This window comes from Fulmarus glacialis, unplaced genomic scaffold (assembly GCF_000690835.1).
Source record: "Fulmarus glacialis isolate BGI_N327 unplaced genomic scaffold, ASM69083v1 scaffold2510, whole genome shotgun sequence".
Classification (NCBI taxonomy): domain Eukaryota; kingdom Metazoa; phylum Chordata; class Aves; order Procellariiformes; family Procellariidae; genus Fulmarus; species Fulmarus glacialis.
In genome coordinates, this window is record NW_009188160.1 from 1 (window position 1) to 70711 (window position 70711).

Below are 70711 nucleotides of genomic sequence, written 5' to 3' on the forward strand. Positions count from 1 at the left end.
GGCGTGCCCGGGATGGAGTCGGCCGCCGGAGCGTGGCGATGTCCCGAGGAGTTTTCCCGGAGCAGCCCGGGAGTGGGCCGGGGAGGGACGGAGATGCTGAGCCGGTGCCGGGCCCCCCGGAGCGGGGCTGGCCCCGGCCGATACGCGTTGCAGACGGAGCCGCAGCCTGCCCTTCCTCCTCCTGCCCTTCCTCCTGCCCTAATAATCCTGCGAAAAGTTGGGCTCTGAATCCACATTAAGTCAGTGACCCCATTTAACCTTTTCAGGCAGGTACCCCGTGGTCTTATGGGACCAGGAGCTCCCGAGGTTACACAGAAAACGAGGATGTTTAGATGCCTGATAATACGCTTTTGGATCCCGATGCTAGGTACCTCTTCTAGGAAGTCTTGGCTTTAGAGCTAACATCAGGGTTTAGCTTGCACTGCATGCCACTCAGAGAGGCCTGCTGTTTGTTAAGTACTCTTGAAGCACTTAGCTTTCTCTAAATCAGACTAGGCAATTAGGAAGGAATAAGGAAACGTTAATATTTTTGTTTGTTATGTTCAGACTTTGCCATTTTCCTCCCCAGGAACAGTTGAAAGGACACTTTCTGCATTGTGCTTGGGTCTAACTTTAATCCCAACAAACTGGGAGCATCTGATTGGGTTTAGATTTTTGAAACTTCTTGGTGGGGGAAGGGAGAGCTCAAACTTCGTCTGTCAAAGGTTTATTAATACAGTGAGGCAGTAATAAACTTGCTAAAGAAATGGGTGTGTGCTAAGCACCCCAATACAAACAGAAGAGAAGCCTATTTCTGCACATTTTGTTGTTTTAGTCTGTATTTTTCCCCCTTATTTCCAGGTTCTTCAAGAGCAGCTACTCGCAGTTGCCAGCTTCCCTCCATGTGGTGCCCCAGCATGCCTTGTGCTGGTGATGCCACACATACCATTCATCTGCCCTGGAGAATGGAGCCTACCTCTAGGGTAAGGCAACAGGCACAGCCCCAGAGGCCTGGCTCCTGCGGGGTCAGCAGCAGCAGTCTGGGGGAGGGCGTGCAGATTGCAAGCCTGCTCCCCTTCCATGTGTCCATGCTTCCACTTAAGTGGGCTTGCTCTTCCATTTCCAACCAGATGCCCAGGGCATCCCACGCATAGTTCTGACTTAAGCCTCAGTCCTCCCTTTGAAACGCCTGCTCTGAAATGCAGAGAGGGAGGGTTGGATTTGGGGTTAAAAAACCTTAATACAAAATCCAGACTTGGGGTAAAATAATCTGGGTGCTCACCGTTCCTCACCAACAGTAAGTAGTTTTCTAAACTTTTCATTGTTCTTAATAATTTCCAGTCCAGTGGGCCAGGGATACTGCAAAGGAAGGTTTAGGAAACAGTACAGGATTGAGGAGAAAACCTGGACGTACTTACCTTCCTTCTGAGGCAGGCTCCGGTTTTTATTGCTGATGAATGGTGGGTGTGATGCCCTGCAGACTGCATAAGAGAGCACCACATGAAGGGGAGCTGGAGACTCTTAGGTGGTTGTAAGACTTTAGCATTGTCATAAAGTACTAGAAACTCCATGATTTCTTTCATGTGCTTCAGGCAGATGCACTTGTATACAGTACGCTTCTCCCAAAGACTGAACAGATTCATAGCAAAACTGATGAGGTTGTTCTAATGATTTGCTGCTCAGCTGTCGCTGCCAGTATATCCTGCAAAAGTAGTAGGCGAGAAATGGAGAGACCGAAGGGAAGAATTAGAGCCTCAGGCAGAAAAGGCATACAAGGGCTCATAGTTCAAGGGAATTCTAGCTCATGTCACAGTACTGTGACAGAAGGTGAAGTTGGGTTAATGATAATGATGTTTTAAAGCTACATGTTCCTTGGGGTCTGTGTATTTAGCTTTTGGAGATGTTGTGTTGTGTGGTCACATTTAGTCTTTTCTGGATAATGCACAGGGACTGGTAGTTCTTTTACGAAAAAAAGCTGAGATTTTCAGAAAGCTACAGGAATTTGGGGCTGCAAGAGAAACATAAATTCTTGGAAGTATTGATAACACTGCATTATGGCTCCTCCAAAAATGTGTCCACTTAGATGAGGTGGTGGACTTGAACTCAACGGTCTGTGGGAGGAGCTATGACAACCCTCCATAAGAATGGGACTTTGGCAGGATAGAGATATATGAGAAAACTTTTTACCTGTATAAAACCTGAATATTTGCAGTGCTAGTTTGATTTAGGGCATCTGTAGAAATCTACCAAGGATGTTAATTCCCAGACCTTGTTCCTGTACTATAACGTAGTGCTTGAAGAACTGAACTACTTACAATTTGTGGACTAAGAAATAGCTGCATAATTCTTAGGTAATATAATTTTTTTTGGTATATAATGCTGCATAATAGTATGTTTTTAAGTTTTTTAATCTGGTTGAACACAGTAATGAAAAAAAAAAATTTGTTCTTCTTTATCTTTTTCCATTCCCGTTCCATTTGAGAGTGTTCACAGAGGTTTTTTTCCTTAACTTTTGCAAAAAAATGGATGATGCCCGGTTGATTTTCTTGGGGGGCGAGGAGGGTGGGGCAGGGGGAGAGAGATAGAGGGAGAGGTTGGTCCTGAAATACTTGTCCTTCTCTGAATGCAACATAGACTATGTTTTCAATGGTATTCGTTTCTTGACAAAGTTTTGTATTTGTTTGTCCAAGTACTTCCATGTCTTGAAGGGGAAAAATTGATTAAATTTGGCTGAATGAATTTAGCTCAAGGGAACCTGGCTAGTCAGCATTTTAGGATGTATGTTTGCTATTTAATTGACTGCCTGAGGTCTAGTATCTCAGGTTGTAATTTTGGTCTCCTGGAGATGCTAGAGATTCAGTCTTTTTCAGGAAGGATCAAAACAAGTGTAATGAAGCAAGGAAGCCAGGGACACTATTTAACTTGCTTGCAAAAGAGATCTAGTACTATATATTCACTGGATAAGCTCTCACATGCTGAGGCAGACACAGTAGGAGCTAACCAGTAAGAAAAAATGTTAGGTGCAAACTTTCCATTTGGCACATTTATTTGTAGTAAATATTCAAATGCACAGCTTCTAGAATTAAACAAAATTCCTCTATTGTCTTTTACCACTTTTGTCCCTCTAGTTATAATAACAACCATACTAGTTATTATTCACTGATTTGGTTAATGAGACCGAGGAGCTAAAACTTGTTCTGCTGGGGCGGAAGGGATGAAGACAACTGTGCCTGGAGGAATTGGTGGGACTCTTACGTGGGCACAGTGGCCACTCTCACTGAAAAGTGGATCTAGTCCCCAAGATCTTTTTACCTGCCTTTCAGACACTGGGAAAGTTCATCCACTCTGTCTGCACACCAGGTTCGCCACAGAAGGAGGTATACAATAGGCAATCATCAGCTTTTATGTAGGACAGGTACAGTAGGTGTGAAGAAGCATGAGATACACTGAAGAAACCCTGTTTGAGGGAATACCAACACCTGGTGCCACGTAACCCTTGTAGACCGTAGACACAAACTAGGGATGTGCTTTTAGCCCCTAGGATGCTGTAATCCTCTTTGGTATTGTTTCTGTGAGATAACCCGGTGACTCAAGTACAAAATGCTGGTTCAAAGGTAGATAGACATGCTGGCATTTTAAGATTGTTTCTTACTGAAATCCTCTACAGTATGTTTTTCTGTTGATGAGTTAAGGTACAGCCTTGAGTTCTGAGTTAAGCTCATGCTGCAACTGTGGCCTAGGGATATTACTGTATGTGCAGTGAAGGACATCTAACCATTTCAGAATGCATTGACATATATTTTTACAGAGATGGCTAACAAGTTCTGTGGACCATATTTCTCCTAAATACCTTTTAGTATTCTGCTGAGAATAGGTATTCATCCCCCCTTTCATAATTTTGTAATAGTATTTCAAATAATCCGATCTGCACTTCAGAGTGCTCTGTCAATTTAACAAATGGGACATTCTGAACACATTCGGATCGCTTCTGATACAAGGTATCATTGGAGATACCTCGCAGTTGCTCCTGGTTATTGTTGTATAGATATCCTTTGGAAAAAAAGTTGCAGTTCCTCAGATTAATTTTTCTTTGTATTAATTGGGCTTTCATGTTACACGTTCTTCTCATAGCCTCTATGAGTTTCATAACAACTGGTGTTTTTCTTCAGGAAAACATTCACACAATTCACCAGCAATTATGTGAATACCTGTGAATTTCAGCTTTCATTTTTAAAAACAAAAAAAAGTTTCTAATGATCGTAGAAGCTAGTTGTAGAGAAAAAATTAAAAGCCTGGGAGTCTCTACATTCAGGAAACATTTAAATAAGAATAACTGTTGGATTTTTTGTTTGTTTGTTTGTTTTTAATGTCATGATTTTAGAGACTCATTGCAGGATTTGTTTGAACATAGGGCATTGGCAGAATGAGCACTCAAACTACAAACCTAGATTTGGAAAATACTTGATATCAAAAAAATTACAATTGTAATGCTGTAAAAATAGTCAAATTCTGCTTCGTACAATAAGAATGTTATTGGATTACAGAATTGATCACTACGACTTTCAGCTGGATTTATTCATTTGGACAACCTGCAGTGTATATTTCTTCATGACTTTTAAAACTTCTCATAAACAGAGATTAAGGCAGAATAATACATGCCAAGACAGTGAAACAGCTATCTGAAGGCATATTTAGATTGCTAAAGGAAAATAGATTTTTACATCTAAAAAGATTAGTTACAGGCAGTTCAAACAATGTAATTTTAGAAGCGTAGTCTCAAGAGTGCAAAATTTCAGTATGTTATATATAGAAAATACAGAAACAAAAATATGAAAAATATAGAGAATGTGAAGTCCAATTATTATAATACCTTTCTGAAGTAATGAGAAACTTGAGAGTATGGCTGACAAATGGGTACTGGACTGACAAGCAGGAAGTGTGCATTCCATCAAAAGATAAACAGAAGTCCACAAAAGATATTTTTTATTGGATAGAGGAGGATATGCAAAGCGAGAAACAACCTAATACATAATTTCCAATGTATAATCTGGACTAATGACTGAGGCTTGTCTTGCGTGAGTATCTTTTTTTATGGCTAAAGTGGTTATCATGCACTTACTAGTTGTTTAGAAGATAAGCACAACAAGACAATCCATGAATACAATGTGTGGTTTAGTGTGTTTCTTTTAGATGCATATAGTCTTTGGCTTCAAGTTGCTGAATTAAGAGCAAACCAGTGGTTATGTTAAACACCATAATAAAGGAACCTCCTAATTACAGCTCAAGCAAGGCTAAGTGAGTCTGAATTGTGGAAGAGATGGGATTTTTGTGGAAGAGATAGGGTTGTGGAAGAGATGGGATCCAGAACAGACTCTGGACCCTGATGTACTGTGTGTGGTGGGCAAGTGCCACGCAGGAGATGAAGTTCTGATGGGCTTGAAGAGCCACAGTCTGTGGTGTGTAAATCATGGCTAGTCAGAGAAGCAGACAGCAAAGTCTCTTCTGCTGATCTTCTTTTAGCCTCAAGAAACTGTCCTTGTCTGGCTGTTTGGTAGATACACTTATATACATTTATGTACATTATGTACTCTTAACACCACAGTATATCAGTACTTCTGGGGAAGAAATGAGCTTGCATCTCCACCGTCAGGGCTCTATTATAAGCACGTTCTTGGGTATGCTCAGCCTTTGCAGAGAAGGCTGCTGTGCTGACAGTTTCAAGCCAGCCATTACTGGAGTGTATTATGGTTATTTAATTTGATTTCACAATTAATGACCTAATAATAGTTGCATCTAAACTGTCCTAGGACAATAAAGTCTCCAACTGTCCACTAGAATTCCATTTGATAAACCTGTGTTATTTCTGATGCATGTCTGTCAAACTTGAAGATTTCCAGTGATGGTGACTACATCATCTCTCTAGGCAGTCTATCACAAAGCTTCAATGTCCTTACGACTAGATTGTTTCCTAATGTCTTACCTGAATCTACATTACTGTAATTTGAGCTTGGTACTTCTCATCCTGACCAGCCTTGAGATCGAGAATAGACTAGTTCCCTTCTGTAACATGCTATATACTTGAAAATATTGTCATGCCCTGCCTCAGCCTGTTCTGTCTTATGCAACACAGCCCTGTTCAACCCTTTTTTTCTCTGGAGTTGAGTTTTTCATTTTGACTGCCTTCTTTTGGATTCTCTCCAGTTAACATCTTTCTTGAAACCTAGCACCCAAATCTGGATGTAAGGTCCTGTCTTAAGTCTTACGAGTGACAAGTTAAACAGAAAAGCTACTTTAAGAACTTTGTAGACTCCTATCTATAAGAATTTCATTACGTTGTCATCGTTTGTTGTTGTTGTGTTTTTTTGAAATAGCACTGATAGCTGATGCTTATTCATCTTATACTACACTATGGTCTCTAGACTTCTTTTTTTCTTTTCTTTTTTTTTTTTTTTTTTTAAGCACTACTACCTTAGTCAGCTGTTTCCCATTCTGTACATGTACAGGTAATTCTTCTCTTCATGTGCAGAACCTTGCACTTCTCTCAGTTGAATTTCAACAGTTTTTAGAGCATTTCTCTAAAAGAAAAACATGGTCAAAAATTGACTGTCAAAAATAATTTTGAATTCTAAACCTGTCCTGCAACATAACTGCAGCCCTCATAACTCATGTTATATTGAGATTTAATGAAGATATTCTTTCTTCTGCCTCCAGGTATCAAAGAGTACTCCAGCTGCTGCAGCTGTGATGAAGTCTAGAAAGTGCCTTGCCTTTAGAATGCTCTGAGGCACCATGTATGCAGTCTGGGTGGCCCAGACAAAAATGTTTTTGAAGAAATTATAGTCTGTAAGCAAACCTCAGTCTCTTTTTCACTTGTGAGGCCATCCTAAGGTTATGTGTTCTGAAGAAGGAAACTGGCCAAAAAAAAATGTTTTTGCTACTTGTTCCAGCAAAAGCCCGAGTGCCACTAATCCAAGAACAATTAAGCTGGGAATGGAGACAGACTCATGAAAGAACACTGAGTTGCAGTTTGGTAAAGGTTGTCTAATCATGGGAACCTTAAAGGTCAATATTTTTTAAAAATTACTTACGGATTTAGATACTGAATTTTAACATTTCACTAGAACCTCACTCCCAGTACTTGGTTGCTTTGTGCTTTGAGAAAACCAAGTTTTTTAAGCTATATAAGACTGAGTGCCTTAAACACTTTGTCCAAGATTTTAAGTGGTTCAGAATTTCAGGCCTTTCAATTTTTATCCATTTCTTGATAATCACACAGTAAAGAGCTGAAGTTATTTATGGTTTATGTAATACTTAGATCTGTAATTAGAGATACTTTAGTGCATCCAGCAAAAAACAGGCTAGACATCTCCTTTCGAGCTCCTATAATTTGCCTTAATGATCGGAAAACTCTTTGGAAAAAATGCATAGAAATAATTTATTTAGATACATTGTCTTAAATCACCTTTCCTTCAAAAATATGAGTACACAATGGTTTTTTGGTCAGTCAATATCCTTTTACTGTTTACTATGATCCCCTATGTTTCTTATAGCATCCTCTCCTCTTTTATCTTGTGACAACAAAGACCCAAAATAGCTCTGCTGGAGGAACAATAAAACATTTCTTTTCAGAAAGAAAAAAAGCTGATCTGGTTAAATCCAACCATCTTGTGGACTTACACTTTAAAAATTACAGAAACATTTCAGGTTTGACATTTAATACCTATGAGTTTGGAAGAAGGCTGGTTGAGCTATTCCAATTACTCACCATACCTCTCTGAAAGTTGAGGGTGTCCCTGAGGATCGTTGAAGTCCAACACCGAAGACAGGTGATATGTCTATTGGAAGCAGTTGCATATATACTGCATGGTGTGATATTGCTTGCTCTTCTCTTACTCTTGTTTTCTTTGTGTTGCTTCTGGGAGCTAGGTTTGGATTTAATTTACAGTTGCTTCCTCTCTTTTGAGTTATCCATCACTGCCATTTGTTGGCCAGGAGGCCTTCCACATCTTTCTTTATCTTCTTTTTCCCTTCCCTCCCATATGCTTTGCCTTCCAAAATCCTGAAACTCAGGCTGCCTGGCCCTGAAGCCATTTCTATTTTTATTCTAATTTCTCTTCTACCAGCCCAGACGTCACCCTTAGTTTGTCTTAAGACTTCAGTTTCTCCCTTCAGGAAACAACTGTATTTCTAGCACATTGCGCTCACTTTCCCTGAATACTAAGATAAAAAATTTAGTTCACAGCTGTATATGATCTGAAGCCCTTTGTCATGGACCAGCCATCTTCCTTCATTGATCTCTTGTTCTTCATATATTTGTTAAATTTCTGTTTTCATGATTCAATTTTTATGGTTTTTTTTAGATTTTCTTGTGAACAAAATATTTCTTGTTATTTCTTATTTTGTATTTTATTGTTTGATGGTTACTCATACTGTGTTTCTGTTTGGCGATACCTATTTAATAGGTTTTCCATAGGTGACTTATGAAATGTCCTAATTCCTTTACTACACTCATTTACTTTAAGTTAAGCACATGCCTATTTCTAGAAAGTTAATGCCATTTTTTGTAGCTCTATCACACTAGAAAGTCTAGTCTCATTTGCTGTCTTCTGTTTGCAGTATCTTTCATATTAGCTCTACTCCATTTCTCATCCTCCCTAGAATAATTGTATTCAGGTTATTTTGCTACATGTGATTTAATGCTCTAATCCGATGTCTTTTTTTTCCCCCTGCACTGTTATTTTGTTTACATGCTAAAGTGCAAAGGAACAGGAGGTTTTTTTACTTAATCTGTTTCATGTGATGCAAAGCACAAATTAAACTCTTAGCAACATTATCAGAAATTTCAGCTGAAAACTGGCAGACTTATCCATTGGAAGGCCTAGAGCAAAATAACAAGAGGAAAAAAATATAGGTCATATGGCCAGAATGTTTTTGGAGTGATACTGTGATAGAAATCTTGGCTTAGCCTGAATTGACCCATGCTTGGCTATGTCTCCAACTGTATGTCTTTGCCATTTTATAAGGGCTGAATACTGATTGTTGAATTAAGTGGTAAAACTTCAGAGAAATCAAGGTTCACCAACACCACAGAATACATAGTAGGAGTTTCCACGTTTACCTAGTTCTCATTCTCATGAGGTCTGGCCACCGCAGTCACTTTGTTGCATTTCCTTCTTTAGTGTATTCTTTTAAGAAGGAGCCAGTCTCCTTTATTGCCTTTATACCCTGATATGAATTTATTTTATAGTCCCAGATCCCAGTTCATTGACTTAAGTGGTCTCTCCTCATTTCAGCTCTGTGGCTGCACTGCCACTTTTGCTGTTTTTTGTGAAACTACAGTAGATTCAGCTGTGGTAAGATATTTCTCCTAGCTGAAGCACAGGACTCTCTGTAAAACCATAGAGAATGGGTTGTATTAAAAATGTTTGAGCAGGTTTTCACTGCAGAAGGGACCAGAATGACTTGCCTGGGAGTGGGAACAAGCACAACCTTGCTTAAAACCATGTTAAATAGTCATGGTTGATTTTTGCTGTAGATTAACCTCAACAGGCTAATATGTTTTCTATATTTGACATGGTTGGTTTCAACTGAGTTCTGAATCATCTTTAACACATCTGTAATAACATTTTTTTTCCAGTTTAAATCTGGCTTGGGTGGACAGTTTCTGGTATACTTTGGCTGGAAAAATTTCAAATCATTTCTTCTGCCATCATGTCAACTGCTTCTTGAGGAGACTTCCTATGCAAAACATGTAATATATATATGCAACGTGGCATGGTTTGAGTTTACTAAATAGTCTGTCTACACTTTTTTCTCCATGTAAGAAATATATCCTGCTTTGAAATATTAGGTCTCTGTGCTTCTTACCTGTTTTCCTACTCTTCTCTTTCTATGAATTTAACACTATCTTTTTGGAGACCTTAAAGTAAACCAGACTGAAATTGCCCTTGATATAAGAAGGCACAACTCCTAACAAAGTCCATGGGAGTTATGTCAGCTTACCCAAAGATTGAATTTAGTCTCTCTATTTTATTGGGAAACTGGCATACCGTGCTTCGTTTTATATTTGGAACAGCCAAGGCCTGGTTTTGAAGAAGTAAAGCTCTATGACGGGCTGTTACTAAGCATATGTTGTTTCAACAGCATGTACTTTGGAAATTTCCATGCAATGTATAGCTTTTATATGAAGATCAGTTAGTGCACATCATGGATTTGTTTGGTTTTCAGTGATAATTTTGTTTGGTAAATCCTGATTCTTGTTCTTTCTCACAGTATTTGCAAGACAATTTAAATGCTAGAAAGGATTTGTCAAACCACCTGGCATCCCCCGAAGTAAGAAACCCTGGCCCTGGAGAAAAGGCAAAATGTAGGAGCAACTAGTTAGCAGAGCATTCTGCTTGTCTAACAGCATACGCTAACCTGTAGTTTATGAAAGAGTAGGAGGTTACATTTTAGAGATATTATTTTCCATGAATTCTAGAGGGAGAATTTTTTTCAGTGTGGAAAATACTTCCTGCAAATCTGGAAAAACACCCATTTCATTCTTATGTTAGGGAACTTGATTTGAACGCTAAAAGTGTCATCGAAGAAAACCTTTGCTTTGATCTGAATGCTGTACAATGAGTATTAATATGAAGATGGTTTTCTTCAGAAGCTGCATTAATCTTTTGTAGTCATGTTTTTCTTTTATCAGACAAGGTTTTGAGGGTAACAGTGGCTGTTTGCTTCACTGTTAATATCAGATAGGCAAATGTCTATCAGTTCCTCTTGGGGAGTCAGGTGCTTTGCTAAATCTGTGCATCTTTGGCAAGGCTGACTTTCCAAGCAAAGAAACTAATCCTCATATGAAACTTATATAATTATCACACTGTCATCTCTGTTGAAAGGTAGGCAATAATTGCTTTGTATAGATCATTCCTTTTTCCAAGTTTCTCACTGAGGCTTAGCAGAGCCTGGTGAGGACATATAGCGTATCCCTTAAGCTTTGCATGGAGCCTTGTGCAGGTAAAGTACTTCAGTCTCAAAGGGAATGTCAGGGAAATCACACACACTTGGTCTGAGCAATGAGCTATGTGTATGTGAGAGAAAGGGAGAGACTGGCGAGAGGTCTGATAAGGGGATGTGAAATACAAAATCTTCGGAGCTTTTCTGGAAGCTGCCAACGTGAAGCAGCTGTTTTACTTTCAAGGCTTGCAAATTCTCAAAGAGCACCTGTGCTGAGTTTCACACCACTGATTCTGTTGACTAAAATCATCATCTTTTGATGAGCTGACATGAAATAATAATGTAATATAGCAAGCAGTGGTGATGGTAGATGCAGTAAGGAAACACAGATCAGGCTTTGGGGAGAAGACGGGGAAGGGACATGAGAATTATTGAATTTGATTACCAGTAACTTTGAAAATTTTAGCTGATGAAGTCTCTGAGCAAACCTCAGGAACACAGGAAATTTCAGAAATTTTTAGATGTTTTACATGTTGGCATGTTTATAGGGGCATTTTACATGGTTTTATGAAAGTCAACCACCTGTGCTGTTCTTGTGTGATGGAAATCAAGGCATAATATATTAATGCTTCACACTGCAGAGCATGCTCAGTAAGGAAATAAATGTATGATGTCAGTAAAGCAATTATCATGCAGATTAAAAACTGACTAACTGATAGGTCTTGAATAAATGTATGTAGGAAATACTTGTCCAAATACAGCATTTTTTGTGAGGTCCTACAGGGATCTGTATGCTTATAGAGTGGATAGGAGTGATGACATTTGCTTTGGCAGTAATCTAGCTTGCTTGCTTGGTAATCTAAGCTTGTTTTAAAATGCGCATTTTAATATAGCAAAACTACAGGTAACATACAAAATTAGTGGTTGTACTTCACCAACCAGTAGTTGTGAAAGCAACTTTGCTGTTGGAGTGAAGACACAGCTGGACATAACTTGCCACACCAAGGCAGTGACTAAGAGAAGTAACAGTACTTGGGCTTATGCACCCTTTGATGCTAGATAGGACAAAATGGCAGATATATTACACTTGTTTTTAAGGTTTATGTTACTAGATGTAACTAGATGTTACTAGAACTGGGTGCCAGTCAGGAACCCAAGTATTGTTAAAGGCTGCTGACAGATTGGAAGGGATTCAGAGGAGTTTCAGTAGTGTTTAGAAAACCTGCCTTACATCTAGGAACTGGTTTATCCAAGGTAGCTTTAAAGGTTTTGCTTAAGATCCACAAGTATCTTTATGAGGCAAGAGGGTAATGGCATCCTGCTGTTCACGTACGCAGTACAAATAAGGGGGAGGTGAGTGTGGGGAGAGCCACTGTTGTTGTGACCTGTTCACTTCTAATCAGCCACTACTAGAGTGCCCAGGTCAGGCCAGCTCCACTACCTAGAACTGCAAATATTTTTATTGGCTCATGTGACTGTTGTGCTTGCCCATTAGTAAGACAGAGTTAGCTTGGTTAATTGTAGCTGAAAGGAAAAAATGAGTTTCTGTCTTGATGCTGTTCATAACTTTATTTTAGAATCTTAATATTCTAAATAATTTCTTCCTTCTTTTTTTATAGGGCACCAATGCCTCTGCTCTGGAAAAAGACATTGGCCCAGAGCAGTTTCCAATCAATGAACACTACTTTGGATTGGTCAATGTAAGTACCATTTTCAGTAGGCAAACCATATACAGAACTAAGGCTTTGATGTTACTTGAACTTTGGTTTCTTCTTCCCCCCCCCCCCCCCCCCCCCCCCTGTTTTACCATGTTCACATTATCTTCCCAGAAGGATTGTCTTTTTTTGAAAAAGTGCTGCTCACATTCCAATTTTAGGCAAAGTGGGTTGCAAAGCTGCATCAGATGTTTGAAGATAGCTTCATACGCTCCCGGAGAAAACAGTTTACTGTTCTATGAATGTTTCCAGTGATTAGAACTTACACTTCAATACAGTTAAAACTCTATTTTAGCTATAAAACGTGAAGGAGGAAGCGATGGAAGTATGGACAAGCTTAGGTACAGCAGTCTGCATTGGGGACTCTCTTAGGAGGAGCTTTTTTAACTGACTGAGGAGAGAATGATTGAGAAGGTTTTTAATCACTTGTTTGTTCCCATATGAATAAAACAGATATAGTAATTCTTTCCATTGAAAACTTTAGTCATTTTGTTACTGAGCAGTAAGATAGAGCCCAGCAAGAATGTATTAATATATGGAAACAAGCTTAACAAGATCTGCTACAACACATATATCTCTTGCAAGTGGAAACTTTTACTTTGTACCCTAGTTAATTTAGAACACCATAGTTTTTTCCTGTGAAGTGTCAGGGGTGGGTGTGGAAATATATTCCTACAGCAGCTGCATGGCAAAATGGCTGGCATGTGACAGGGGCACAGAAGCCAGAAGTTGAATGAAGCAACTAGTTTTATTGTGATGCACAGGGATTAAGATTGTTTTTAATTTTACATGGCAGTTTGGGAACACCTGCTACTGTAACTCCGTGCTGCAGGCATTGTATTTTTGCCGGCCATTTCGGGAAAATGTATTATCATACAAGGCCCAACAGAAAAAGAAGGAAAATCTCTTGACTTGCCTGGCAGATCTTTTCCACAGTATTGCTACTCAGAAGAAGAAAGTTGGAGTTATTCCACCAAAGAAGTTCATATCAAGGTTACGAAAAGAGAACGGTAAGTGTAAAACTGGAATCCTCTTAGATATTCATACATTGATCAGGAAAGTATAAATAAATATTGGGCAATGTGATCATATTAATCCGATGTTCAGGTTAGATTTGTAAATTGCTTTTAGTACTTTTTGGGCTTCAGATATTAATATTTTAGTATCTGTGTACATGATATTATGCTTGAAATAACCATACCAGGTTTTGTAAGTTCCCAGAGGTGCATGAATTAATGATGTTTTTACAGCATGGTGGAACAGACTGCACTGTACAGCGAGCTAGGGCTGGAATAGGGTGATACTCTGCTGTAATTTTTTAATTTTTTTTTTTTTTTTTGTGGAGTATGGCAGACAGAAGCATTGAGTTGGCAGTATAGAAACTGTGTGACCTAGGAGTGCTTCAGGCACTAGTGGCAAACTAGTCCAAAACACCCCGGAGGATAGGTAACTGTATTATGTGGGGGTGTACAGCAGTCAACTGCTGCTCTTGTTCTTAGAAGTGGTGGGCACAGTCTTACTTTGTGAAGCATCAGGCCCTTTTTGAGCATTAGGTTGGCAACAGCATATGCCTAATCTTATAGTAGTTCTGTCTAAGGGATATGAGGAACATCTTGAAATAAGGAAGCCTGCCACACAGCTCCATTTTGGCCTGGATTCATATCAATGTGGGTGGTATGCTTAGAAACAGGGGAGCTTTGAATGAAGAGACAAAGTACGAGTCAAACACCTGGAAGAAATTGCTTCCTGGTGACAGCATATAAATGGGCAGACTGTTTATACCAGAGCAGGTGTTTGAAAGTGTGACAAAGTTAGCTCTGAGTCATCTAGTGATAAATGCCCCCACACCATTGGGGATCACTTTTAGGGACTGGATCTTGTGTTTTCAGCTTGTTAAAATGAGGGCCAGACTCTGTGTGTCCAGGCTAGGCACTGCAAAGCCGAAGGATCTGTGCAATATTTTCTGAGGAAATCCATGTGAGCATTTTCAGGAGCAGAGGGATAAAAAAAGACATTTCTTGGGAATACAGATTCTTTTTTCTTCAACATGGTGAGCAAATTAAGCCTTCACTGGAGAAGTCTCTACTAAATCACCACTGAGATATTCTGCCCTCCTCCTGCATGCATTTCTTATTGAAGAGGACAAGTCTCTGCTCATCAGACTTGTGTGTGAAAAATTAGCTTTGTTAGGTGTGTTATTATTACTATTTGTGTTGGGTTAGCCTTGTCCGGCTGCCAGGTGCCCACCTGTATCTCACTCACCTCCTCAGCAAACATGGAGAGAAAATAAGATGAAAAAAACTGGTGTGTTGAGATAAAGGCAGTTTAAAAAAAAAAGCAAAGGCCACATGGGGAAGCAAAGCAAAACCAAAGGAGATTTATTCTCTACCTCCCATCAGCAGGTGATTTCCAGCTACTCCCTGGGAAGCAGGGCCTTGGTATGTGTAGGAGTTTCTTCGGAAGACAAATGCCTTAATAATCCCTTGCCCCTCCTTTCTCTTAGCTTTTATTGCTGAACACAAGTCACATGTCATGGAATATCCCTTCGGTCAGTTTGAGTCAGCTGTCCCAGCTATGTCCCCTCCCAACCTCTTGCCCACCCCCAGCCTACCAGCCTTTTTGGGGGGGGTGGGGGGGGAAGGCATTGGAGAGACAGCCTTGATGCTGTGTGAGCACTGCTCAGCAATAGCCAAAACATTGGTGCATTATCAACACCGTTCTAGCCACACGAACAAAGCACAGCACTGTATGGGCTGCTATGAGGAAAGGTAACTCCACCCCAGCCAGACACAGTACACTAGTATGTGTCAGCATCCAATGTCTTCAGTTTCCCCAGCCATGTGTCTTACTGTCCAAACTCTGTGATGTTGCTAAATGTCTGAGGGACTTGGAATATATGGGTGGGAGTCAGTGTTGCCTAAAGTTAGGCATCTAGTCTAAGGAATTAATTTAGGATGAGTCACCCTCTTGCTTTCTTCATTGACTGTAGTGGGAGCCTACACAACCAACTCCAAAGAAGAGAGTAACCTTTCAGACAGCTGAAGTTAGGTGGGATGAAGCCTTCCCCCAAAGTAGCTTTACTGAAGCCAGTGTGACTGCAAAACTGCTCTTTGGCATGATTCTAAATACTTTGCTCAGCAAGGGCCAATACATGTATTTGGAAAGAAATAATGAATTTAGTTTGCTTTCTTGAAGGAAAGGATATATTCAGCTTTAGAAATCTCGACTCTCTTCTTCACAGATCTCTTTGACAACTACATGCAGCAGGATGCACATGAGTTTTTAAATTACCTGCTCAACACCATTGCAGACATTTTGCAGGAGGAGAAGAAACAAGAAAAGCAAAATGGGAAACTGAAAAATGGCAACATGAATGAAGCTGAAGAGAACAATAAACAAGAACTCACCTGGGTGCATGAGATTTTTCAGGGAACACTGACTAACGAAACTAGATGTTTGAACTGTGAAACCGTAAGCATTGGGATAGATTTTTTTTTTTGGTTGTTGCCCATTAATAGATAGATACATTTTATATATATAAATATATGAATCTTTTCAGACATCTGAGAATTGTGGATATTCCTGTAGACTTTACTTCTTGAAGTGAGTATATTCTTTTCTAAAAATTTATTTTTCTAAGCATTACTTGGCTAACCTATGCCAAGTCTTGCTGTCCTAATACATATCTCTACAGTTAAAATCTTTGCTAGTTAATCAATACCCTTCCTTATTACTGTAACTTTGGGAAAAGATATTCACATCATTATTCCATGAATAAGTGAAATGTTAAGATGAATTTGTGTTAATTCAATCCTAAGAATGTGACTGGCATACAGAGGGTTTGTCATTAACAAACCGTATGTTTTCTTTTATCTCCCTAATACTTTCTAGAGGATGCTGTCAGTTTGAAGTCTCTTACGTTTGAAGTATGAGTAAAAATTAGTTTTAGTTAGGAAACCTGATTGCAAATCTCCTATTGATTTCTGTGGTTTTCAATCGCATGCTCCTACTTAAAGGGAAAAGAAATATTAAAAAAAAAAAGTTTCTCTCTGTGAGGTTGCTATGTGAAAGAGTAACACAAACAGGAAAAAAATCTGTTTTGGGGAGAACAGTGACACTGACTTTCCAAAAAGATTGGAATTAGCCTCACCTAACCTTTGCTTTGTAAAAGGTAGGTGTCAAGGATGAACTAGTTTTCTCAGCTCCTTCTGTAGATGATGGAGATTGCAGAGGAGCTCCTGCAGGAACCTCTCTCCATCTGTCTCTAGGCTGTTTCATGAAACAGAAAGTTTTTAGCAGTATCAGGTATTCTGCTCCATACAGCTTGTCCTGGCTCCATGGTGTAACTGAGCTGTTGCAATTGTTGGTGTAGCAATGCTGTGAACTGGGCCAGCAAAATGACCTAAGAATCATGTGTTTTTAGCTCAGACCAGTACCGCTATCAAGGACTTCCTCTAAAGAAAATGCAACTTTAGATTATCTGCATTAAGATGGGAGAAGGTGCCCAGAGAAGGTATCTTCAGACAGCAAGTTGAGGGTAAATACCTAACTTTAGACAGCTGAAGTTAGGTGAGATAAACCCTACCCAGGTCCTACCAGATGTGTAAAAGAACATATTCTGATATTTCTAATCACAAAGAATAGCTCTGTACTCCAAGAAAATATGACTTCTCCAGGGATTTGGATCAGAGAAGGGGGAAAAAGAGATACAGGACAATAGTCAACATGAAAAAAGGGTTGGACCAAGCCTGGAACAAGCTTGTATAAGTGAAAACATGAGAGAGATATTGAAAACTAATTCTTTAATCTATTTCAATTATAAAACCCCGAGTAATAATAGCAAGTTAAAATAAGTGAAAGGGTAGAATTGTTTTTTAACTGACAAGCTTCTTTAAATGGTGGTGGCCTAATTCTAAATCAATATCCAGTGTTTACTCAGACAAACTGTACTGAAGACAGGATGTGTCCTTGGGTAACAGCAAAACTGCACAATACCCTATTTGTAATTCAAAGTGACCAAGCTTTTTGGAAAAAATAGTGCTAGGTATTGCTGCTGTACGAAGTCTTGTCTGTAGCTTCCTGTGAATGCAGAAATACTGTATACTACTCAGGATACTTCTCCAGTTTGTTTTTCTTGTATTATTGTATCTTGAAATCTTTGGGAAATAGTAAAATGGATTAAAAGGTGTTCCTTTGCTAAAATATGCATATGTAGTGCATGAAGAATCATTCAGATTCCAGCAGTTCTTATTCTCACTTACAAAGAGAGCAGTTTGAATCTGGTTTTCCAGCTACCTTTCATTTTGTTCTGTATTATTCTAACTCCAGCTAGCTCATCTTCCCCTTTCAGTAAATATTTGATGCACTGAAATCAATAACAAAATTCCTAGCTTCTTTGTGGTATTCAGATGAAACACTACACTTGCCAAAGATTTTTCCAAGTATTTAACCTCTTTCTTGATATGCAGTGTGTCTGACAGAACTCTAGTTCCAGCCGTAGAAACACAATGTTCTCTGAAGTTTTGTTGCTCTATCTTTCGAATTCTAGCTGTATGTTTATACTGCAGTTGATTGTTGCCAGTTTTGTGGTTTCCTGTCCCCCGTGGGTCGAATTATGTCTCAGGGAGGATTTTTGTTTGAAGAACTGCTGTTCATTTCAATTGGGTGTGCTTTATACCTCTGTACATCTTTGATAATGTCAAAATTCATCCTGCTAAAGGTGTTCCTCTGGATTCAGGAGTGATATGGGCTGCATTCACCACATTTATAGGATCCCTGACATAACGCAAAGATGAGCTGAAAGTAGTACCTAACTTTCACATCCACAGAATTGCAGAAATTTGAGCATGAGGGCCTTGCGTCAGAACAATGGATTCAACCCCTCACTCAAGTTCTTGATTTGAACTTCACTATCCTATCATCTGATTCAGTTATTCTAAGGAAATTTAGTCATAGGAGGCAAAATATGGAGTGTTCAAGCAACATTTTATAAACAGAATTAGTTGTTACGCATATGACTAAATTCATGTGCCATACGTAATTCCACAGTCTTTTTGACTCAGTTGAAGTATTACACCAATTATCCGGTTGGATGATTTTTTTTTTACATTACCTCATCTTCAAGATTAAACACTCAAAGTGAAAAATCATTTTCAGAGCAAAAATCAAGATCTGTCATTCTGAAAATGTTGGGCGTTACTTTTTTTAAACAAAAACTATTTATTAGAATTTTTCTCCTCTTGTTCCATCTAAAAAAAATTGGCAAAAAGGAAATTATTTTGCAAAATACTATCACTTGGCCATTTTTACCTTTAATCTTTTAATTTTTTAATCAAAATTATTGACCAGGAACAATATTGAATGGGGAAATGCAGCTGTGTCAACCAGAAATATAAAGCCAGCCTTTTGAATCCTCACTGGAGAGAAAATATAACATGGTTAAATATGACATTTCTTGACAGGTGCTTATTTGGAAAATATCTTCATTGCATCCTTAATAGTGGAAATAATTATGTAGGGCACAAACTGTGATTATATAGTGTAATATTTTATACAAAGGGTAAATAAAATTCCAGTAAAATAAGAAATTAGGCTGTGTTGCATAACAAGGGAACACATGTAATGCACCAGTCATAGCTAATATAGGGGATGATGGTCCCCCTTTAATGAACAGTAGACTGGGGTCACTGGCCCATGGTTGGTGGGAAGGTAAATTATACGAAAGCTGCATTGGTAGAGTTACTAATAAACATAGTCACGCTGAACTAGAAAAAAAATTTACAAGCATTGAAATGAATTATTTTGTGTAATTTATTTCTGCAAAAATTGCTCTATCTTTAGCATTTGCACATAAATATAAACAGCATTTAGATGGATGACATTTTACTAAGTCTCTGTTTTACATGTATATTTTTTGCGACAGGTTAGTAGCAAAGATGAAGATTTTCTTGACCTTTCTGTTGATGTGGAGCAGAACACATCAATTACACACTGTCTAAGGTAAATGAATGCATCTCTTTGGCAGATATTTCTGTATGACTTCGCTAAGTTTTCCAAGTCTAGTAGGTACAGAAAAGAGAAGTAGAATAACACTGGGTTTTGAGCTTTTCCTAAGCAGAAGAAAAAGACTGTAAACTGGATGTTTCCTCTAATGACAAAATAGACATTAATGTATTTTGTTTTACTCGCTTTCTCTTTCAACGTATGTGTTTGAAAGAGAAAAAAAATCATCTCTTGGGGAAAATAATTGATTACCTTGTCATCTGGAAGAATTGCTGCAGAATAATAATTGGCTTCAAAGGGATTTAAGTGTGCTTATCTTTAAGCTCATACTCAAGTGCTTTGTTGATTAGGACTTATGTGCATATTAAAAGTTAAGTGTGTGCTTTGCAGAATGAGTGCAAGTGTCCCTAGAGAGCAAAAGATTTCAAAAGTCTACTTTTCTGCCATATAAGTTTCTTATTCTATGTCTCATCCTAAAATTATGGGGAAAAGTCTTTTATTCCAAGTTTCAGTTCTGCTCCTAGTACACTCTTAACTATTAAACAAATACTTCAGAGAACAAAATAATTTTCAGACTTGCATGGATGATTATTCTGAAAGATTTAAAATATCCAGAGTTTTGGCATTGATACAATAAACCGGTATCTAGATTTAAGACAATATGTTGCTGCTCTAAGGTAATGATTATCAATTGGTCAAATTACTCTTTCAAGCTCCAAAATTGCTACCAAGTTTGAAATTGCATTTAACAGTTATTCTGGAATGCTTAGGAAGGGTTGCCTGGCATCTCACCCCAAGCTGGGAGTTACAGAAAGAGAAAGCATATGAGGTATTAACCATTTCTGAGTCAGAAAGCAGTGATTTCTCTGTGGATACCACAACTGTACTAAGTAACTTCTGTTACATTTTAAAGTGCTAGGTCCATTAAGTTTTTTCCTTCTCAACTTCTGTTCAGTCTCCTGTAGGATACTGTAGCAGTCCTTAGCCCTCAAGTAGTCCACACAGCAGTAAGTAACCTCATTTTAAAAGGTGAGCAAACTGAAGAGCAGCTTTGGAAAGGAGTGTATTATTTTCTTTTTTTTCCCCATTGTCCCTTTGCCTGTTCATGGTCACCGATAATTGAATGAGTATTGGTACTACAGGATTTTGTTTGCACACTTTTAAATGCTGCACTGTAGCCACTACTTTGAACTTGTTTTTGTCAGCATTACTTACCTTTCCCTATGGTGTTCAAAGTCAGTTTGAAATATCACTGACATGCAAGGAGGCTGAAGTGTGCATCTTCTGAGATCCTTTCTAACCTGAGTTGTTATTTGGTTCTATGATATACGGTTACTGGAGACAGAGCACTGACTTTTTCTTACAGCTTAGTCTGGTGAACTTGTTAGAAACTGCTGCTGTACATAAGTTACCATCTGTCCTTCAGCTTTCTCCAATTTTTTATTTAATTTCTTAGTTGTTAAGCTTCCTGGAATGTTTTGTTTGAAAAGGCTGTTTTATGCAAAGGCACAGAGTACTTCAGTAAAAGTACCAATAGCATTTCTATTACCGAACAGCCAGTGGCTGTAGCTTATGATGTGAAAGAACTGCATCTGAACTGCATCTGGACTGTAACCAACAGGTGAATGATGGAGTTGAAAGGGACCTCAAGAGGTTAGCCCCTATCTCCACCTCAGACAGGATGAGATTGTCCAACCTGTTCCAAGAGATCTTTTAGCAGTAGTAGCTCGATTGCCTACCCCAGTCCTTCCTGTTCTTATTACTAACAAGTTTTTCCCACTGTGTAACATGAATCTTCCTTGTTTCTGTTCAAGCCCATTTCTTCTTTCCCTGTGTACTCTGGACATAAACCAGGGGTTGCTCCCCTTCCTTTTAGCAGCAGCCTTTTACATACAAGAAGAATGTCATCACTTTCTTTTTAAGTTAAACAGCCTAAGGTCATTTGACCTTTCCTTCACAGGCTATCTTCTCTAGATCTCTCCTGATGTTCGTTACTCTTTGGCCTTCTCTCCAATTGAACCTGTTTCTTGAACTCAATCTTTCTTGAAGTGCAGTTGCCTAAAATTAGGCACAATATTCCAGCAGAAATCTACACAATCCTGAGAAGAATGGATGCCCTAAAAGTTTGTTTATACACCCCAGTATAGTATCTGCCTTCACTCCAACAGCATGACATGCATTTTGAAGTCCACCCATTGTTCCTTTTGGAAATAAAGGGAAGCAAAATATCACTTTTTTTTTCTTGGGGTGGGAGGTGCCGGTTGCTATTTACAGATTAAACCGGAAGAGAGTGATCACTTATCATCTATTCTGATTGTCATTTACACTAGCAGCACCTCTACCTCTATTTAGAAAACATATATTCAGTTAGAATATGGATTTCCTCTCATTGCTCTATGGTATTATGCATTATTAAATGAAGCGTAAGTGCTTTTGTGGTTTCTGTTAATAGGAATGGCCAAGTTATTACTCTTTTTGGAAACTTTGCTGTTTCCTTTTTTTGATCAGCTGCTTTGCTGTGTCTTTACAACTTTAAGTGCTACTGCATTGAAAAGGTAAATTAAAGAAAAGTTGTGCAAGATAACATTTAAGTAGAATGAATTTCTTTGCCACTACAGATGAATGTTCTTTTTAATTATTTCTGTAGCTTTTCAGGTTTAAAAAGTCCTTGTGTATATAAGAGGTCCAAAGAATACAAGCCTCTGGCATAGTCTAACTCTACAGGGTAGACTATCGGGCTGAAGCAACAGAAGTCTAATAACAAATATAGTACATATCCATTATTTTTATTTCCTCTAGGAGTTGCAAATTTTACCAGTCCATTTGATCCTGACTTTTAACTAGTCTGCCTGTGCTTTTTTATTCCACTAAGAATTCTCTCAGCTCTTAAAACAGAAAATTTGTATTATTTATGCATATAAACAATAGAAAGCATCTTTCACACAGTACCATAGAGGCTGTAGAGAGACGGACTGTGGAAGCACATGAGGTCAATGATAAATTAATATATCTTGAGCGGGTGTATTTAAAAATTCTTTTCTCTTGTTAAAACACCGTATAAATAGGATATAGATTGGCCTGTTAATGGAATAGGAAAGAGTTAGAAATGTCTTGAAACTAGCTCTGCAGGTATAGAGAAAAGTTCCTCAAGCCTATAGTTCTTGTACATGCAAACTTTGCGTGAACTCCAGTCAATGACATGTTGTTTTTAACCATTCAACATCTATTAGAAATGCCACGCTGAAAATTCTCGATTGATGAAACAGCTACTGAAGTTGCAGTTGTAAAGGGCAGCCAAAGCATCTAATTCTCACCTGCATACCTCCCTTCCCCCAAGGAAAAACTTATTGCTTATAAATATGCCACCAGTTTTGTTCCTGGTACAGAAAAAGGAATTAATATGTGCTGAACAAGTGAATTAGTAGTGCCTCTAAATTCCATGACTATGCCTCACCTGCTTTGGTAGAACAGGGTAACAGCCTGTCAGGTGGAAGTAGAAGACAAAGGAACAAAAGAACAAATGCTAAGGGACATGTAACGGAATGTCCCTCAGCTTATCAAGTATTTGCATATTTCTCCGGCTTTCACAGATGTAATCCCCATAGCGGTCAACTTATCATTTAAAATCTTAGATAGTGTTGGTTTCAGAATAATTAATACATTTTAAAAGGAATTCAGAAATTCTGAGCTTAAAAAGTTGTCATGGGAGGCTTGGCACAGAAAAATTCTACCAAATTTCTACCATCTGAACATGTTTCTTTATGTTAGAAAAATATTATTTCCATTGCTTCACTTTGAGGTAGGAAGGAAACTAATAAATTCCACAAGTTTGTTTGGTTTTTTTTTTTTTAAATTGAGACTTTCAGCTTTGAAAATAAACATCAGACTCTTTCCTTAACAGAAGACCTAAAACTTACACAAGCGCATTTTACTGAATCTTGCAGCATTATGTTCTCCACACATATAATCTGTCTCAAACCTTTTCTAAAGTTTCATGTCTTCACTTACGATTCCCTGAAATGTTACCATGTTTTTCAGAGGAATTGGCTGAATTCAGCTAATTTTGTCTTTAAATTCAAATCTGAAATCATATATTCGAGGTCAGTGTTTACCACTGAAGCATAACCTTTCCAGCTATCATGTTTTTTTTTTTTCTTTTAGATAAAAATTATGATCAAAATTTTCTTACAACTTATCTTTCAAGAGATGTATTTTGTTCTAAATTTTAGCACTTTCTGACCAAATTGTTTAAGACCATATAAAGAAAAAAACCTAGTAAAAGCATTCTCAATACAAATATTATTCTGTCATACGAAATGCCTCTCTGTTATGCTCTGTCAACCTTAAAGAACTTAAAACTTGAAAATGGAAAATCATCCCCTTTTATAAGTTATGTAAGTAACTTCTCATACTTATGTCCTGGCAATCTATAGAGTCTTCAGTTCTCCCATCTACCCCTGTGGTGATGATGCCAGGAAGAAATAATCATCCAGAATCCTCCCTTTGTCTTCGTAAGATGATTCTGGTGCTGCCTACTCTGAGAGCAGGCTGAACTTGCTGACAGTGCGGCTTCAGCCTCCGTGTATATGAACAGCAATGGCAGAATGGAGTTTATTGGGTCTGAATGGGTCTGAGTTTGTCTGGAGTTCAGAAGTCTACTAGGTACAATGTAGGTGCAATCAACGGGACAGTTCTGTACTTCAGATATCTATTTAAGGCCCAATGTCACAAGAAAACCTGTGTGCTTAAAGTGGAAGATAGGTGCTTTTGTCTGCATTTACAGTTCTCAAAACACCTGCTCAGCTGCAATATAACACTAGAGGTGACAAAAAATTACTGGGTTTTTTTTTTACAGTTAAGGTTTTTTTGGTACCTAAAATTCTGCTCCAAAGCATTTCAGCACTGCGACTTCCGACAAATCTTCTCTGTGAACTGAAAGACACTATCAAACCAGCCTTCCTCTGCCTCTCTCGCTTCAACAGCTCAATCCAGAAATGTTTCCATGTGTATTTACTTGACCAGGACTTACAAAATCTTCTATACTAGCTGACACTTTCCTTTTTACACAACAAGAAGGTATAATCAAATAACTTCTGGATGACTGTTCAAGAGGTTAGAGGATGCAGAAAACTGAGTTCAATTTATTACTTCTGTGTAAGAGGATTCAAACGTATCTTACAGAAGAACACCATAAAATGTGAGCTATTGGGGGACGATAGAAGTGCACTTGAAGATGTTCCATTCTGCAAATATTTTAAAAAGGGACTGGATGGATTGATGACTACACCCAAGTCTAGGCAGCCCCTTAACATGTAAGAGACCAGAATACAAGTCCCATTTTGAGATACCTGACCTTCCACCTGTACCGTATGGAGGGCCTTAGCTCCTAATACAGGGCTGTCATAGTAGCCAGATACCTTAAGTCCTTTTGCAAACCCCAGTACAGTTGCTTTAGATGTTTTAGAACTCAGCAGACTCAGTGGAGAGAGGATTTCATCTTGTGTATCTTTTTAGGGTTCCAGTTCATCAGCCCAAGTGGGGCAAAAGTGTTAAGATCCTTTAAGAACTGATAATTGTATTTATTTACAGAGACTTCAGTAACACAGAGACATTATGTAGTGAACAGAAATACTACTGTGAAACTTGCTGCAGTAAACAAGAGGCACAGAAAAGGTAAGCGAAGAGCAGGCTATTTCACCATGTCCCTCCTGGGCTTTGACAAACCTCCTCCTTGATATTTCTTGTGTTTAGATACCTAGAAGCCTTACACTCCAACTGCATTCTCTGCGTGGGCCAGAGAACCTACAGTCAGATTCAAAGCTATTACATGTGTCTTAGTCTAGAAGCTACTGCTAGTTGACTACTTTTACTTACAAAGTGCTTTTATAATGCAAATATTTACTCATTAAGGAAAGACAGAATGGCTTTGAACTGGTCAGGTCTTTATCATATGCACTCTAATGGTTTCACAGGATGAGAGTAAAAAAACTGCCAATGATTCTTGCCTTACACCTCAAGAGGTTCAAGTATATGGAGCAACTGCACAGGTATACTAAGCTGTCTTATCGTGTAGTATTTCCTCTGGAGTTACGTCTCTTCAACACATCTGGCGATGCTGTCAACTTAGATCGGATGTACGACTTGGTAGCTGTTGTTGTTCACTGTGGAAGGTAAGATACTTTCATGTATACCTCAAGCTACTGCCAGACATTTGCCAAGGGCAGAGGCATGCCTGACAAAATGTGAGGAGAGTGGGAGGGAGGACATAAACCCTGCTGCTACACCAACTTGCCTGTGTCTTGGCCTGAATCTCTTAGCCACCCTCCCTCATAGTAAATCTGTACTTGTTTAAAAAATAATGTCTCAGGCCTCCAGAAGTCACAAGACTGGCTTATATTAACAGAGTTTTCTCCTTCCTCATCAGCCCACTTAGAGAGCTTGGGAGCCAGGACTCTGTGAGGGCCAGACGCTGCTAGCATGTAGGCCTTACAACAGATCAAATTGGTCTCCTGTCAAGGCAATGAAAATGATAGCTTTAATAAAGCTTCTCACATATGGGGTATTGGCAAATATGAAACAAACAGAAAAATCCTCGGGGCTCTAGGAATACGACTTGTTCTCCCCCTTCTCAAAGACTGTATGTTACTAAATATTCATGGTTGATATCAAACAATTTTCCCCCTTAAATTTAGTTCATAATGTTTTTAAAATATTTGCAACTGTTGATGCCTGCCATGAGCAAATTGTTAAGTGTTCTATAGGTTAATTTGCAAATGGTTGTGGCACAGATGAAAACAACACATTTAGCTTTCAGTTGATGAAGTCTTTGCAACAAGTCAGTAAAAAGGTGAAAGGAGTAAATGTCTACTGTACCACCAGGGGTGGGTTTAGTATGTTCTTCATAACATTTAGTTATAATTCACTCTGCTTGCATACAGAAATGTGACTTATCAAAATGGACTCAACAGTATCTTCTAATATTTTGGGGTTTGTGTTTCTGTTTTGCTTTCTAGTGGACCTAATCGGGGGCATTATATTACTATTGTGAAAAGTCATGGATTTTGGCTCTTGTTTGATGATGACATTGTAGAGGTCAGTATGCTGAAGGTCATGAGCACAACTTTTGTGTTTATGTTCTCTTCTCTATTTGGGGTTAAAATTCTGATGCAGATTTGGGTATAGATTACTAGTCTGCAAAGCCACAGTTTGGTTGTAATGTGACATTTAGCTCAACTCTGTTAGGAACTAAGATTGCAAACAAAATTATTACTCCTGTAGTTCTTACTCTGTCAATGTCAGAGGGGGTTGTTTTATTTCAGAGCAACATCAAACGTTTTTAATATCAGACTTCAGGGGTTTAATTTGGAGTGTTTTCTGTATCTAATAAAATCCATTTAATTCATTAAAACCTAAAATATCCAGGAACTATGTTGCAATCCTTGGCAATATCAGTTGGCAAAATTGGACTGGATAAAGCTAGCATTGCTGTAGAATTTTAATTTTTGAACAATTGGGAAGTTACAAGAAAGTCTGGATTCTGTAGTCGATCTGGGTTTGTCTGAATGTAAATTAGGGCAGGATCTGGCCCACAGCTATTACAGATTCTCTCTAAGCATTTTGCAATTTCATTCTTAAGCAAACTCTTTATGTCATTGTGGCACCTTGGCAAAACTGAGGCCTTGAGTCTGATTTCCCAGGAGTAAATCCAATGGAGGAAAGTAAGCACTGGAACATTTCATGGGCATGTCTTGAAGAGGGTTTCTGGAAATTTTGGAAAGATGGGATCACATGGTCACATTTATGTGTCTTAACAGTGTTCACTACTGCATTCCAAGGAGTCTCTCTGTTATTGGAAAAAGCCTAATTCAGTTAGGTTCACTGAGACAAACATTCCTATCGACTTCCATGCATGAGACCAGTAGGGCTTAGCCCCTGAACATTACCCTTTCACTGCTTAAATTGCAAACAGAATTTGTAATTGCTACCCTGAAACAAATAACTGAATTTGTCTTTTGTGTTTATACAGTCATTTAATCCATGTTTGGTATTTCTTTTACCTAACAGCACATGAAAATTTTTTATTTATTTTGCAGAAAATAGATGCTCAAGCTATTGAAGAATTCTATGGTCTGACCTCTGATATATCAAAAAATTCAGAGTCCGGCTATATTTTATTCTATCAGTCAAGAGAGTGACCTGGCAAACTGTGACAATTGCACACAACGATGCTCCACGCAAAAGAAGGTGACAGTCCCCCTTAACTGACTTTTACACAGACCACTTCTTGTACGGTTGAACAACGATAGACCCTGTCTCCAATTAAATGGTTTATGTGATATTGACTATAACCGTCCATTTTTGACATGCAGAACTTTGTTTTGGGGAGGGGGGGTTGTTTGTAGTTTTTAAGTCTGATTGAAGAGTTAATTGCAGTCAGATTTTAGTGGAATTTATATGGACTAACATTTACGATAATAAGATTTGGATGTCAACTGTTAAACCCAACCCAGCTAGAGTAGTATTTTATAGGGGTGTTGCATTTAGGGCAAAATTGTTTAAAACTTTCTAAATGGCTTTGGGGTGTGTTGATTTACAAAGCATTTCTTTAAATACATCCTGACATATACTTACCCATTTTAAGTGTAAGGAAAAAAATCTGTTTTATGATGTTTGGAATTATGGTTGTATAGGGGATTTTTTTACATGTTACTCTCTGCTGCAAAAAAAGATATTCTTCCAAAATCATTTAAGCTTTGGGTTGTTAAAAACCTTCAGTGCATAACCTCAGGCCTAAAATTCACACAGAGGGATTTAAATTACAGTAGAACTAAGTAATTCTGTATATCCAGTCACTTCATTTATCATGAGATAGTACAGATAAGGTGAGATTTCAGAACTTACAGAGCACTGGAATAAAAGGAGCGAGATGACACATATGACACAGAGATAAATTACATTTATAGAGATTGAGCTTATCTTTCTGTTAAAATTATATCATAGCTTGTTTACTTAATTGAGTTTGCAGAGATTGCAACACTGCTCTTGTATAACATATCCATCAGGACTGAAATTACACAGTCCATTTAAATAAGTGTTGTTCGTACAATGCATAAGACAAGGCTTGATCCTGCAATTTTCTGAATATCTGTAGGTCCCATTTTCAGTTCTCAAGACAGTGTCCATTTCTTAGCAACGTAACATAATACATAACAACCATTAGTTTACACACACTGTCACGTATATATAATCTCTAACATTTTGACCATATTTGACAGCATTTGGGTCACCACAGAAACAGATAGGGCTCTGGACTGTCTGATTTTGAAAACACCAAAAGGCTTAGTGCAAAAGGCTTAGTTTGTGATTTTACTGGGTGAATTTGGTTGGCACTAGTCATGCACTGGCTAATAAAATTGCTGAACTCGCATACTGGAATTTGGCAAAGAATGAATGTAGAAGAAAGTATCAATAGGGTATGAGAAGGGATCGATAGCAGGCTGAGGCAGTGGTAACATTGGGTAACTACCTTGCTTGGTTTGACGCTTTCACTCCATTATACAATTCTTGAACTTCAGTAGCCAAATTCCTATTCCAATGAAGTCAACAGCAAACCCACTCTTGTCTTCAGGGGGACTGACGGTTCTAGTATTTACAAGGAAGTATTCTCATCTCACTAAATTTATTTCTACCTGTTATATTTCATTCACTCTTGTTAAGTATTTATTAGACGATGTTGCTTTTGGTCCTTCTTTTCTTTACGAAGCCTGCCTGCCACTTTATGGCTGACACTCCATCTCAAGAAATGGCTTTCAAAGTGCAGCTAACTCTTATATTTTAGTCTTTTGTAGGAAAGAGAATAACTTTTTTTCATTGTAATCTACTGTGAATGTGAAATATCTTTTGTTAAATAATGGTGAAAATGAAGTACTAGCTTCTACTGTAACATCAATTGAAGTTCAGTTGGATTTAACAATGGCCATTTTGTAAACTAAGGAAATGTAGCACTTTACACTGAATGAGAAACAGAAGTGGACTTTTCATCTAACATTATTTGTGATTTATCATGTTACTATACCGACACAAGAAGAGAGACACAGAATGTAACCTTAGAGTACTTACTTAGGTGAATAATAGTAGTGGTCTATGGAGATCACGCACATGAATGAAGGCTGGTATGCAGGCTCAAGACAAGTATAATTGGGATGCAGCTCTAGTTCTTTTATTGATGTTAGAATGAAATGTTCTGTTTCTAACACAGAAGACGGACATCTTACAGGAGACTTCAACTCTCACTGAGGCCCAGGAGCCTTTCCACTGAAAAGCTAAACCTGCAAATCCCTCTTCAATGGATTTATTTATAAGCATTCAGAATTTCCATATAAAAATATAATAATCACTTGCCTTTTAAAATTGATAGGTTTCCTCGTTGTGAATGAAGGCACTTTCTAGATCAGCATTAACCAGTGCTGGTCCAAAGGTCTGTACTTCACAGTTTACTGCTGAACATTCTTAGGGCATCCTTCAATTTTAAAACAAGCAACAAAAAATATATTCTTAAGGTATCGTTTGAATGTTTAGGGCTCATGTTTATATGAAAAGTAATTTTTCATAAAAGTAATTTTTAAATCAGTTCAATTTTAGGAAATGTTTTCCATATTTCAATGGACTTATCTGAAAATCAATTTTTTTAATGTTAATAATACGAATTAATATTTAAATACTAAAGTACAGGATAATAATCTTTTTTTATTTTCTCCAGCTGCAAGACAGCTCTAGGTTGTAAAACATACAGATAATTGCAGTATGTCATTGAGAGTAAAATTACTAGAATAAGCCTTTTCATAAAGTATGAAAAACCATTTTAAATTCATGCTAGCCCATGAAAAGATCACAGCACTGATATCACACCAGTCCAACATCAGTGGTCTGACATCAACTCTGAAAAATTGTGGAATACTCACTTTATGCTAACACCAGCTAAAATAAGGAGCATTTTCTTTTGATTGATTAAAAAAAAATAAATTGCAGTCACAACTCTATAAATTATATCCAGTCTACAGTGTGCTGAATGTCTTGACTTCAGTCCAGCAAAAGCTGTCCATCACAACTGTATGAATAGTGCTAGCCTAGGCAGCAGAACTTCTCTTTTATGTCAAATTAAGCACATTCACATGGGTTTTGCAGGATTGGGATCCTCACAGGAACAATCATATAATGTAAAGTATTTTAGTTGATAAAGTAAAACATAATCCTTTTTCTCTTATGCTTACGTATAGATTTCCAGTCCCTTATGAAAGAATGGAAAAATATCTAGGACAATAAAAGCTTTTCAGCCAGCAGCTAGAAAACAAAATTGTAGCACAGGTGTCTAATAGTATTCTGTGCTTCCCTAAAATGACTATTTTTATGGTGTCGGGTTCTGAGTATATTAGGCCTCATGACATCTGAAGTTTTCTACTTGTTTCACATGCTGTTGCTGAGATGCGTTGCCCATTTATATATCTTATTACTATGTTCTTAGAAAAAAGAACATTTTTGTCCTGTGCTGTTTTTCCACTGAACCCGATGAAGCACTGCAGTGCTGATGAATCAGTTTTCTTGGAGGATGAGCTCAGATCTCAACTTTTATGTTTTACAGAACAGGCTGTCAGGATTTTATGTAATTTCTATTTTTGGGACATAGCAGAGGGAGGCAGAAGAGAGGAGTGATGGAGAAACCATACCAGTGAAGCAGAACACCTTGTTGAAATTAAGTCCCAAAATTGCTCCTGTCAATTTTATTTTAATAATTTACAGTTACCTCAGAGCAGTAGATTACATCGTAAAAGTCTTGTTCCTTTAGCAGCTGGAGTAAAGAAAACAAAGCAGTAGATGTTTCGTTTGCATTAGATTTAATAAAGGTATTAAAGACCTAACTAAGGTGAAACTGAAATTCACATTACATGGCGGGCCCTAAAGTGCTACCACAACCCATCTTTTATCTTCAGACATTACATTTCATTCACCCATCTGTTACAGCATCATGTGCTTGGGACCTGAGCCGACAACTTGCAGCTGCCAGTGATTTGATGCCTCTCAGCAGCACACCCTTCTTGTTTCGTCTCTTTTTTGCTGCTTGTGGCTGACAAGTATGAGCAGTATCTTACAGCTGAATGTGTACTAGAAATTTTAAGAAGTTTTGGCTGTTCATTGCTAGTACCTTTTGTCAGTGTTTGTTTTAATTTATTTCTTTTTTGTTGGTCTGTTATTGTATTTGTATAATAACTTATGTAGTTAATATTATTAGTTTTCTGTTTTAATTTTTATGTACTTGGATTTTTTAAAATGTAATCAACCCAAGCACTTTAAACAATAATGTCAATCTTGTGAAATTCCAATCAGCTTAACATTTTGCTTTTGTCTTTTTGCTTTTGCAGCTTCTTGTTTGTGATCCAACGTCTCTAGTTACAACCCAATTTCCAGTTTTAGGCTTGAAGTCCTAGTTGGGTTGTAAATTTGGAAGCCCAACTTTGTTCATCCTTATTTGTTCATACGTGACAAGGATGCAGTACATACTATGTGTCTGCTGCACATAACAGTATGTACCTGACGAGTTACACTCACATGGTACATTTCTCAACCTTTTGCACTCTACCTACTAACCCGTCTGAGAATGACTGTAACACTTTAATCTGTGGCACAGTTATCAATGACTATAATTTAGAAAAGCTCCACTTCTCACAGGAGAATTTTCTTTTACCAAACGCAGAGTTAGCTGTCAATCAGCTGATGATACAGGTATTGCTCTCTTTGCCATTTTAACTGTGCTCTGTACAGTCTCAAGTAGGAATAATCTTAAGAGCTGCATTTATTCTTGGCCCTTGTGTGAGTGCTAGCAAGAAGAGCAATCTTTTTGCATTTTCCTTCTCTCCACTTGGGCTCATATAAAGAGAAGATATAATGAAGTAAGATAAGTGCTGGTACAAAAAAACTGCACTATCTATCAAAGACACTGGATGTTTCTTAGAGGCCAGCATCTGTGGTATCCATATCAGAAAGTCACTGACTTTCTGTGTTGTTAATGCAAGGGTTAGTCTTAGTTTTTTAGATATTGTATTCTCTTTGATCAATGAAGAGACCAGGGCTTTTTCCTGTTGCATCAGTTCTGTTGCTGAGGTGTTTCTTCTCAATTTAACATGGCACTTAATAATTAAATAGTCCTTGGGAAGCCTCGATAGACACCCTTTTAATTTCTTTCCAGTTAACATGCATTACTTCAAAGAGATTACTTGAACCTGTCCACAAGACTTATTCAGATTAACTCACTCCTATTGCATACAAGGTCAAATAACACCTATCAGGAGGAATGTGCCCACCTGATGGGACCATCTGGGCTAAGCCCACACCTTTTTACACACTAATGATTCTTTACCCCCTAGGAGGTTTGCTTGCTGGCTTTGCCTGAATGATTTAATATGAAACCGCACATAACTCCCTTTATTCATGGTCTCAGAGTTGCTATAATTCTTTAATAATTCTGCTTCATTTGGTATCAAGACTGGGAGTATTGCACAATGTAAAATAAATTAACTCGTGTGTGCCATTCACAGTGGTCAATTTAATAGCTTAATGCTTCTGATGAAGGCTGTTGCAGGTGGCAACTTCACTGTATGTAAGAATATTAAACAGTAAGTGACTTTTCTGTGACAGCACAGCAGGTCTGTAGGAAGAGCTGGACTGGCATGCAGCTTCCTAACCCTCAGCTTGTACCCAGCTGAAGTTGGTGCTCCACCCTCTAGATAATCCTAGCCCTTCTCCTAAGGGTTCCAAAGTGACAGGAGCAAACCCTTTGTGAAGACACCTTGCAGTTCACCAAAACATCTTGCTTGCCACAGTAGACAATTAATGTATATTTGCAAACCCTCTCTCCCCACTCCCCAAAAACCTCATTAATAGGTATACATTCCTTAAAGAGGCTGAGCTTAAACATCAGCTTTGTGTTTGCAATGGTGTTCATATTTGCAAATGTCCCAAGACAGATATTGTGTTCACATACTAAATTGTTTCCTAGTCCTTTCTCAACTCTCATTCTAACAGCAAGAGCAACATCAGGGCAGCCATGTTACAGGTTCAAGTGCTTTTCCTGGAGACAACTTTCTAGCTTCAGTGGCTTTTGTTAAAGAAGACCTAACACAAGCTCCATGACTTATCCATGACTCGTTAGGAGTAAAGTCACCATATACTGTATGAATATGAGTGTAGGGTAGGGGGAAGAAGAAAGAGAAGAGGAAGAAATATGGAAAGGGCTGGTTTTTTGGAGGCTTTGAATATGTATATCTGTTTGTAAATATATAGTCCCTCTCTACCCTGTCAAAACGATGCAATCATAATAAAACTACTTAAATATTTTGTGCTAGTTTTTTAAATGGAGTAAGAGGTAGTAAAATTATTAGGCGCACAACTGGGGACACATAAAAATACTGAATTTCTAGTAAAGCGTACAATACACAGTGTATGTGTACAGTTGAGTATCTATCTGCTCTTTTTAATCATGTACATGTAATTAAACCCTGCACTACCTGCAGAACTGTAAGATAAATCTCATGTTGGTTATTAAGGTTGTAACATAAGAAAACAGTATTTTCTCCTGTTAACATGTTTATATTTTACATCAAATAAACTCCCTAGCTGATCTTGCTTCCATTCAACTTGCTTTGAATTCAGCTGGAGCCAGACTAAGGCTGAACATTGATGTTGGTTATTACAAAACATGCTTCTGAATGTCAGGTATCTGTATTCTTACAGATGGCAAGACTGCTGATGCTCGCTTTTTATTTCATTTAATGGAGTCACTGCATTTTAAGTGACTTCAGAGAATATTTCACCACCTGGGATAACTGCCTCTGAAGTGTCTTAAGGGAACAAATTTTGCATGCAGCTCATGAGTCATCTTGGTGGAATATACATACAGTTGTGTGACTGAGCTGTACCTAGTTAAAGCACATCACTGACCTTGCCAATGTTACTGAGAATAGCTAAAACTGAACAGAATAAAAAGCAGCCAGAATTGAACTACCTTTTGCATCAGGGAACAACAAGAATCCCAAACCCTTTAGCCTGAGATTTTACCCATGACTACCGGAGTGGGAAAGGGTTTTGCTAATGAGGTCTAAAATTCTGTCAGAGAATTGAAAGGCTCCTGTGGTCTGCTCATTTTCCTGAAGTTATTCATTAGCAAACACAACTTCTCAAAAGTGAGGTAAATAAAAGGCTGGAGTTTCTTGCTCTTGTCTAAATGGATTCTTATCATGTTTCAGAATTGTTTAGAGAACCAAAATCAAACATAGTTGTCAAACTGCATGTTAAATTTGCAGCTAACATGCTATAGGATTTATGGCACATCAGACTACCAAAGGACTAGGTTGAAAAACACTTCACATCTTACAGTACAGATTTCCTCTCAAATTAAAAACATTGAAGCACCTTCAAATTTATTATGTTATTAGAACATAAGCTTTTAACTGCAGGATGGAGACAGAAATTTAAAACACAGGAGACGACTGAAACAAATAAATCACAAATCCATACTTTTAAAACATTTTAAAGAAATAAAATTTATAGTGTACATATAAAGAAACCAAGGAAAGGTTTCCAAAAGCAGGGTTCACAATCACTGTACATGGGCTCCACTAGAACTGCTCTCACTTCAGAAATGCATTTTCCCAGAAGTTGTATGATGTTTACCTATATCTCTGTTTTTTGGTATGAGTTAGATTAATGATTTTAGACTGGATTGAGTTGTGTTCTGTGCACCAGATAAACGGAGAAATGCTAAAAATATAATTTCATCTTGATTAAAAACTCAGGTATCGTAGGAGAAAATTATAAGATTCCTCATTTAAATACACTCACCAAACTTGAAACAACATTTATTAGACATAACTAAATATATGATCTGGAAGACCATGTTTCTGGAGATGTTAATCTCCTTGAATGTCTGTGTGCAATTTAAAAATCAAGTAAAAATATTTAAAGAAGAAAAATAGGACAACCATTTTCAAGACATATAAATATATATATGGTTACAGAACATTTCAATTATCTGTTCTCAAAAATGTTCCTCTTCACTTATTAATTTTATACCAAATAGTAGAAAATTATTCCATCACCTTGTTAAAGTTCAGTCACTTTCACTGCATGACTCATTTGGCTGCTTTACTGTGACCTAAGAGCTTCAAGCTTTCCTCACTCTAAAGAGATTGTAGCCACGTGTCCTTGCTGTCTCTGGGAGACTTCTGTGGCACAGGCTGTGGGGCCAACAACCCCGTGAAGACCTGGATCTTCCTGGATCCTTTCTCCCAGGGCACACCAGACTGATGATGGCTCTCTCCACTCCACACCTAAGCAGCTTCAATACCCATTTTCCCCAAGCTCATCTTTCCAGGAACATATGGCACATGAATTTTGTCTTATTTCCAGTACAGAATCACTTTTACATAAGAAAGTACATTAGCAGATCTAGAAAAAAGATAAACCATATGTACTCTCCTGTTTCAGTTTGCTCATGTGGTCTGAACCTAAGAAGATTCCTTTAGCGAATCACTCCAAGACCTTTCTAAACCATAACAACTTTTCCCTATGGTTCCCTTCCCATATTCTTATACGGCTGGGGGGAGGCACTCTCAGTCCACTTTGTCACAGCAGGTGTCTACTACTCTGAGCACAATGTTAGGGTTCGGATGTGAAGGAGGGGGTTGCTGTGAAGGAAGCCACTGGTGGCGTTCACCGCTGTAAAGAGTGATCGTTATCAACGTGAACATACTCTTTGCCTATATCAGTTTAACCAGCCACAACCACTTCACCTGGTGCTAACAGTGAATTTCATCTCACCACAAATATAGAAACAGCAGAGGAGGCAACAACCTGGAGTCTGCAGGTTGCCCCAGGATACATGGAGAGACCTACCAGGATCAAACAGAATTCAAGAGGTGGAGACTGACAAATGCTTTTTGCCAAGTCACTACAAGGGTAAAATAAAGAGGTCAATACTGGAATGAAATTTGGAATAAACTAGAGTGAAACATTATCCTTTGGATTACATTTCACACATATATGAGGAAAAATATTCAAGTCATGTTCCAGAAGAGCAAAGATGTTGAAAGAGGAGATACACATTTCACCCAACATTGCGAACTAGACATCACAAATGCTTAGGCATCAACCAAGAGACTACCTGATAGAGACCAAATTCTACCATCAATCCCTTCAATGTAGCTGTAAAAAAGCTCCAAACAGGTTTGCAGTTTTACAGTGGGATTAGTAATAACAGAAACTGGAATAAAGTTTCTTACAACATTCTCATAAAACTTTTGGTGTGCAGAGCTGTGTTTTCTGTGCGGCTGTAAGACATGGTTATGTGTGGAACACTGTAGGCACTGGAGAAGAACTACAAGTGGGATTATCTCTGCCCTCTGAAAACACAGTTCAGGAGCACAAACAAAATCTTACACTTTATTTAGTCACTAACCATATAATTCTCACTGTCATTTATGAAGCATTTTTCATCAATAGTTTCAATAGTTTACCAAATAACTTAATGACTTTCCAACTCTTAATTTGGTGAAAATTGTAGATATTGGGTAACGTGTACCAAAACCCCTAAGTATTTTAGATAATTACAACTTGAGCTGAATCTGGCCACTCCTCAGCTAGACCAGTTCAACTAGCAGGAACATTTTCACTGGCTCCTCGGCAGCTGCCTTGATGACCTATTCACTTCTGGGTGCAGTTCAAAGTGCAGATCTTGTAGCACATCTCTCCAGTATAACCTGATCCATCGCTATCTCTGAAAGAGCTTGTCTTGCCTGGAATGCACTGGGGCAGCTGAGGTTACTCGGGAAGTTTGTCGTAACAGCGCTTTACTTTCCAAGGAATGGATTAGCTTTCTTTTGCCCCCTAGTAATTGTTAATTATTATACACTAGCAGGAAATATTAGGTAAAGCAAAGATGATGTCATTTATTTGATTTATTTATCTTTCTTCATTCCGGATATTCCTAGTTACACTTTCAGATGAACAAAAGTATTCTGAGGTAAGGTCATTGAGGTTTTGACTGCTTTAATTCTGCAAGATGGGTAGTTCAGGCAGAGACCAGTGTTGGTTAAGACACCGAACGGCACTTAGTTGCCCCCCAGAAGATGGCCTTGAGGACAAAAAAAAACCCCAAAAGGTAAGCAGAATTCTTCCCCCTAACCTTTACAACTACGATATTTTTAAATGCTCAAGCACAGGTTGCTAATTCTATTGTTGACATATATGGGGATATTTCTGGGCATACTGCATCACTATGCTGCGATGTGGTTTCAACCAACATTGAATTAACCACACTTTTGCAATAACACGCTTCAGAGTAGTGTTCAATATTTATATTAAACTGTATTTTTACCATGGCTTAGAGAAGGTGGTGCGTGAAATCTAAAAGATTTACTTTGTGGCAACGTTACATATTCATACTCATTTATTGTTCCCAAATACAGTTACAGAGGATGAGGAAAGACAATCAGAGTCAGTTTATCGTAAAGTAAGCGCTACTGCAGAATACAGGCTGTGCACAGCCAGCGTTCAGTGTCGTAACAGCAGTGAATAAAAGCTCGCTGTTTAGTAGGTCCATTTAGTTGTCATGACACTTGTAGAAGAAATGTACCTAGAGAACGTGTTTCCTTAATATACTGAACTTCTTGCTCTCACTCTTGTGCAGTCAATCCCAGCCTCCAGATACTGAGCTGAAAACAAACCACTCCATTCACCATGCTCTATATACAATTGAACTTTATTTATCCAAAGGTATTTTACTCAAAATCCCTGTAATATGAAAATGAGCCGTATTCCCCAGGCAAAATATTTTTTTTGTCGTGAAACTCTGTTAAATCTGAATTCATGCAACCATTTCTTAATGAAAAAAAACAAGGTGCAGGTTCCCTGGCATAATTTCAAGCGACATTCTGCCCCCTTTTTATTTGTTTGGGTTTTTTTTTCCCCCCCATAAGCCATGACGTATGGGCTTCTTTATTTTTCCTATTACTCCCGTAATCTTGGACAGTAAGTTCTACCATTCTAGCTCTTATTGAATGGAAGAGTACTTAGCTTCTCTCTCTCTGAGGGATTGCAATACCAGTCCACCAGCTTCAGTGAATTGTTCAACCATTTAATATCCAATACTGTAGGGCACATTCACAGGACTCATCCTTCAGGAGGGGATGTTCAGGAAAGCAGCAAGGTCGATAGACTGAACACGAGAGTCTGTGATTTCCAATCTCATCCTTATCAAGAACTCATTGTATTACATGGGATAAATAATGCAACCTCTCTCTTACTCTCTTTCCTACCAAGAAAAGGGTATGCCAATATTTATTTATCTGAGAAAACTATGGAGCTTAGGTCGGAGGAGTAGAGGCTGCCACCTCAATTACTCTCATATGCACAATAATTAGGTTATAACAGTATATTTTTTCCTTTTCAGGCAGTCTTCTTTTAATAACTGCAGCACTCCCTTCAAGGGGGGAGGTTTGCGGACAGTAAGACTAGCTGACTGTTATTTGACAGGAAAAGATCTTTACAAAGAGATCAAGCAACTGTCCAGAGGTGCCGGGAATTAATTCAGTGGTACAAATATACTCCAAATTTGTCCTGAAAGGTCAGTATTATTGAATTCTATTTCCAAGCAACACACCCCATCATAATACCCCATCATAATCAAAATCAGTGGGCAAAGATTAGGTCCAGAGTAAGTTATAGGTGATCTAACAAGGGAGTTGCTGCATGTTCCTTTCAGCTCGCTGTCTCTCACAATGACTGTATCTAGAGATTTCAAAGGAAAGGGGGGAAACCCTATTGCAGACAGCTATGAAATAAATCATAGAATCATAGAATCATAGAATCATTAAGGTTGGAAAAGACCTCTAAGATCATCGAGTCCAACCGTTAAATGATCCATTAAAGAAGATCATTTCACTACAAAGAAAAGAAAGGGAAGTTTCCAAGGGAAACTCCAACCTCCTCAGTTAATTGTTGCTTTTTTTACAGGTAGGAATTAGGCTGATGGGTTATGCACTTCGTACTGCCTGGTTCTTTACATATTTGCTTAGCTCATTTCCCTCCTAAAAAATATTTTGTCACCCATAATAGTTTTCCATTTATGCCTCAGATAATAAGATGCTATCATGTTTTTTACAGTATTGTAACTTGGGCCCTTGGAAGGATTTTAGGATGACTACAAGATCAGCAACAAAACTGACCTAACAAAGATAAGATAATACAAAAAACCCAAAAAAACCCCCCAATGGTTTTATGGAGTTAAATATTAAAAAGGCGAACAACAACATTTTTTTCCAGAACTCTGTCCTTAAATTATTTCTCTCTTGGGTTTTGTACTCTTCATTTTAACCTTATTTTTCACATCTGCAAAGTAGAGAATTCACCTAAATCATTGCAATGTTCTGAGAAGGAAATGGTTAATATTCATGAAGGGGAGTAAGACATGCTCTGTTCCTTTTATAAAGGGCAGTTTCTCGCCCACATGGGCATTTGGAACTCATAAGGATCAGGTTTCCAAAAAACCCACATTTTAAGGCTGGAACAAACACTAGCAAATATGCAGAAGTGAACCATCCTCAGCTGTTACTGTGATGGACTGGTGGTTTAAAGAGCTGCCCTTCATTTTCAATGTCCATTTTTATCAGACCTTTCTACTGGGCACCGAGCAAAGAAAAGGCAGCTATTCTCTTCCAAAAGCTGGTAAGATCTTTTGTAGAAGAAAATTTGCATTTGGCTGAATGTTAATTTTATAATGCTACCCAACTATAGCAGAATAATTTGCTTTTGTTTCCTCCCCGTACCCAACACACACAGCCGGGAAGGGACTCTACCTAACCTTTTCAACTCCTTTGAACAAAGTAAGCAAACATGTATGACTGCGTGGCTTTTCTGCTTAACAGAGAGATACTTCACAGAACAAGTAAGAAGAGTCAAGGACATTACACCAGAAAGTCACTGTCCCTTGGTTTTGGGCCATATCAGCTATGTGAAAAGTTTTGTGCTTCTTAGTGCTTTTCTTTGTGGACATTTACCAAGTGTTGCCTTTACTCTTTGGCTTCACAGTCTCATAATAATCATTTCAGCATTCCCAGACTTTGGGAAGGGTCAGATCCAGACCTAAAACCAGTTCCAAGTTTTACGAGTTTGATATAAAAACATTAGTAATACTTGTTTTTAGAAGCAGCACACGGGACCCAACTAAACTCACATTAGGACTGCTATGGGGTTTACGAGCCATATGGTTCAAATCCATTTACAAGTGGCGAAGGCTGGATAGCTTGTGCCTAATCTCCTGATGGGTGATACACTGGATTAGACAACTAACACAAATATATAACACAGGAACTTGTAAGTGACAAGGATTTTTTCTAAACAGTTAAATCATCATCCACTTTTACTTGCTTCTCAGTCAATAAACAGTTTCACACACAAGGAATATTCTGTCTCTCAGGTTTGAGGTCTACTTGAGAAAGTGATGGGAGAAGTGATGGATGACTGCCTCAGGCATGAGCCTCAGGGCATGGGCATCCTTGTGCTCCAGTGTCCTGCAATGTTAATGAGAGCATCAAATGTCATCCTACTGTCACTTTTTAAAAAAGATTATTCTTAATACCATGTGTGCCCAATTGTTTTACAACAGCAGCTTCTCCTCCTGTTGTTGTTTCCTCTGGACCGTAACACAGATATTAATCAAAATAGAGAAGCTGCAGTAGGAGAAAACTGTGTTCTTATTTCTCTAAACCAGTGTATTTCCTTGGCAGCAAATCTCATTCACACTGGAACTGTATTTTCTTACTTCTGTGAAAAAGCACTGGTTTTCTTCCTCCCAAATCCTACCTGCCATCCTTCCATAACAGGAATTGAATAAAAAGCCAAAAAAGGCAACCCCCCCTGCCCCGTGCCTCAAAAAATCCTAACTGCCAGTGGATGAAACGGACCCAAGCACTGATGAACATGGTCTGATGAAAGATGAGCTCAAAACACAACACCACATCCAAATAGCCCCCAACTGGCATGAATTATCACCATCTACATTCACGCAACATTTGATACACATGAACAGATGGGAAAGAAATCCTGCCTTTCGCATGCTACAATTCAATGTGCTTTGGGGCATTCACCAAAGTCAATGTGAGCTGTTTTTATCCTGTTGTGTTGGAAAACTGGCTAGGACAGCTGGTAACTAGGTGTCTGTTCATTGAAAGTTCGTGTATAATACTCCTAACTAGGTGCATGTTACTATACTTGAAAATGTAGTGTAGAGATGTTGGCCCTTGGCAGTCCGGATGAATCTCCTGAAGTTATAAGCACTCTGACAGTTTTGCCTGTGATTTCCAGGACAATTTCCAGACAACCTGAGTCTGAAAAGACAAAAAAGAGCCAGGTTTCTGGAGGAAATATCAGCTCCAGGAGTGTGGCTCATCATGAAACAGCAGGGTTTGGAGGTCAGTAATTTTTTTCTCCTCCCTTTTAGCACCTGGCTGTAATCTAAGGACTTGTACAAGAACAACTTGTACACAAGGAGCTTGAATAAAAACAACTTCTAAGCTGTTTGATCAAGGGTCTGTTTGACAGAGGGCTTTCTTTGGCATTGGGAACAAAGGGAATTTAGAACAAGCATGTGCTAAACCATAAAAAAATTACTCAAAAATATTCTCATGCTGCCTTTCTTTTGATAAAAGTGTCCACACCCCAGTAACTCTGTGCTGCCTGAGTCTCTCATCAGTATGTATTTTGTCTCTGCAACAGCAAATCTCCACTCTCCAGTACCACAGCAAGCAGAAGCTAACAGTTAAATTGAAAATTATGTCTATTCTTTAATTATTTTTGACTCCTTTCACATAAATCACTTGCATTTAAACTGCCTAAAATCTCTCCTACAAAGATCTTTTGTATGCATCTCTATAGCAACACATAAAGGAGCAAAAGTTTTTGTTTTATTGTGTACATAAAATATAAACCCACATTTTACAGATTCTGGCATAATATGTAGTCACTATTGCCTTAATTAGCTTTTTTTCTGAAAAAGGCTGGTATGCCCTTTGGAACAAGAGAGGGGGCGAGTCCTAGTCTCTCTTTCAGGACTGTGTAAAGGGCAGGAAGCCTGAGCTCTTTGAAAGCAGTTTGAGGAAATGTGAGTCTTTCATCCTCTCCTTAGGACGCTTGAGGTTACTCTGGAAATACATGAGCATGCTCTTTTGCAAGGACCCAAAAGCCCTTTACAAGTTTTCATCCAGGTGAAGTCCTCGACTGGAGTAACACAACACCCCAGTGACCCGTGGGCAGAGGCCCTAGTTCCTATGTCTCCCTAGGCTGAGCAGGGTCCCCCTCGCTCCCATCCACACCCCGGACCATTTGTTCTTCTTCTTCCCATGCCCGCTGGCCCGTAAGACCCTGAGGTAATTATCCAGGTTGCTTGTTTCACCAGGAAACTATCTGCTGTTATTACAATAAAGGGCAGCAAGTCACCTGGCTCTGAGAAGGGCTGGGACTCAACACCACTAATAGCACCAAAGTATCCCCCATGGAGCACAGCAGTGGAAAGGCAAATGTCACAATGATAAATATAAATGCTTTTGCCAGCAAAACTGAGAATATCCTTATTATATTTCTTTCAACTTTTGGCTATTTTTGTATTAACTCAGATTAATGCAACGTACTTCAACTATTTTGTGGGCATTCAAAATATTCTGTTCCATTTTTTGGCTTGAAAATAGGCAAAGAATATATAATTGCCATTTATATTGCTTCTGCTCCTTCTGAAATCAACAGGGAAATCTTTCCTTTGAATTCAGTAGATTTTGCGTTAAGGCTGCATTAATAAACCTGTGGGTCTGGACCTGGTCAGTGCTGGAGATGGGAAAATGGGAGAGATGCACGTTTGGTCTTACACAACTTGCATAGTATGGCCACTCCTGATTTCAATTTATTTCAGCGGGAATAGCACTAAATTTAAGGTCCTAGCCAAAAGTTGCTTTACTCAAATGCTACGTTTTAACATAGCTGTTTATCTAAATGTCAGAATGTTATGATTGGTTAATAAGCATTTATAGTAAAAAACCCCAGGGTATTCAGATTCTATATTTCTTCTCTATCCACAGATCCCATGTGGGTTTTAAGAGTAGTTTAAAGTTCATAATAATATTTCTTGCTCCTCTCGGTCCCCTCCGTAAGTTCAAATTCAGTCTGTGATCATTGCTGCCCTTCATGAGTTAAATTGTTCATAATTCCTTCTTTAGTCAAGTAAAAACCCCATAATCTAATGAAAGCCATTAAACTAAAGAGTTCTTTTGCAGTCCCATTGTATCTTAGCTGACAGACTTGTCATAAAGGAAATAAATCAAATCAGCTAATGAGATGAAATAATCAGATAGCTAAAAGATTGTATGCAGATTGTACTGTTTGAACCAAAAAAGGTAGGCCAGTTTATGCCCCTTATATTCCATTATAACCCCTTAAATTCAGAAGTCTCTCACACTGAATACACTCACAAATTCCTACCTCTTCTATTTGAAATTTGCTATGGAAATTTTCCATCGAGGCGTTTCATCAGTGTTATCTACTTCTTAGAGTAAGGATGAAGGCACTAGAAAACCTGAGATTTTCCCCAGCATCAGCATGTGTTGAGGCCAGAGTTTTCAGCCTTGTCTCTTTTGCTCTGGGGCTGCCCAGCAGCTTGCTAACTCTGGTGTGCATCTCCAAGAACAGAGCCATCTTTGACAAAAAGCCATGTAGGCATCTAAGGAGCCAAGTTCTCTGCTGAAATATGCTGGGTAGCTCTACTGGGAGCCATGAGAACTTACTGATTTTCACCACATGGAAACCACCCTCCATCCTTAATTGTTGCTGTCTTTTCTGAACTAAGTGGTTCTGATTTCAGACATGTAGCCTTGGGGGCATGGGGGAGCCGCTGTATGAAACTCTTTGTGAGTTACCCCTAGAATGTTTTGATACATAATATCATGGAAAAGTCATCTACCCCCTTCCTATTTAGTTTGCTACAAAAATGGATTCTAGAATTACCAAGAAGAGACAGATACAAGTATCTAAATTATGCTTTCGCAACCAAGCAGAAAGCTGTAGCTCTGCAGTTTTCTCACAGGAACTTTTACGAAGTGAAATAAGATTCCGTCTTACCCCTGTCTTCATGATTAGATGATGCAAAGAGTGTGCTGTGTACCTAATGCAGATAGTTGTTCTATTTGTAACAGAGTATGAGGTGGGCTTTCAAAAGCACTTAAGGTAGGGTCACAGCTTCTCTTCACTAACGCATGCTTGAAACTCCCACATCAGCAGGCTTTCTATATAGGTACTTCTGATTCATATGGCAGTGTAGTTGAGTTGTACTTGGTATATGCACTTATAAAGGGAAAACTATGACCACATCCATCTAGAAATAAGCCCCGACTTTTTAAACTATTACACTGAATCATTAGGAGAGGCTTTGCTATCTTTCTTAATCTTCATAAACCAGGGAAAAAACACCTGAATCGTTCATCACTCGGAATAAACTGCTTCACAAGGATGTGGTCTTTTGGCTTGAGAAGTGTGGGCAGAACACTGCGACAAGTGGAAAGGAAACAGTTGTCCCGGCGGGAAGCAGAGGGTGGGTGCCATGCAGGGGTGCTTTTGTGCCCGGTGCATCACCCAAAAGCAGCTGCATCTGCCACCTGCATCAGACCAAGAAACTGTTCTGCCACCCTTGAAACCCAGGACAAAAAGTTAGAGGGAAAAAAAAACCCATACAGCTCCCCACTCCAAGCAAATTCAATCATAAAGACCTATGTGTTCAGCAGTAATAAAATCCGGGCTGCAAAAAATTGATTGCCTTCAAAAAAGATAAGGATGCAATACTAATATAACTAAACATACCAGCTGTAATGAATCATTGGGCTTCTTGGTTATTGGACTGACTTGAACTATTTTAACTTGAAATGCTTTTATGCAATGCATAGTTGTTAATTTAATCTGGGCAAGGCAGATTGAAAGGATGATTGAATTTGTGTCAGTGTGTGAGTGACGGTTAAGATATTTCGGCCAATAATAGTGAAGAGTAATGTTAAACAATGCAGCAGAACAAAGTGCTCCTTTCTTAAGTCATAAGCCAATACGTAAACATTAAGTAATGGTTTGATGTCATATTGGGAGGCAAACATTGCACTGACAGTATCAGAGTCAAAAAAGCAAAATACAGAGATGACAGTATTTTTGAGACTGAGAAGGAACATGTCTGTGATAATTTTTCTTTGTCTTTTTCTTTTGTCTTTCCTGTTACTCAGAAACAACTTTTTGTTTTTCAAGATCAGGACTAGGCTGCTACTACAAAAACATTACTAGTTTCTCTCAAATCTCAAACATTAGAAATATTTTTGTGATTTAGGGTGCTTTGTACTTGCCTGATCATCAGTGATATAGACTGCAATCTTGCTCATTTTTCTGTCAGGTGGTGCAGGGTACAAGCAGACATGCAGATGCGCTGTCAGGGGGACCCTCTCTTGCCCCTGGACACCAGCCTCCTTCATGGGAGAGCCAAGTAGCACCAGGTGGGGATCCTGGCAGAGACTGAGGGACTTGTGGGATACTGGATTTTTTTTTTATTTTTTATTAACTGAAGCATCTGCAAAGGTTGGTGGACATTTATACACCCAGAGAGATGGGGCAGGAGACTGGAACCACCTAACCACCAGCAAAGAGAGTTGAACTTCACATTTGAACCAGGCCTGGCAGCAGGATTCGGAAACATTTGTTTACACAGACTGCTACTATTAGCTATTGTTCTTACAGGATCACTCATGAATTCAGCATGAGTAAAGGATAACACTGTCTTTTTCTGTATCTCTGCAGAAGATGTGAGCAGACAGTGTCAACAGAACTACATGAAACTGGAAAACTTGTGGAGAAACAAGATGACTCGTGGGCAGTATAGGTAGAAAAGAAAACCATTCAAGACATATGACAAAAAGTGTCAATCGTGAAGAATGCCAACAAATTATGTCATACAGCATTTTGTAAACCAATACTTCACATTTTTAAACCTCTGCATAAATGGTAAGTAGCTCATCTTCATAATACTCTAGCAAGCTTTTGTCTTCCTTTGAAAGATAGAAACTTGAAACAAGTAAATGAATTGCCCAGTGTGATCGATCAGGTCAGTGATGCATCCAGGAATAGAATGTGACAATTCCCACTTCCCTCTTTAAAACAAAACAGAGCCAGGAATCAGTCAGGGTTTCCATCTTTGCCAAATATGAGTATAGCTCAGCTGGACCCTATCCATGAGGACCACCCTACACCGATGGAATTTGCTTCACCCACAAACATGATCAACTGTGGATGTCAGTATGTATTGGTCTTACTTAGGACCATAAAATATTTTTGTGATTATTCATTTCATTGATTTTTTTTAACTTTCATTTTGTTTAAAGATCTTTACCTAGTTCTACTGCAGTGACTTTGTTGGTCTGGTTTCCCTTTTTGCACAATGCCCAGTTCACTTACGTGCAGATATTTTGCAAATACAACACTCTGTAGCTATTTCTAGGAGATACTCACTGCACTATCTCTTAAAAACAGTTTTGCTTTATTAAGAAGTCCAAGTGTCACATTTCTATACCACTGCAATTACCAGGTGACAGTATTTTTACTTTTAAAATACCATCTCCAAGTTTATCATCCCTCTCCATGACTTGTAATTCTTCTGGATAAACATGTTTCAGATCTGTGATGGTATCCCTGGTAATGGTTGCCATAGTGCTTCACAGGATTTTATTTCTGCTCATTCCTCAAAAGCAGGACTTTAGTTCTCTGTGGGAGGCCGAGTTGCACCAGTCTCAGATTTATTGTCTTTGCTATTCTGCCCCCACTAGGGAATAAACTACCCAGACATGCCACTGTCATCTTTACCATATTCCATCCACTCTGCTCAAAATACATGTCACAAATCATTCTCCTCCTTTCTGTAGCACCTTATTACACATCTGTTGAAGTTTTCATTGGTTTCTACTTAGTTTCCATCTCAAGCACAGATTATTCTCCATTAAAATTTCAGACTGCGTTTTCTAACATCATGCACAATACACCGAGTTTTTAAAAATTCAGTTAAGTTCAAATATACTTCAAAAGACTTCAAAATAGGAAATAGCAAAACCACCGTGATTCTAATTGCCTCAAATACTATACTCTCCACGGGAGCAAATACACCTACCTCTGACTGGTTCAGCCTCGCTTGTTTTGCTAAATATCTTCCCTAAACCCCTTTTTTTCCTAAGAGCTTTAGAAAAATTGCTGAGTCTCATTTCTGTGAAATGACTGATATAATGACTATCTCAGAGGCCATGTCAGTGGCATCAAAATATCTTTGGGAAGCTGAGCCATACTGATGCATTTTAAGAGGTAGACCATTTCCACTTTGCTTATGTTAAAAGGTACTTTCAGCAGAGCCTTGTCTAAACAAAGTCAAAGCTGAAGGATCATTTCATATAACAGAGGCAAATCTGGTTCACTACGGTCTGAAAGTCAGGTGCTCAAACTGAGGTTTCTAAAGGGCATATATATATAAAGCGTATATCACAAGGAAGCCTCTCCTCACAGTAGATAGAGTGGTCATTTTAAATGAGTAAGCACAGATATACACATACTTTTTACATAAAATAGCAGTAACTGCCTCTCTTCTGCAGGATTTGCAACTGCTGAGTGACTGAGGAAGAGAGAAACATAAATGAACTCTCTTACAGCCCGATTTAATTTTTGAGATTTATTTGACAATTTTGGCATAAAATATTCAAGAAATGTGCAGGATGCGATTGAAGGCTATCGAGGAGGAAAAAGCTCCCAGAGGAGCATGGGCACAAGGCATAGCCTTCCAAGTTCCCCACACAGTTGTTCAGATATGCTAGCCAGCTGGTGTCATAACAGCCCACCACTAAGGCCACTGTTCTGCAACCCTAGACCCAGTCCTGTGCAAAGCGGTTACATGAGCAATAGCACTTGCCTACGCAGCATCTTGCGTTATGGCCCTGTGCTTCTCTAGGATCTGCAGTATGGTGTGGCAGGATGGAGGTGATGGAAAGGGCACAATGACATCCATCTGATCAGAGTTGCCGGGAAATGGTTTTCTCCGGCCCGTGAAAGTTTAAGATTGGAGACATTTTCCTGTTCCTTGCCAAATAACTTTTGAAGCTTTTCTAGTTTGAAAAGCAGTAAAAAAGCACAAAAGGTGTTTCTGAGAAGACTCATAACCAATCTTACTGTTAGTCCCTATACAAACAGCTACATACCACTCACCTCCCTGTGCTTGCTCAGCCGTAGCAGTGAGCAAGGAGTCCAACCTTTGCCCATTTCTCTTTCCTGGTGGTAGACAGACCTACCTACCTGAACAGAGAGTGACTGCAGCAGCTGCAGCCATTTTAAATTCAGATCATCTTTATCAACTGCAATCATCCTCCTTTCAGAACATTAACAAAGCTGTATGTGCTGAAGAAGGAAGGAGGTAGAAATCACCTGCCTGGAGTGCGGGCAAGGAATGGCATGCCCTGTTAGGCTATCAGAGTTACCCAGAGGCAGGTGATAGAGAGCTGCTCCAGGTCCTGCTCTTCATGGCCAGGATCATGGGTTCCACCTGTGAACCTCTGACGGTCACTTATCACTCTGGGGAAAAATGGTACCAGTTACCAGGCATATCATGCAGGTCAATCCGAACATGTCTACATGTCACAGATCTGTGCCGAGGAAGCTAAGCAGCAAAGTTAAAAATCCCATCAGTGTACTATTCAGCCTGGGCAAATAAAACTTGTTGATTAACAAGACTAATTAATTTAGACAGCTGCACATAACTCTGCTGCTGCAACAGAAACATTCCCTAGTGCCTCACCAGGGCAGAGTTTAAACCAAAGAGAAAACACAGTGCCAGTAAGTCAATAAAAAAACAGTGTCATCCTTTCGTAAGGATGTCAGTCAATGTTCATCTACTCCAGGTAAAAATAGAAACTCTCCCATAATGACCCAGTTCTTCTGGTTCACATTTCTACCTCTGTGTAAACTTGCATCTTTCAATGAGAAGTTCTAAACTTTCCAGAGAAGCTAAAGCCTGCATTTATAAACACATCATAGCAGATTTACTGTTAGACCAATTATATTATGTGTGTCTCTTAGAAACACCCAATAAAAAATTATAAATACTCCAAAGAGGTTTTAACTACTAATGAAATAAATGGACCCTGGGCATTGGAAAGAGCTAGATATGGTTCAGGCAGGCACCAGCCAAGCTTCCTCAGATACTTCTCCTCGTGTCTCTAAGGCCTGACCTGCAATACCCTTCTGTTCCAGGGGCAGGTTCTCCTCCTTCCACCACCGCACATGTCTGTGTGCAGCCAGGCAACCGTCCCCAAAACACGTGCCATCAAAAAGAAGCAGGGAGGTGCCATGGCCTGAATAGATGATATACATACATACGTGCATATATGTACCTACCTGTGCACGCATACTGGACTAGCCTCAGGGCTTGTGATAGCTGAGAGAGAAAGAAAGTTGCTGGAATAAGCGCAGAGAGTGGAAAGGAACAAGTGACAAGAACAAGTGCATGGTACAAAGACAGGGCAGGCGACTGTTAAGAACAGAAAGAAATGGGATGTGTATGGCCTTTTAGGAGGGCAGATACATTCAAACACATCGTGGGATAAATAAAATGGTCAGTGATATCAGATGGCAATATTAGCTACAAGAGATAATAGCACTTAACCTGTGCTGCAAAATCAGCAAGAGGTGAAAAAAAGATTGCGCTGGAAGACGTGCAGCCGATTGCTCAGGTGGAGCCGTTCTCCAAAGCAACAAGCACCTGGCACCATCAGGAGCAACCAAAGCGCCCAGCAAGGACAGCCAGGTGGTGGGAGGAGACGGGGCTTCCACAGATGAATGAAAACAAGATTGGTTAGGCCTGCCTCAAAAGCAGAGAAGCAGCAAATAAAAACCCTGATTTTTTTGAGCTGTTACAGAAAACCTAGGGAGAGTGAGGAGTTCTTTGCAGAAAATCTTCCCTTTTTGGTATCCTGTTTCTTTTGCTGTTGTTATTGCAGTTGAACATTCTTTGAAGCTGAAATAATTTCCTTCATCCTGCTTTCCTCCCCTTCACCCTTGTTCTTAGCCTGGTTGAATTAACAATTTAAATTAATTAAAGACATACTTGTCTAAGTCAAAGCTCTTTTATACAATGTGTTAAGAAGAAATATGACATATGGTTATAGTAGTTTCAAGTTTAACAGATTTTAGCTTTCAAGCTCTGCAGATTTTCCCTATTGAGAAGACCAATTTTCTGTGATTACAGGGGTATCTTCAGAGCATAATTGTCACCAAATTTCATTCATTCCTCCTTCAGGAAAAACCTTGAACCTTTCTGACTCTCCTCCCATTTCAGTGATTTTTTTTTTTAATACAAAAAATACTTGATTGTGTTTCAAATTATTTACATTCTTCCCTTTCAAACCTTTTGTCCTTGTCCAATAGGATTTCTACATGCTCACAATTCCTGGGATATTTCCTCTGTGTCTGTCTGTTCCAGACTGAATTGGCTTTTGGGGTTTTTATGAACTTCTACACATATTCCTAGCAATACGGGCTTCACTGTCTCTGCTTACTGATCTTATCGTAAGCCATTTACCGTTTCCATTTTATCCTTCAATTACACCCTTCTTCAAACCCATTCTTTCACATTCCTTCCCTAGGTTATATAAAAGCGAGGTCTTTAATCTCTCCTTTCCTCTAATTGAAGCTGTCCTTCCCAGCATGTTTTCCACTGCAATGCTCTGGTTTTCATTAAGCAATGTCAGCAATACTCCGATTGCTATTGCTTTCTGTTTAATGTGGTTTTGCAAGAATAATAACAACTTTTTGTCTTTCCACAGAACACGGAAAGAAAGTTTTAATTTATGAGGCTCATAAAATAAAGCATGCAGTACTGATGCCTTATGAGAACTAGGGTAAGGAAAAGACAAACTTCTGTTTCTAAGTCCCAAATAGGTAATGCATCACCAAGAGTTGCTGCCTGATTAGACACTGACACACCAATACCTTCTAACCATAACTGGAATGACTGCAGGTCAACCCTGTTAGGTAAACAATATGAAAAGGTAGAGCTGGGAATGAAACGAGAAAAGGATCCCTGGGTCATGTAATTGTGCTATCCAGGGGCACAGTGCACTTAAACAGTCACAAAATCCTGATCCAGATCTGCATAGCAGGAGGAGCTGGGACTAGCAAATCCCAGCAATAATTCAGTGTAAATTCAGGGGAGATGCTAAACATTCATACTTCGTTCTCCACTGGAAATGCACTGATTAGCAGCCACTGAGGATCAGATCAAATTAAAATAAGACAAATAGTGGCTATTTCCATAAGCAGGAGTCTTGGCTTCCAGCAATCAACAGAGCTCCACTATTACCCGCCAGCCACAGAGCTAACATTCTCTCAGATAATGCACACAAGCAGTGATAATAGAGCAAGTTCCTAGCCTGACTTGACTCAAATGTGCAAGATTGCCAGTGCTTTTGTGGTGTGCAGTTTCTTAGGATCACACTTGCAGACAGCTAAGTTTGCTCTGTGTGAGACAAGTGATGAAAATGAAAACAGCATACTCAATATGTGCTGTAAATCGCATACAGCTGTTAGAATAATACCTGCTTTTCTCATAGTTTGTTTTTAGCCAAAAAGCAAAACCAAGCAATTATTGGTTTTGAATGGGAAGAGAGGAGAATTGAGGAATGAAAAGCAATTAAAAGTTTCTCAATAAATTTTCTGGTGTTTGTTCTTGCCTTCTTCCAGGATGACATTTCAAAGCCAGAGCTTAAAGATCAGCTTGAATTGGAAGCAGAGAACACATCAATGTTCAGAGTTTAATCAAGCTCAGCATTAGAGCGAGACGTGGCGCAAAACCAGCTGCTTCTGACTTACATGATTCAAAGCCACTGCAAAACGTACAGGGTGTCTGTGAGGTGCTTCCCAGGCCAGCACAGCTGAGACCAAGGTATTTCTAACTACTAAGACATGTCCTGGAAACCAAGTTACAGGTCCTTCAGGTAACAAGGGCTCTTGGGCTAAAAAAGGATTAACCATCTTCCCAGGTATTATTCCTATTACCGCTTTCCTCCTTTATAGGTTTGTAAGTACTCTGCCTTTTTCAGTTTTAAAATGCGAGCAGTGAGCAACTTCCACACCTGCCAAACAAAAAAGGGTCTGCCAGCTCTAACGGCTGATGATGAGAGCCTGTTTCTCCACCAAGGCCGTTCTTCTCTCTGTGCGGTCTCAGGCAAAGGTTGGCTGCCTGGGACAACACCTGGGAGTGGGAATTCAGACAGGCTCCCTAATGCCACACAGCATCACGGGTTTGGGTTCTCTCTGCTTTGGGGATGTCTGCGCCTTACAAAGGTGATTCTGGCCAGGACAATGACAGTGTAGCACTGTGTCCAGATGCTACTGTGGATGCTAAAATCCACATGAGCCAAAAGTCCTATCTCTCACCCTGATTCACTATCCAAGTTACTTACCAGGTCTGGAGCTGCTGCAGTCGTGGCCAATTCAGGAGCTCACTGGCCATGGTGTGCTTCCTGGTGTCCTTTTATTCGGCTCCTCCTAATGTCCACTCCGGTAGGTATAACAAGACATGTAATGAGGCATCAGCCCAGGATTTTGGAATAACTAGAACTGATTGAAATTCAGAACTTGTGTACCACAAGGAGATTTTGACGTTTCAAGTCCATTTTTGTTGTGAATCAAAGTTTGAAACAAAATACGTTTGCCAGATAATTAAAGTATTTTAAGTAATTTGTTTTGGACTGAGTAAAATGTTTAATATTTGTCTAAATGATAGCTTTTTACTTTGACTTTAAAAGATTAAAAGTTTTAAACATTTACGAAATTAAAACTATTAGGAAAAAAGTGAATTCTAAATGGTAAACAGAACAGTTACATTTGGGAAACGAAAAAGGGAACATTTCACTATTATTGGAATACCTCACTGACTTCTTTTAGAGTGATATTTCTCACAAAGAAGCATGCATCAAAAAAAAACCCCAACTAATTATTAAGCAGCATTTTCTGATCAATAAACACAGTGGTGGAAATTTTCTGTTCCACTTCAAAGAGTGCTGATTATGTGCTTGGGTGAGTAGGTCCCCATGAAACACCATTTGGAGCTAGGGACATTGACAAAGAAGGTTTTATGGAAAGATCTGAGGATTTCAAGATTCTGAGCTTTCTGCTCCAGTTCTTGACTCATCTTTTTCTAAGTTTTTTCTTGTTTGGCAGGTAGTTCTTGCCTGGGTTTGTTCACAGTCAAGTCCATTTGACTTTTCTGAAAGGAGACTGTGTAGAGCAAGTAGAGCAAGACTCCATCTTCCTTTCTTCTTTAAAGTCACCGTGGGGAGTCTAACATGTAGTATTGATCATTACATTTTTGTAAATAAAGCTCTTCACATACCATGCACTGCCAAGTAACAGGTTTAATTCATGCTGCATGGTTAGTGCTGCCTGAGGATTAATCTAGTCACAGAACCTGATAATTCTGGTTTGTGTCTGGAAATTTTTAGAATAAAAGACATTCCACTTTGCCTTTTGTTCCCAGCTGATGTTTCCAGATGGTTATTTTAGACACGGAAGAATTTTTGTGGATTTTAAAAGAGGCTTTGTAATGCATTGTGATAAAAAAGAAGTGTTTGGTTAAAAGACCTACTTTCCTGTGAGTGTATTGTTATAATTTTATTCTAAAGATATTCATTAGAGCTTTTTTTAATTGTTATCATCTAAAAGTATTATAAACTGTAGAACGAGAAAATTCAGATAAACCAGCCTATATTAGTCATCCTCTGGCCTTTAAGTACAGACCAGATTTCAAATACCTGAATAATTAAAGCCAATGGCAGTTTATTTAGGAACTTCAGTTTTGAGAACTATACGCTTAGGCCTTAAATTTTGCTCCAGCCTAATTAGCCATTCCATGTTCACAAAAATTTACACAATATCCCCTCTCCTGCTTAGTGAAACCTGTGCAAACTGCGGCACTTTCTAACCACAGCAGACTCCCCAGTGCTGGGATGTGACTCTCTTCCACCCTCTTCCCGTGAGCAACGCGCTACGCTGGAAACACTTCTCTGAGACAAAGGCTGTTGGATTTTGCCATCACTGGTAGCTGGGCTGTGCAGTCTTCGTTGAGACACCACTTTTACCTACCGTCCTTTTTTTTTCACTTGAGTCTTTTTCCTTCCTAGCCTGGGTTACACTGGGGAGATGGCAGCCAGGGAAAGAAAACCTCTTACTAGATTTCTGCAAATACGAAAAATAAATAAGAACATAATGAATAATGCAAATTTTAGCTTGAGTCAGAGCACACGATGCAGTTCAGGAAGCAGGCAAAGAGCAATGGGGGCTGCTAACAGTTTGGCAGTGGCTGTTTCCTCTGCATTGATCAAGAAACTGTCCTTTTCCAGGAACATCTGAAATGACAATGCAGCTGAGGTGGGAGGTGTTCACTGAGGACTCTGGGATTTCACATAAATTTCTGTGCCACAAGGGCAAGCAAGCAATAGTTAATTAACAGTGTAGATTAGTGCATGCCATATACTGCGTATTATGGTACACCTCGAGTAATTTCAGTGCTAAGCCCTGGTCCATGTGCTGCGACATATTTATTTCCCGTTGACTATTTTTGGATCTTCAATCATTCTTTAATTTTTCAAACCGTCACGAACGGCGTGTTATATCACAAAAGTGTCTGTGACTGATGGCAGGCTAAGGTCAGACAGAGTGTATCAAGCTGTTTTATTTGGAGGAATGCACTTTCTGTTGCAAGCGGCCTCAAGCACCACTCTTAGTCTTATTACAAACTGCCTCTTTTATCAGTGTTGCATAGTGTACCTTTGGTTCCTTTGGACAGTGGCTAGGGATGTTTAACAGCTTTCAGTGTCATCATGATTATTCATTTAGTCCCGGTGCTTTGTTGTTAGAGTCTCACCCTTCAATCATGAAAAAAAAAAAAAAAAAAACAGAGAAAACCTTTATCCAGCTCATACGTTTGGACCCCACTCTCCAGGGCTCTCCAGACTCACACACTTGATTCACAATGCCGTATAGCTCTCTATACCTAACGCCAGACATGGCAAGCTGGAAGAATCACTATTGTCTCCTGCACTTTCCCGGCTACTCATGGAAGCCAAGTCCTCACCAGCCTCCCAGGCTTTTCACGCAACAGACCTTAACAGAGACATGAGGGTGGTGTTTCTGTAGCATGGGGAGCACCGCATCTTGGCAGAAATGTTTTTGCCAATACTTTGAGTTATGATAGGTGAAAAATGTTTCCATCAAGCACTGAGGGTCTTTTCTTTCCAGCTCTGATGGAATATGAACATCTCAGGAGTGACAAATATCTATTTAGCACTACTGCTATGGAAACAGTAACTTCCTAGTCATAGTTAGTGAGTATAGCATAGAGTAAGAAGTTATAAGTTGGGTCTTCCTGGTAGGGAAGATGCTGTTTCCCCACCAGTCAGGGGATTCAGGCTGAGATGACCTGTTTTCTGAGAGACCAAGGACAATGTTCCTGGTCCTATGGCCTGGGTGCATAAAAACATACCCCAGGCTTTGGTGAACAAAAGCAAACATAGCACACCTAACATAGCTTAAATAAGAACTCGTTCTTTCTTTCAACTTTGTCTCCCTTGCGGAGTATTGAAATCATCCTCCTTTGTACACCAGGAACTGCAGTCCGCATCATGTTGCTTAGCTCTTCATGAATGGCTTCCAGATGTCTAGTCAGGGCTATGTGAAGTGTTTAGTAATCAGGAGACCCAAACAGTAGGGTCACACGGTACACTGTAAAAAGGCATTGTATATCACACAGACCATGTCTTCCTGCCTCGTTATTTCTCTTCCAGACAAAGCTGCCAAATATTAGGCCCATTTTTAAACACTCATCTGTCTCCATGTAAAAAAAAGTTTATTACTGCATCTTCTATATTACATCTCAAATTCACAAATAGCTTTATATACACGCTTGTTCTTACTGTACCATGTGTTTGATTTTGATCTAAAACACCTACCCTGTCAAGCTATTGTCTGTGCCATATCTGATATGTGCTGAAGTGAGAAGCATCCTTTGTTTATTCAGTCTTACCCAGTTTCTTATACTTCACTTGTGGCAAGTCATCAAACGCAAGCTGAAACATGAAAATATCGCTGCAACAGATTTTGTTTCCCCTTCAAAATCCATTTTTAACTATTCCTCATCTTCACCTTTGCTACTCTGAGTAACCATCTTCAGAACAATGCTTGACACTTTGCAACCTCCTCTGGGTTTTGCTCTCTGCCAGTCTGATGAACTTATCACCTCTCCTGTGCTCAGAACTGATTTTCCCCACAAGAACCTTAACATCATTCATATTTTTTTACTGAAATTATCCTTGAAATTGAACCCTTTCTTTATTAAGGGATCAGAAATGTAAGACTTGATTTTTAAACACCACGTGGATAACACAAATGTTCAAATCAAAAAGAAAAATCTAACTAACAATATAAAGCAGCGTCAGTATCATCAAATGTAATGGAGGAAGTAATCACATTTCCTGTATAAAGGATGGGAATACAGAAGAAATACACACCATTTCTCCATCAAAAAAGGCATTGTTTGACCTTGTTTTCAGAATTCTAGGAAGATTAAACTTTATTTAAATGGAAAAGGATGGCTAATATGTTGTATACGCTGTTTTTTAGGAAACAAGTACCATCAGGAAGTGGAAACACAAGATCCGAGATGATTTTCCCTCTAGTTCTGTTCTGCAGTATTTCAAAATTCAAGATCAACTCAGGTATACAACAGCACATACTGACAAAGATTGTATTTTACCTATTTGTGTTTATATGACTGCTAATTAATGGGGTGGTGGTGAATGCATTACATTGGAGAAGCTGGCAGAAACTGTTTGAATAATCCATTTATTCTCATTTCCTTGTCAATGAACAAGGAAAAAGAAATATAGAAATGTACGCCAGAAAAACACACTAAGAAAACTAATGTGCAGGAAAGTTGGTCTATATGTGATAGGATGATTCAATTAAGGACAGTTTAATTTTAATGGCCCTTCTCAATGCCCATTTAAGTCAAGTAACATGGTCCACTGAGTATTGGATGGCTATCGAATGAGTGATAGCCAATGTCAAAGTATCATTTATCACTACATTTTCACTTTCCACAAACTGGACAGGTTAAGTGTTATTTATTTAGATCTTTTAGTTTCAAGCTGATCACATCTCTGCATGAAGTGTCATCTATCGTCTTCAGTCACAACTCAGGGCTGGCGAGAAGCAGGGTTTGCTAGAAATGTGGGAATTCTGACAGCATGCATCATCACTGAATAATGTGGCTTGTGGGAGCCGACGCATCTGATGGGAATGTACCCATTACACCATATTTTCATGGTATTACCGTCAGGGGTCTAGTCTGCTAGCTGGCATTCCAGCTTGCCCAGGCAAAGCTGTCTGTGGTCCCATACCCCATAAGAAAGACTTCCAAAAGGCCAGTGACACCCAACCTTTCAGGCTGTCAAGGAAAGCACCTGAAGCTGTGGGAGTGAGAGACTCAGGTGACCTCAGAACATGGCATCCCTGAGATCTTCACATCTGGGACTATTGTTGCAGGAGAACTGGGACCCAAAACTAACTTAAGACTTGCAGCTGCAGAGCAAGAGCTAACAGGAACTTCCACCTCTTTTACCTGGAGATGAGGGAAAATCTTCTGACAGAAGTCTGGGTATCCAACCCTTACATTAAATAGGTGTTTAAAAGGCAATCTCAGATTCTGCAAACCCTACTGCATGTGCTTATCTTTGCTCTCCAAGTAGGTCTGCTGATTTTCACAGGACTGCTTATATACATCAAGTTGATCATGCCTTGCAAGAAAGAGCCCTTTCCCCTCTTCTTTGCATCAGACCAAAAACCAGACCTCTACAGTAGAAGAACGTGATGTACCAGCCAATTTACAGCTTCTTAACATTATAGCACAAATTGAGTTGTGCTGCCCCAAGGATGATGGTTCAACACCAAGCTGTTCCTGACATATCCCTTGGAAATAAGAAGAAAGGGGAAGAATGGAGACACAGCCAGGGTACGAAGAGCTTGGGCAACATGGGTTGGCTTCTGCTGCTGCTGGGGCTTTGGCTGGGTAGGTGAACCCCTGCCCCTGCTGAGCAATGTGACTGTCCTTCCCCACTGCTGCCCCACTCAGCTTGGTCCACCTTCCATGGCAATCTAGGTTCAGTTCCATTGGGCTGAGGTGGTTTTGCTGCTGCTCCCACCAGCCTGATGCCAAAGACAGCTGGCTGCCAGCATCTATATTGTCTTCACATCAGAATGAGTCTCACTGACTGGTTTAAAACCTGCAGTGAGAGCAGCCAGGCATTTTGACCAGCAGAAGACCTAGATCCAGATGTGCTGGTGTTATTATGCATGTACTTAATATTGATCTATGCATACCTGTTAATCAGGACATGTTCTGGACCTGCTGGATTAATTGTCTATGTGTAAATGCATGGCACAGCAGCAACGGCTTTGTTATGTCCTAGTTCTGGAGCGACCATGCGTGCACGATCTAGTTGCACAGATGTATTAATCATATCTGGAGGTAGCCATTTTGTTTGCCTTTTAAATAAGACCGTTGATCACAGACAGATTATCTTTATCCCTGTGCACAATGCCATGACCTTTCTAGACTGCTATATAAATACTTTGTCCTTTTTTTTGGCATCCAGTCATTTCCTGTGTTTCAAACAAAGAGATTACTAAACACAAACATATTTGAGATGAATGCTCAAGTAAGAGTAAACTCATCATTCTCTCCAGTGAACATAGTGGAAACCTGACAAGAACAAAACTGTTGTAGTCCAAAATGCATTCATTACTGATTGAACATATGCTATGATTGTTACTACCGCTTATCATTGCCTGGTGGCAAAGCAAGACCCATGACTACGCAATGTCGGTGATCACATAATGCCCTTCTCTGTGCATAGTCACAGTCTTCTTACAGCTATAAAAATTTCAAGCTCTTGCATTGTATAAATTTGAAAACCTGGAATGGACTCGGGAAGGTAAAAAGCCCAAGATATTTGAACAGCAGGCCTTCTCAGGTCATACAAACCCACTCTCTCCACCGGGTGTTCCTCCCACAGTCCCATTTGATAACCCCACTAGTAAATTTAGAACAACAAATGCACAAAAGAGTAATGCACAATCCATTCTGGCCTTGCTTTAAAAGGCCATTTTTCCAGGCAGCTGGCCAGGCTCACATTAGCCTCCCTCCTGACCTTTCCAAGCGACAAAGTATGCTGCTCACCAGTGACAGTGCTATTAACCCCTGAGACCACAGAAGAAGAATACCTGAAGTAAAGCACCATTTCAAGAATATTCATTCAAAGGTACCTTAGGTCCAGATCTCTTTGGACTGAACAGATGTTAAAAGATTTGGTTGGTTCTGCAGCTGTGAACCCCTTGCAAATGCATCATTTCGTAAGAAACCTTTCCATTTTAATCGAAGACAGATAGCATGCTGGAAGGGGCTGTGTCAGTCTAGCCTAATAACATGAATAAGGTGGTAATTATTTCCTTCTGTGCTTTTCCACCATTTCAATATACTCGAAACTATTACTGTATTTGCTGGTTCTCTCTTTAGTGTATAATATGAAATCCCTCAGCAATGGAGGGTACTTCAGATTGGATGTGGCGGCGGCAGCAAACAGCACAGACACATTGAGAAACTGGAAAGTGCTAGAAAGGTAGGAAGTGTTCCCCTTCTTTTGGCAAAAGCTTAGCGGGGGAAAAAACCCAGACATTTTCAGAGGAAATGGGATACTGCTTTTCAATCAGTTCTTTACTAAGCAAAGACTGTAAGATTGTTTCCCTCCTCAGAGGTCATTTTTGTTCAGATCATGAAGCAGGGCACTAGCAGAAGAGCTTCAAATGCAAAGAAAAGCTGAAGTCAAATTACTCAGAGAAGCAAAAACAGAGCAAAACTTGAATTCTGGAAAAGTTTAGGCAAAACCAAATAGAAATAAAACAGGAAATAAAGAAAATCTTTATTATTATGCATAGTTATGCAACTAAGATGGAATTACTCCTGTGAATAACGTTTTGGGGTTATTAATAGTTGGGGGAAGACAGAATGATACAAAATATACTGAATACACTGCACAGTTCACTCTGGGAGTGGTAAAAGTGGGATCAGCTATCTTGGTATTTCTTGTATTTCACATAGCTTTGAATCATGTCAGAAGCTTTTAATAAGACTTGTATTTTGTCAAGAAAGCAACATTCTAGTTCCAGTATCAAGAGAAGGAGATTTGTTTCCTAGAGGTGTGTTGGACCAGTCCAGAACATGTAAAAGATAACAGGTGAGGAGGAGACAGCGTCTCCAGAGCAGTGTTAGAGAGTGAGAAAAGGAGCAGATAATGCATTGCACTGATTCCTTAGGTGTGTGGCAAGCACTGAGGCAGGCTGAGGAGAAAAGGAGAGCCCGGATGGGGAAGGTGGGAGGTTTACAGACAGGAGAGTGGAGCTGGAGATACAGGTGAGAGGTGAGAAAGCTGCAAAGGGTCAAGGTAAAGAGGGCAGAAATGAATGTTTGAAGAAGCAAGGAAGTTAATTTCCTTGTGGTGACTATATTGAGCAAAGATATTTCTCTGTCCCCACTTGACCTTACTACCTTATCCCTAACCTGTGTCCAAAAAGTGCTTCTTACCTTTGAAAAGCCCAACTTCAGAAGGCCTCAAGCTTGACCTATTTTTTAAGTATATGATTCCAATGGTAAGTTTTGTATAATTGAAGGGTCTTTCTTCCTCCTGAATAAATGCGTCAGTGCTGTTTCTTTCTGTTTATCACCTGCAGCTTTGCGTATGTGAGAAACCACAAACATCTTGCCTTTGGAAGGAAAAATCAGTCAAGTCTGTATTAGCTGGAGAAATAAAAAAAAGCAGTTTACCAAATGATGAGGCAAAGACTTGAGTTCATTTCAACTGGAAGCATAGACACGGAGGCAACCCTCCAAACTGATTTGTACAGGACTCCTACTCTCACAGAAGTTACTCTATAGAGCAGGGAGAACAGCTTACCATGAAGACTCACAGACCGTCACCCATGTGTCATGGTTTAACCCCAGCCAGCAACTAAGCCCCACACAGCCGCTCATTCACTCCCCGCCGGTGGGATGGGGCAGAGAATCAGAAGAGTAAAAGTGAGAAAACTGGTGGATTGAGATAAAGACAGTTTAATAGGGAAAGCAAAAGCCACGCACGCAAGCAAAGCAAAACAAGGAATTCATTCACTACTTCCCATCAGCAGGCAGGTGTTCAGCCATCTCCAGGAAAGCAGGGCTCCATCATGTGTAACGGTGACTTGGGAAGACAAACGCCATCATTCCGAACGTCCCCCCTTCCTTCTTCTTCCCCCAGCTTTATATGCTGAAGATGACGTCATATGGTATGGAATATCCCTTTGGTCAGTTGGGGTCAGCTGTCCCAGCTGTGTCCCCTCCCAACTCCTTGTGCACCCCCAGTCTGCTCACTGGTGGAGTAGTGTGAGGAGCAGAAAAGGCCTTGACTCTGTGTAAGCACTGCTCAGCAGTAACTAAAACATCTCTGTATTATCAACAGTTTCCAGCACAAATCCAAAACATAGCCCCATACCAGCTTCTGTGAAGAAAATGAACTTCATCCCAGCCAAAACCAGCACAGCATGGTACCTTCTAGAGCAATCCCAAGAGCACACTGAATTCCAGGTTGCTCGTAGGAGTTGGTAGCCACCATCCCTGTTGTGTCCTGTGGGCAGCTGGAGCTCTTTTTACTCTAAGGCTACTCAGCCGCACACATCCAGTGTCAAAGCTCTCTGAGCACGGATGCTACAACCCTTTCAAGAAAAACTCAAGAGAAGTTAGCAATGTTCACCCACCCCACAGCAGGTAAGTGTCCCTTGGGGAGTATGCTAAGCAGTAGATACACTCTGCTTCCTCCCAGATATGCCGGCAGTCACCTCAGAGCTCATCCCAAAGGGGTTCCTATAGTCAGACCATGTAGATGAAGCAGTAGGTTATTTTTACTGGCCAAGGATTATACCCTCTGTCATCACTTTCATAGCCTCCTGTCATGCCTGTCTCCTCCTACACTTGCTTTTAAAAATTACGTTGCCAGCTGAAGTTACCTTTAGGTTAGACGTTACCATGAAGTTAGAACCATGACAGTGATTAATATATGAGCAATGCTGCCCACCTCTTTGAAAAAAATCATAAAACTATGTTTCTTCAGACAAATGCTTTTTAAAAAAAACCACAACATATCAATTTTTTTCACCTTAAAAAACCCCAACTCATTGTTTCTGTTTTCCTAAATATAATTTCTCATCTTTTTTTGCTATCATCGTATAATACCACAATTTCTGATACAGCATCATTTTGTATACAAATGTTCTACATCAACATCCCATGAAAGCAGCATTTTTTAACTTCAGCATCAATGTTCCTTCCAAGTTATCACAATGTCACATCAGCCATCTATTACAGATCCAGCAAAAATGATAATATTGTGGTATTAACTCTGCTTTCTTACTTAAACTACTATTGAAATCACACAGTGAAAATGGCCTAAATAATAACAGAATAAAGAAAGTTGAATAATTTCTGAAGTGGAATAATTTCTCAGAACATTAAGTTAGAGGAGATACTAAATTTAAGAACAATGTGTCAGTAAACACTACAAAAGTTTCTTTTCCAGAACCTTGCAAAAATTTAGAAGAGAACAACCTTCGAAAACAGACAATGGGATGAGCATAAAGCAATCTTTTTTCTTGAATCAGTAAAGATGGCTACAAGATTATGAAATCAGTCAAAACAGGAACAAAGTTTTCATTCTGATGAAAGCCACAGAAAGAATTGGTGATCCAAGAAGCACCAAAGATATTTATCTAGACATAAACCCTAAATATTTTAAGGGGAAAAGAAATTCACAATGCAAAGGGCTTTCTTTATTATTAGAGTGGTGCCAATCTTTCCAGGAAAGCAAAATACAGTTTCAATATGGTGTTATTATTTTATGTATGGAGTATGGGCTTAATATTAACTGATTTCAGATGGAGCAGAACTAGAGCAATGCTGAATGCCTTGAGCAAAAACACTGTGACATTTTCCAAAGATAGAAGACATCATTACCAATCTAAAGACAGTATTGACAGTCACAAAACCTGGCTGTAGTCCTCAGTTTTTCCACTGTAATCAGTGTGTGGTCACAGGGAAGTTATTTAATTTCTTTGTGCTGGAGTTCATAGCAAGAGCTGGGAATGCACTGCTTGCCTCCCTTCTGGGGTTCTCGGTGATTTGGTACTAGACCAAAGACATCTTACAATAAAACATTTTGCTTGATGAACTCGAATTTTACTGACAACTTAAGAAAAGTTTTTATTTCCTTCATCCAGTTTTGTTCATTAACTTCTCTACTATAAATTATTACTTCCCTTCTCCCAAGTGCCATTGTCTTCAGTGGAAATGGGATTAGAAACTTTCATAGAAACTGCTGGCAGTATTGTGGAAACATTGGAAACTACCATGGAAACTTATTCATGGAGGGCATAAGAAGCAGAAAGAGTTAGTAATTTTAAAAGTCCTACAATCTGTAAGCTGTGTGGTTAGTTCTGGCAGCGAGAAGTGAGATTCTTTAACAGACCTAATGGATGATGTCAAATTTTATGTTTAAATATTTAATGTGATTTAACTGCCTAAGAGTATCCTATTGCAGGTTGTCTGGCTTTCAAGGCACATGAAATCTGATCAGACACCGACTGTGTATAACATTACACTCCTAATAAAGCAGTCAGTATGTGACACAGATGTTAGCCTTCTCTCGAGGGATCTCTCTTCAGGAATAATTAGTTGGTGGCATTATTGCTCAGAGAGAAGACGAAGAACCCAGATAAGAAACGTTAAGTGATTTCAGGTTTTCTGATAAGTGAGCACACACACAGAGCTTGAATTTGACAGGAACTATTCATATTGTGACCGCTGCTTCACATTCCACCTCTAACCAGCAAGTTGCTTGAAGTGCTTCAGGAGTCTGGTGGTTTGGTTTACAACACAGGGGACATGTCCTCAAGAGATATAAGCTGCTACTACAGTAGGAAGATGGTACTTTATATTATCTGAAGGTCTGTAGAATTGTTAAGATAATTTAAAAAAAAAACCACCTTATCATTTTCAAGGAGTTCAATGGCTGGAAATTTTGAAAATGCCACTTTAAAATGTGTGAGTGGTTTCACAAGTCTTTTGCCCTGTCTCCTGTTCTCAAGGGTGTTTAGCAAGTTTAATACCACGATGTACCACTTGAAAAATAAGTATAAACCTAATCACATCTGCGTGCAGCATTAGGCAGCCACATCTCTCCTATCTCACCATTGTTTTCCCTGAAACTAGCCTGGAGACATAGGAAGACTAAATACCTAGTATGATTATTAAAACAATAAATCCTCCCCTCACAAAAATCACCAATATTTCAGACTCAGATGTGCTAATCAGTAGAAGAAAACTCATCTTGTATCATGCTGAGACCCTAATAGAAATCAAACGATCCCTGACTTCAGCTTCATTGATTTTTGCTTTGTTATCGAAGGAGTCAATATTTTTAGCACATATATGTCTGATTAATAGATAAAAGTAGTCTGCCTGGTGGAGAATATTGGTAGGGATACAGTTGTCACAAAGGAGAATTTTCTTAAAGATAGACTATCAAAAAGCCTCTAACCATCATAGTTTCCATTTATTCCCTTCTCCTTAAAGGCTTTATTGTGTTTACATGCAATGTTTTGACTGATGGCTTGGCTATAAAAGTTGCTGACAGTAACATACACTCATCTTAACAAATTACAGGCACTGAGCTTCAGTTATTGCTTTCTGAAAGCTTTCTCTGCACTACTCTAGTTGTAGAAAGAAGTCTTTTCATAAATGAGAACTAACCTCATTGCTTTAACAAACTGCAGCAGCATTTCAAAAGCAATCAGTGCTCTATATTGGAAAAAAGTAATAATGCAGTGCTCTGGAGGGCTGATAATGCCACCAGGGAGAAGAAATATGTAAAAGTCTCTGCTGGTCTAAGCTGATATGCTCTTATTGAACAAGGCTACCTTATGAAAGGTAAAATTATTTTCTGCCTATCACAGTATTGCCTCTTCTGTACTGGCTGCCTGGAATGAGAATCAAGGGAAGTGGTCAAATAAAACTGCAGGCAGCCTCGGGCTCCATGAGTCCATTTCCTCCCCTTCTGTACCAGCATATTACCTGTACTGTAATATTTTTGCTTATTTATCTTGCAAGAACTTTGCAAGAAGAACTGGACTTGCAGTGGTTCGTGCCTCTGGTACAAGCTTCTGGATGTATCTGATCGCAGGCTCTTTCCTTATATATGGCAAGTTAAACCAGGTATCTACACAGCCCAAAGCACATCTGTGCAGTGGTGGGTGCATGCGCAGCCTCACCGATGTCGGTGGCAACGTATCAGGTCAGTGGTTCTTCCTGTGTCCTTTGAGAATCATAGTAATGGCTTCTTGGCAAATTCAGAAATTTCACAAGCCTAATCTAGCCTGATCTGCCCTTTCCCTCTGGCACAAGAGTGAGTAAAACAGAAAGGAAGAGTAATGATATTTTTAAGTGTAAAACTTAAAGTATTTTTAAAAGATGCTGAAAGGACAAAAATGCAATTTTAGCTTTTGGCTTGTTACTTTAATTTACTTGCTGTTCACTTTCAGCATTCAGGCACAAAGCACAACACTGTGATGTTATCCAGTAATAAAAATATGCATAAAATTAAAAGAGAGAAAAATAAAGCTTGGAGGCACCTGTGTTTGCTTTATTTGAAGCTGCCAGAGCAAAACAAAGCAGAAGGCCCTATTACCATGTAGTTATGGAGATGATAAGAAAACAACTGTATATCATTATAACATGTTCTGCTGCTTTGGCAAGTAATTGCCACAGAATATCTAATTCAAGAACTTTCAGAGTACATACAATGCTATGTAAATATCTAAAAGCCCTTTTTTCCCTGTGTTTTAATTATGAGAGTTGCTTTGCACTTTACAATTAATTGCAAATCACCATCACCTATTAAAGGTATGTCAGTTTTTTCTACAGCAAATGTGTATTATGAACCTTGTCGAGCAAAGGCTGTCTATATCAGAGATGGGAGCACAAAACAGCACGTGTATTGTTGGCTCTGTGGTCTGAGATAAACCATGTTTGCTGTTTGAGTAGTTACACGTGGGTGGCACACACTTTGATACCTGGGTAGAAGATGCATTAGAATTACAGCCAAGAAAAAGAAGTTAAAATAACTGCAGACTGCTTATGAACATTGAAATGACTTGACATGAGGAAAAGACCACACACACATCAGCACTTGAAGTATCACAAGTTTCCTTTTTTTCCCGCTATAAAAGAAACAAAGGCTGTTTGTAACTCCTCAAACCCTCCTCACCTAAACCAATTATTAATCGTACGGGCTCTCATTTGGGTCATCACAACCCTCTGACATTTAGCAGACAGTTTTCTTGATGATCTTTGTGCTTTGCTGATGGATGAAGCAGCTAGAGCTGAAGATAAGTGTTGATCCAAGTCAAATATGTCCCAAAGTGAGGCCATTTGCCCTGATACACAGGCTGATATAGGGAATCATCATGAGCTTCTAAGAGAGACAAAACACAGCCTTCTTTCTCCTAAACAGGTCCCTCCAGTAATTTTGCTAATCTTACTAATTCTTACCTTGTCCCTGTACAAGGCAGTGGTAGGGTGAGCATCAGCTAGGGGAAACGAGCAAGGAGCTGCCTTCTGCATGGCAAAGGTGGCTTGGGACAAACCTAGATGTGAAAAGAGTGGTGGACTTTGTCTAAAGGAAGGACGTACTGCCTGGAAAACCTGAGACAAAATGTCAGTGTTTTACACAGAGCCTGTGACCAAGGCCAGGGAGCTACAGAGAAGTGTAAAAGGGCTTGAAATCACTGTGTGATCATCACTTCCTTTTTCCAAGTTAAAAAAAAATCAAGAAAAGAAATTTTGGCAAAAATAATCTAATTTGACTGTTTGACTTCTACAGGATGGGTATGAAGAACTTCACACCGTAAGGGTAGCTCAGTAGGTTGCAAGCCTCCTGTATGAGCTGTAATAAGTTTCTGCATACAAAAATCCATCATAGTCAGTTGAAGCACATCAGCTAAATTCCAACATTCATGTAAGAGCAAAGCCATGTCCCTCTCTGGAAAACCCTGAGGAATTGTGCTTTAAACAAGAGACAGCTTTGGAACAGGAGAATTGAACTCCTACCTCAGAGCTCCCCTAAGTCAAAACTTCCTTCTGGCAAGAAGCTGGGTCTGCAGTAGCAACTGCTAAACCAATGTTGCTCCTGCTTCCCCTTCATGATGTCTCAGAGCATATGCACACATTTTCCTGGACCACCATCCTTGTGCATTTGCACATGATTGTACACAATTGTACTCAGCTCTGTTGGAAAGTGCAGATTTTCATGCAGACTTGAGGAAAGACAGCCAAAAGTCAAGTGTGGGAGTGGGAATCAAGGAGAAACATCCATGAATATTTCTCAGTTCAAGCACCATTGTGTTCCTAGCATTGACTCAACCTTTCAAAGTAAGTGGTTGCATATGAACAAAAGCATCCATATCCCAGCTGGCAGGTATCTGCAGTTACTGTGCATTATTAAACATTCATGGAGGAGCAGCTTCCAAGAAGGCTGAGTCGAGCACAGAAGCAGCATTTTCATCTAAGGTTACCTCAGAGTCCAGATGTCATTCAGCTTGATCCGTGTCTTGGAAGCTAACTGTGGCTGCAGCATTTATAATTCACAGAAAAACACCATCATTTAGTCTTGTCTGACTTTTAAAAAGTATACGAGAGTTTTATGTGCATGCTGTGACCTTACACTACTTAGTGACAGCGAAAGCTTCAGAAAGCCTTAACCCACCTCATTCCCCAGTTGAGAGGCCAAGACTAGGTTGTTCAATACTGACCCCAAATTGCTTTTCAGAGGTACCTTGTTCCCCTCTTCAGCTAAGACCAGAAACTTAGCTCTGGATATGGTTTGAAACATGAGTGGATGGAGGGGTTGTAGTCACAAATGTTATTTTTAGTGTGGTAAGGCTGATCTCCACAGCACCTCTCATAGCCGGAGGAGTCAGATGGGTGCCTCTGCAGGACCATCCAAAACAGAAACTAAGCCTTAGGTGCTCCTGGCTGTCTTCTGGGTGAGCTTATTTCTATCCCTTTACCGAAGAGGGAGCTCAGAAAGATGCATTTCCTAAGGCCACACTGCCCCCTACCATGGAAGGGGTTAGGCCTGCCAGAGAGCAATTCAGAAATAAAAGACAATTTGGGGCTTTAGAGAATTACTTCTCTTATCTAAATCACTCGCACTCGCTGCCTCCCAGCTCAGTGAGGACAGCAGATCCTGTCAAAGACGAGACAGTGTTAGCTTTGGTCACCAGAAAGTGAGAGAAGGACAATTTTACTGCAAAGTGCGACTTTCACCAATACTTTGGTCCTAATTCAGAAAACAAACACTAGAGCGAAGTATCACTACTCTTAAATGAAAGCATAGCTTTAAACATAAATCTTTGCTGGCTATGCTGAGCATGCATAACAAATACTGGCTCAGTTACCTCTCTCTGAGAGACAGTAAAGCCTTTCAAAGGGCTTTCATCCTGCAGTTAGCTAGAAGTAACTGAAAGAGTTGCGTTAAGTCTGAAGGTTATGATGTTCAAACGGCAAATCTCATGTTACGACCCTTCAAAATCCTTGTGCCTCACTTTATGCTCATTGCATTACTACACTGTTCCTTAATGCTGTTTGTTGCAGATGGACTCAAAGGTGAAGCAATTTCTGTGTTATTTTTAAAGGAAGGTCGAAGTAAGGGCTAACAGTATAATCCTGTATATTGACTATTCCCCCACCCTTTGACACTACATGAATGCTCACAACGCTGACCTGCTCCGGGGTCCCTGAGAAGCTGCCAACACATTGCCTTTGTTTGTACAAAGTTTAGCTGTCTCTCGATAAGATCCTGAATTCTATAATAAAACAGCAAGAGCAAAATGTACTCTGGAAGACGGCCTAATGCAAAACTGTGGCACTGATTTTAAAACATAATGTTACTGCCTTTTTGGAACCTTTTCCCGTTCTAATGTGCATGTCAGCTGTGATAAAAATATTGAGCAACAAGCTTTGAACTATTTTGGTGCTCTGTTGAAGTGTTTGAACAATACTGCCATGTCAATTTAACTATATTTTATAATAATCGGTGATTTGGGACAAATTATAGAGTAAACACAGCATGTCTGAACCAAAAAGTTCTTTTAAAGATACTCTAAATGAAAACATGTTTAAGCCTATTGTTACTGCTTTTGGTACAATCACCATGGAAACTATATAAAACTCACTTTTAATATCCATTCTTTCTTAAATGGGTTGTGTTGCCTAAATGATACATGAATTGAGCATAATTGGTTCGGTATTTTAATGGTCAGTCATGGAACAGCATGTCCTTTGGAACATGCTACAACTGAGTTAATTGCTGCATTTATTGTATGTGAGATGCAAGTTTATATCAGCTTTGTTATGAAAGGAGAAGGGAGCAAAACTTTTAAAACACCAATGGATGTTCTGGATTACGTATATCTCAATTCACTGCAAAGTTTTAAAATTTCAACAGAGAAAGACTTGGTCAGCTTCACCCTATAGTAAACTCAGCTAAAATCAATGCAGTTACATTAGAAATGAATTTGTTTCAGTAGCTTCAGGACTAAGACATATTTTCAAGGATGTTGTTGGAGGCATAACTGCATCCACAATCTGGCCCAGGTTTCAGCACATGTGATGACCCTTTCCCAGGTTCCCAAGGACAGCATTTAGATGCTTGATGGAACCTGTCATATAAACT

The 70711-nt window shown here is 39.2% G+C and overlaps 1 protein-coding gene across 1 annotated transcript; it reads left to right on the forward strand.

The window, feature by feature from the left end:
- The first annotated feature begins 12 nt into the window (after positions 1-12).
- Positions 13-27983, forward strand: LOC104076525 (ubiquitin carboxyl-terminal hydrolase 46). The gene is made up of 9 exons (XM_009577424.1): positions 13-216; positions 12543-12623; positions 13435-13648; positions 15880-16109; positions 19561-19637; positions 25230-25313; positions 25613-25810; positions 26654-26732; positions 27734-27983. The coding sequence occupies exons 1-9, from the start codon at positions 13-15 to the stop codon at positions 27833-27835; spliced, it is 1269 nt and encodes a 422-aa protein (XP_009575719.1). The 3' UTR covers positions 27836-27983.
- The last annotated feature ends 42728 nt before the right edge of the window (positions 27984-70711 follow it).

Excerpts from the sequence above, each read along its gene's own strand:
- LOC104076525 (XM_009577424.1), top strand. The coding sequence starts at position 13 with ATGGAGTCGGCCGCCGGAGCGTGGCGATGTCCCGAGGAGTTTTCCCGG. Across the intron at positions 19,638-25,229 it reads TCAATTACACACTGTCTAAG|AGACTTCAGTAACACAGAGA; the intron begins GTAAATGAATGC and ends ATTTATTTACAG. Across the intron at positions 26,733-27,733 it reads TTGATGATGACATTGTAGAG|AAAATAGATGCTCAAGCTAT; the intron begins GTCAGTATGCTG and ends TTTATTTTGCAG.